At 43.1% G+C, this 72,089-nt stretch overlaps 1 protein-coding gene across 1 annotated transcript; it reads right to left on the bottom strand.

The window, feature by feature from the left end:
• Positions 1-48,685: 48,685 nt before the first annotated feature.
• LOC109735020 (uncharacterized) lies at positions 48,686-53,747 on the bottom strand. The gene is made up of 11 exons (XM_020294215.4): positions 53,475-53,747; positions 52,979-53,125; positions 52,769-52,900; positions 52,448-52,587; positions 52,185-52,271; positions 51,905-52,033; positions 50,984-51,136; positions 50,089-50,190; positions 49,487-49,657; positions 49,317-49,396; positions 48,686-49,209 (listed from the first exon to the last, which is right to left on the bottom strand). The coding sequence occupies exons 1-11, from the start codon at positions 53,539-53,541 to the stop codon at positions 49,182-49,184; spliced, it is 1,236 nt and encodes a 411-aa protein (XP_020149804.1). The 5' UTR covers positions 53,542-53,747; the 3' UTR covers positions 48,686-49,181.
• Between the last annotated feature and the right edge of the window lie 18,342 nt (positions 53,748-72,089).

Below are 72,089 nucleotides of genomic sequence, written 5' to 3'. Positions count from 1 at the left end.
CATGGAGGTGCCGTATGTTCGGTACTTGGATCGGTTGGATCGTGAAGACGTTGGACTACATCAACCGCGTTACTAAACGCTTCCGCTTTCGGTCTACGAGGGTACGTGGACACACTCTCCCGTATCGTTGCTATGCATCTCCTAGATAGATCTTGCGTGATCGTAGGTAAATTTTTTGATATACTGTGTTCCCCAACAGTGGCATCTGCTCCAGGTCTATGCGTAGATGTTATATGCACGAGTAGAACACAAAGAGTTGTGGGCGTTAATAGTCATACTGCTTACCACCAACGTCTTATTTTGATTCGGCGATATTGTTGGATGAAGAGGCCCGGACCGACATTACATGACCGCGTTCATGAGACTAGTTCTACCGACGTGCTTCGCACACAGGTGGCTGTCGGGTGTCTGTTTCTCCAACTTTAGTTGAATCGAGTTTGACTACGGCCGATCCTTGTTGAAGGTTAAAACAGCACACTTGACAAAAAATCGTTGTGGTTTTGATGCGTAGGTCAGAACGGTTCTTGCTAGAAGCCCGTAGCAGCCACGTAAAACTTGCAACAACAAAGTAGAGGACGTCTAACTTGTTTTTGCAGGGCATGTTGTGATGTGATATGGTCAAGACGTGATGAGATATAAATTGTTGTATGAGATGATCATGTTTTGTAAAAGTTATCGGCAACTGGCAGGAGCCTTATGGTTGTCGCTATTGTATGAAATGCAAACGCCATGTAATTGCTTTACTTTATCACTAAGCGGTACCGATAGTCGTAGAACCAATAGTTGGCGAGACGAGAACGATGCTATGATGGAGATCAAGGTGTCAAGCCGGTGACGATGGAAATCATGACGGTGCTTTGGAGATGGAGATCAAAGGCACACGATGATGATGGCCATATCATGTCACATATTTTGATTGCATGTGATGTTTATCCTTTATGCATCTTATTTTGCTTAGTGCGGCGGTAGCATTATAAGATGATCCCTCACTAAATTTGAAGGTATAAGTGTACTCCCTGAGTATGTGCTGTTGCTACAGTTCATCATGTCGAGACACCACGTGATGATCTGGTGTGATAAGCTCTACGTTCACATACAACGGGTGCAAGCCAGTTTTGCACGTGCAGAATACTCGGGTTAAACTTGACGAGCCTAGCATATGCAGATATGGCCTCGGAACACTGAGACTGAAAGGTCGAACGTGAATCATATAGTAGATATGATCAACATAGTGATGTTCACCATTGAAAACAACTCCATCTCACGTGATGATCGGACATGGTTTAGTTGATATGGATCACGTGATCATTTAGATGACTAGAGGGATGTCTATCTAAGTGGGAGTTCTTAAGTAATATGATTAATTGAACTTTAATTTATCATGAACTTAGTACCTGATAGTATTTGCATGTCTATGTTGTTGTAGATCAATGGCACGTGCTACCTGTTCCCTTGAATTTTAATGTGTTCCTAGAGAAAACTAAATTGAAAGATGATGATAGAAACTACACGGACTGAGTGCGTAACTTGAGGATTATCCTCATTGCTGCACAGAAGAATTACGTCCTGGAAGCACCGCTAGGTGCAAGACCCACTGCAGGAGCAACTCCGGACATTATGAATGTCTGGTAGAGCAAAGCTGATGACTACTCGATAGTTCAGTGTGCCATGCTTTACGGCTTAGAATTAGGACTTCAAAGACGTTTTGAACGTCATGGAGCATATGAGATGTTCCAGGAGTTGAAGTTAATATTTCAAGCAAATGCCCGAGTTGAGAGATATGAAGTCTCCAACAAGTGCTATAGCTGCAAAATGGAGGAGAATAGTTCTGTCAGTGAACACATACTCAGAACGTCTGGGTACCACAACCACTTGACTCAGCTGGAAGTTAATCTTCCTGATGATAGTGTCATTGAGAGAGTTCTTCAATCACTGCCACCAAGCTATAAAGGCTTCGTGATGAGCTATAATATGCAAGGGATGGAGAAGACTATTCCCGAGCTCTTTGCGATGCTAAAGGCTGCGGAGGTAGAAATCAAGAAGGAGCATCAAGTGTTGATGGTTAACAAAACCACTAGTTTCAAGAAAAAGGGCAAAGGGAAGAAGGGGAACTTCAAGAAGAACAGCAAGCCAGTTGCTGCTCAAGGGAAGAAGCCCAAGTGTGGACCTAAGCCTGAGACTGAGTGCTTCTACTGCAAAGGGATTGGTCACTGGAAGCGGAACTGCCCCAAGTATTTGGCGGATAAGAAGGATGGCAAAGTGAAAGGTATATTTGATATTCATGTTATTGATGTGTACCTTATTAATGCTTGTAGTAGCGTCTGGGTATTTGATACTGGTTCTGTTGCTCATATTTGCAACTCGAAACAGGGGCTACGGATTAAACGAAGATTGGCTAAGGACGAGGTGACGATGCGCGTGGGAAATGGTTCCAAAGTCGATGTGATCGCCGTCGGCACGCTACCTCTACATCTACTGTCGGGATTAGTTTTAGACCTAAATAATTGTTATTTGGTGCCAGAGTTGAGCATGAACATTATATCTGGATCTTGATTGATGCGAGACATTTATTCATTTAAATCAGAGAATAATGGTTGTTTTATTTATATGAGTAATATCTTTTATGGTCATGCACCCTTGGTGAGTGGTCTATTTTTGTTGAATCTCGATTTTAGTGATACACATGTTCATAATATTGAAGCCAAAAGATGCAAAGTTAATAATGATAGTGCAACTTATTTGTGGCACTGCCGTTCAGGTCATATTGGTGTAAAGTGCATGAAGAAACTCCATGCTGATGGGCTTTTGGAATCACTTGATGCTTGCTAACCATGCCTCATGGGCAAGATGACTAAGACTCCGTTCACCGGAACAATGGAGCGAGCAACTGACGTGTTGGAAATAATACATACTGATGTTTGCAGTCCGACGAGTGTTGAGGCTCGCGACAGGTATCGTTATTTTCTGACCTTCACAGATGATTTGAGCAGATATGGGTATATCTACTTGATGAAACATAAGTCTGAAACATTTGAAAAGTTCAAAGAATTTCAGAGTGAAGTAGAAAATCATCATAACAAGAAAATAAAGTTTCTACAATCTGATCGTGGAGGTGGACATTTGAGCTATGAGTTTGGTCTTCATTTGAAACAATGTGGAATAGTTTCGCAACTCACGCCACCCGAAACACCACAGCGTAATGGTGTGTCCGAACATCGTAATCGTACTTTATTAGATATGGTGCGGTCTATGATGTCTCTTACTGATTTACCGCTATCGTTTTGGGGTTATGCTTTAGAGACGGTTGGATTCATGTTAAATAGGGCACCATCTAAATCCGTTGAGATGACACCATATGAACTGTGGTTTGAAAAGAAACCTAAGCTGTCGTTTCTTAAAGTTTGGGGCTGCGATGCTTGTGTGAAAAAACTTCAACCTGATATGCTCGAACCCAAATCGGAGAAATGTATCTTCATAGGATACCCAAAAGAGACTATTGGGTACACCTTCTATCACAGATCTGAAGGCAAGATATTCATTGCTAAGAATGGATCCTTTCTAGAGAAGGAGTTTCTCTCGAAAGAAGTGAGTGGGAGGAAATAGAACTTGATGAGGTAATTGTACCTTCTCCGAATTGGAAAGTAGTTCATCACATAAATCAGTTCCAGTGATTCCTACACCAATTAGTGACGAAGCTAATGATGATGATCATGAAACTTCAGATCAAGTTACTACTGAACCTCGTAGGTCAACCAGAGTACGGTTCGCACCAGAGTGGTACAGTAATCCTGTTCTGGAGGTCATGTTACTTGACGATGACGAACCTACGAACTATGAGGAAGCGATGATGAGCCCAGATTCCGCGAAATGGTTTGAGGCCATGAAATCTGAGATGGGATCCATGTATGAGAACAAAGTGTGGACTTTGGTTTACTTGCCCGATGATCAGCAAGCCATAGAGAATAAATGGATCTTCAAGAAGAAGACTGACGCTGACGGTAATGTTATTGTCTACAAAGCACAACTTGTTGCGAAAGGTTTTCGACAAGTTCAATGAGTTGACTACGATGAGACCTTCTCACCCGTAGCGATGCTTAAGTCTGTCCGAATCATGTTAGCAATTGCCGCATTTTATGATTATGAAATTTGGCAAACGGATGTCAAAACTACATTCCTTAATGGATATCTTAAAGAAGAGTTGTATATGATGCAACCAGAAGGTTTTGTCGATCCAAAAGGTGTTAACAAAGTGTGCGAGCTCCAGCGATCTATTTATGGACTGGTGCAAGCCTCTCGGAATTAGAATATACGCTTTGATAGTGTGATCAAAGCATATGGTTTTATACAGACTTTTGGAGAAGCCTATATTTACATGAAAGTGAGTGGGAGCTCTATAGCATTTCTAATATTATATGTGGATGACATATTGTTGATTGGAAATAATATAGAATTTCTGGATAGCATAAAAGGATACTTGAATAAGAATTTTTCAATGAAAGACCTCGGTGAAGCTCCCTATATATTGGGCATCAAGATCTATAGAGATAGATCGAGACGCTTAATTGGACTTTCACAAAGCACATACCTTGATAAAGTTTTGAAGAAGTTCAAAATGGATGAGTCAAAGAAAGGGTTCTTGCCTGTGTTACAAGGTGTGAAGTTGAGTCAGACTCAATGCCCGACCACTGCAGAAGATAGAGAGAAAATGAAAGTCATTCCCTATGCCTCAGCCATAGGTTCTATCATGTATGCAATGCTGTGTACCAGACCTGATGTGTGCGTTGCTATAAGTTTAGCAAGGAGGTACCAAAGTAATCCAGGAGTGGATCACTGGACAGCGGTCAAGAACATCCTGAAATACCTGAAAAGGACTAAGGATATGTTTCTCGTATATGGAGGTGACAAAGAGCTTGTCGTAAATGATTACGTCGATGCAAGCTTTGACACTGATCCGGATGACTCTAAGTCGCAAACCTGATGCGTATTTATATTGAAAAATGGTGGAGCTGTCAGTTGGTGCAGTTCCAAGCAGAGCGTCGTGGCGGGATCTACGTGTGAAGCGGAATACATAGCTGCTTCGGAAGCAGCAAATGAAGGAGTCTGGATGAAGGAGTTCATATCCGATCTAGGTGTAATACCTAGTGCATCGGGTCCAATGAAAATCTTTTGTGACAATATGGAGCAATTGCCTTGGCGAAGGAATCCAGATTTCACAAGAGAACCAAACACATCAAAAGACGCTTCAATTCCATCCGCGGTCAAGTCAAGGAGGCACTACTGTAGGATGCTGCTAACGCGACACTACAATCAGAGACCCTTCGACGAAACTGTGTGCGATGCAATAATCGCAAACGGTGGTGTAAAAAACGTCAAAAAGGTGCAAAACGTTTGCGATGGAGGATGCATCAAACACGGTTCAGATTTTAGTTGCGTGTGCGATGCAGGGCATACGGTTCAGTTCAATTAACTGTTTGCGATGATGAGGAACAAAAGAAACGGGCAGCCAGATGAAGGTGTGTGCGATATACAGCATACGGTTCACTAGGATGAACTGTGTGTGATTAGGCAACACAATGGAAATGGTTCAACTGAACAAGATGTGTGTGATACGCGGCAAACAGGTCCGTAATCAGAAATGTGTGTGAAGACCAATAATAACATAGACGATTGCTGCTAATAAGCCGTATGATTTGCTCTGTCTACAGAAGAATAACATGTATAAGGACTTGATTCCATAAACAGATTGAACACTGAATTACATATGTGGCTAGTACACACATGACCTTTGCACACACGAAAGTATGTTCCAAAATGCCTATGAAACTCAAATAATGTATAAAAAGGCAAAACGAACCGTGATTAATTTCATATTTTTAGGACGACGCTACTATATATAGTTGCATGTTGCCTCTGTAAAATAAATCAAGGCGGGAAGAGACATCGTATGTCGTTTCGCACACATAGGTGACAAGGTCCCTCTCGGAACCATGAGCCTTTTTGAGAGAAGCTCCGGTTTGTAAGAAGATTGTACCAAAACTTGTCCCAAATTGGACTAATTTTTTACCATAACATGTTGGTGCTATGACATAACACCATGCCAAGTTTCATAATTTTGAGGCGAGTTTTGGATTTACAGTAATTTTAAAACCAGGTTTCTCAATGTTTACTGTCGAGTCGGCACCGCCCTGGATAGGCTTTTTCCTCGTGGGTCCCAAATGATAAATCCAAATCTGTTACTACCATGCAGCTTTTCTTATTAAGAATTACAGCCCTTGGTGTGCAAGCTGAAAATAAGTTTGTGGGTGCTAGTGGGCACTAAAAACTTGCAGTTCTGTAATGAACAAAGATCTCAAGGATCCCGCGAGAGTGATGTTCTTTGCCTATGTTGTGAATGCTTATAATATTTATGTCTTAATTAAAGAAATGGCAAGCCATTGGCCCAGTATGAAAGAAAATATGGGTCAAAGCCGAGTTGAAAAGGGCAACAATATCTAACTCCAGCTAACAAACAGTACAAAAGCACGAGGATTAATTGCTCATTAGGTTTAGACAAAATCCAGATTGAACAGGACAATGACATCTAACTCAACCAAAGTTTTCGGCAGTCACAATCAAATGGATCGGTCTGATCCACAAAATCAAGATCCCCATCAAGAAATTCTACTGGTCCATGATGAGAAGCTGTTGTAAATAGAAGCCGAGAATGATCAGAAGCCCTTAGGTCCACATGAAACTTCTTTTTATGTTGTTCAACACCTGCAGCCGTAAGAAATTTCTTGTTGAAAAACTTAATCCTCACGGACAATAGTTCCCTCGCATTCAACATGAAGAATGTGACAAAGCTAGTGTTTGCATTGTTGGATGCATATCCTTCCAGTGTTACTGTCTTCAAACGAATGTCGTGAGATCTGAAAAAATCCCGGTGCTTCTTGAACCATTGACTGGTTATACCTTTTTCTCCATGTGTTAGTGCCTAGATAGAGATGAAGATTGAAAACAGTTAATGTCTAAAAAATATTATGTTGAAAGAGTGATAGCTGAACGATTAATTATAGTACATTATATATGGGCTTTCAATGTGCATGAAATCATCATCTTCATATACAAATTCTACAGACATGGAAAGCATTGCAGCAAGGCAGTAATGATGTTGAGATCAAAACACCACATAGTGATATATAAGGTCTTGACAGAATCCACCACCACTGATAGGATGGACAAGCGCTTCATTGAGCATAGAACATAATATTAGCACTGAAAGTGTACTCCAAGATGATACTTAACTTCTGCGCAGAAATGAAAAATGCAAATTACAAAAGTGTACGTGAATAATATACAGTACCTCAATAGGCGTGGAGGCAAACACCATCTCGAACCATTCAAACGGATCACTAATTGCACCCAAGGTCTCCAGTTTAGGCGCAGAGACCACAGTTATTTGTGAAGATTTATAACAACAATTAAGGAGCGACCTTTGAAGTGAAGGGGCGTCTTCGATGATGAGCTCATGTCCTTCAAAATGAATTCCAATGCTTACAAGGTGAGACGACTTTATTTTGAGAAAAAGGATATGGATTCCTAGTCCAAAAACAAGCATCAAACGCTGCAGTGCAGGGCAGCTAGAGTGGATGATGTTGTGAAGTGAGGCCACCGACAGATCAACCAACACAAGCACAAGTTTTTTCAGCACTGGCAGTCGAAGCATTTGTACCAAATAGTCTGCTAGATGGCACCGGGTCAAGGTGGCAGTGTGGAGAGAGGAGGAAAACCATGAGATGGGCATCGGTGGTGAGGGCACAGATGCAGCTCTTGGTGGTAACCTATCGCTGTAGTAATGGTAGAACTCAAGCTCCTGGAGTTTATTAAATTGACGGGATGTCAGCCAGGCGGCCACCGTGCAGGGTATGTCCAGCAGGTAGCATGCCGGGATGCAGATGCGTTGAACGGAGCCCTCGTGGGAGGACATGATGGCTCCGGGGAGTTCAGAATCATCATCGACAGATAGCTGACGACAGTCGAGATTAAGAGGCGGGGTGCACCACAGAGTGCGCCACCGAGATGCGAGGACTTGTGTGCGGCAGCCGTCCTTGGTGGGGAGAAGGGAGATGATCTCCCCAAGGATTCCGTCCGGGAGATCGCTGATGCGGTCCGCCAGAGATTCTACTGGTTCCTCAGGTCCAGGGGGCGCTTCTGGCCGCACAGCCGGGTCCAAGATCTACATCCGGCGGTGGCGCTGGTCGGAGCCTCATCTGTGTACATACCAATCTGAAAGAAAAAATGGCATAACATGTAGGACATTCGAAATCAATTCTCAAGATCAGGAAGAAAAAAGGCACAACATATATGTAGGACATTCAAAATCAATTCTCAAGATCTGGCCACGAATTATTAGCACGCAAGCTAACCCTAGTCGGATTATTAGCAAAAATCATTTGTACAGAACAAACAATTAATCACTAACTCTATACGGATAACATTGAAACAATCAATACATGATACGTCCATTTTGCATCATGCTTTTATATCAATATTTATTGCATTATGGGTTGTTATTACACATTATGTCACAATACTTATGCCTATTCTCTCTTATTTCACAAGATTTACATAAGGAGGGAGAATGCCAGCAGCTGGAATTCTTGGCTGGAAAAGGAGCAAATATTAGAGACCTATTCTGCACAACTCCAAAAGTCCTGAAACTCCATGGAAGTTATTTTTGGAAATAATGAAAAATACTGAGCGGAAGAAATACCAGAGGGGGCCCACACCCTGGCCACGAGGGTGGGGGCGCGCCCCCTGCCTCGTGGGCCCCCTGTTGGCCCTCCAGTGCCCATCTTCTGCTATATGAAGTCTTTCGTTCGAAGAAAATCATAAGCAAGCTTTTGGGACGAGACTCCGCCGCCACGAGGCGGAACCTTGGCGGAACCAATCTAGGGCTCCGACGGAGCTGTTCTGCCGGGGACACTTCCCTCCGGGATGGGGAAATCATCGCCATCGTCATCACCAATGCTCCTCTCATCGGGAGGGGGCCAATCTCCATCAACATCTTTACCAGCACCATCTCCTCTCAAACCCTAGTTCATCTCTTGTATCCAATTCTTGTCTCTAAGTCTGGGATTGGTACCTGTAGGTTGCTAGTAGTGTTGATTACTCCTTGTAGTTGATGCTAGTTGGTTTATTTGGTGGAAGATCATATGTTCAGATCCTATATGCATATTAATACTCCTCTGATTATGAACATGAATATGCTTTGTGAGTTACGTTTGTTCCTGAGGACATGGGAGAAGCCTTGCTATTAGTAGTCATGTGAATTTGGTATTCGTTCGATATTTTGATGAGATGTATGTTGTCTCTCCTCTAGTGGTGTTGTGTGAACGTCGACTACATGACACTTCACCATTATTTGGGCCTAGAGGAAGGCACTGGGAAGTAATAAGTAGATGATGGGTTGCTAGAGTGACAGAAGCTTAAACCCTAGTTTATGTGTTGCTTCGTAAGGGGCTGATTTGGATCCATATGTTTCATGCTATGGTTAGGTTTACCTTAATACTTCTTTTGTAGTTGCGGAGGCTTGCAATAGGATTTAATCATAAGTGGGATGCTTGTCCAAGTAAGGACAACACCCAAGGACCGGTCCACCCACATATCAAATTATCAAAGTACTGGACGCGAATCATATGAACGTGATGAATACTAGCTTGAAGATAATTCCCATGTGTCCTCGGGATCGCTTTTCTCTATATAAGAGTTTGTCCAGGCTTGTCCTTTGCTACAAAAAGGATTGGGCCACCTTGCTGCACTTTATTTACTTTTGTTACTTGTTGCTCGTTATAAATTATCTTATCACAAAACTATCTGTTACCTATAATTTCAGTGCTTGCAGAGAATACCTTGCTGAAAACCGCTTATCATTTCCTTCTGCTCCTCGTTGGGTTCGACACTCTTACTTATCGAAAGGACTACGATAGATCCCCTATACTTGTGGGTCATCAAGACTCTTTTCTGGCGCCATTGCCGGGGAGTGAAGCGCCTTTGGTAGGTGGAATTTGGTAAGGAAAAATTTATATAGTGTGCTGAAATTTATTGTCACTTGTTACTATGGAAAGTAATCCTCTGAGGGGCTTGTTCGGAGTATCTTCACCCCGACTAGTAGAGCAAAGAGTTGCTCCTCAACCTATTGAACCTACTGAACCTACTGAAAATGAAAATGTCTACTTTGAAATTCCTTCGGGTATGATAGAAAAACTGCTAGCTAATCCTTTTGCAGGAGATGGAACATTACATCCTGATGAGCACCTAATATATGTGGATGAAGTTTGTGGATTATTTAAGCTTGCAGGTATGCATGATGATGTTATCAAGAAGAAGGCCTTCCCTTTATCTTTGAAGGGAGATGCAATGACATGGTATAGGCTATGTGATGATATGGGATCATGGAACTACAAACGATTGAAATTGGAATTTCATCAGAAGTTTTATCCTATGCATCTTGTTCATCGTGACCGCAATTATATATATAATTTTTGGCCTCGCGAAGGAGAAAGCATCGCTCAAGCTTGGGGAGGCTTAAGTCAATGTTATATTCATGCCCCAATCATGAGCTCTCAAGAGAAATGATTATTCAAAAATTTTATGCTCGGCTTTCTGATAACAATCGCACCATGCTCGATACTTCTTGTGTTGGCTCTTTTATGATGAAGACTATTGAATTCAAATGGGATTTATTGGAAAGAATTAAACGCAACTCTGAGATTGGGACCTCTACGAAGGTAAGGAGTCGGGTATGACACCTAATTTTGATTGTGTTAAATCTTTTATGGATACCGATGTTTTCCGTGAATTTAGCACTAAATATGGACTTGACTCTGAGATAGTAGCTTCTTTCTGTGAGTATTTTGCTACTCATGTTGATCTCCCTAAGGAGAAGTGGTTTAAATATCATCCTCCCATAGAAGTAAAAGTAGCTGCACCTACTAAAGTTCAATAAAAGACTATCACTTATAATGATCCTATTGTTCCTACTGCCTATGTTGAGAAACCACCTTTCCCTGTTAGAATAAAGGATAATGCTAAAGCTTCAACTGTGGTTCATAAAAGCAATATTAGAACTTATACACCTCCTGAGCAAGTTAAAGTTGAACCTAATATTGCTATTGTTAAAGATCTCTTGGCTGATAATATTGATGGGCATGTTATTTATTTCTGTGATGAGACTGCTAGAATTGCTAAACCTTGTGCTAAAGATAAACATAGACCTGTGGTAGGCATGCCTGTTATTTCTGTTAAAATAGGAGATCATTGTTATCATGGCTTGTGTGATATGGGTGCTAGTGCTAGTGCAATACCTATTGACTTATACAAAGAAATTATGCATGATATTGCACCTACTGAGTTAGAAGAAATTGATGTTACAATTAAGCTTGCCAATAGAGATACTATATCACCCATGGGAATTGTTAGAGATGTTGAAGTCTTATGTGGGAAAACTAAATATCCGGCTGATTTTCTCGTTCTTGGTTCCCCACAAGATAGCTTTTGTCCCATTATATTTGGTAGACCCTTCTTAAACACTATTAATGCTAGGATAGACTGCGAAAAGGATGTTGTTACTATTGGTTTAGGTGATATGTCTCATGAGTTCAACTTCTCTAAATTTCGTAGACAACACCGTGAAGAGGAATTGCCTAGTAAAGATGAAATTATTGGTCTTGCTTCTATTGCCGTACCTCCTAGTGATCCTTTAGAACAATATTTGCTAGACCATGAAAATGATATGTTTATGAATGAAAGAAGGGAAATAGATGAAGTGTTCTTTAAACAGGGACCTATTTTGAAACACAACTTGCCTGTTGAAATCCTAGGGGATCCTCCTCCACCCAAGGGTGATCCCGTGTTTGAGCTTAAACCATTGCCTGATACTCTTAAATATGCTTATCTTGATGAAAAGAAGATATACCATGTTATTATTAGTGCTAACCTTTCAGAGAAGGAGGAAGAAAAATTATTGAAAACTCTGAAGAAGCACCGTGCTGCTATTGGATATACTCTTGATGATCTTAAGGGCATTAGTCCCACTCTATGCCAACACAAAATAAATTTGGAGAAAGATGCCAAACCAGTTATTAATCATCAACGACGGCTGAATCCTAAAATGAAAGAAGTGCTAAGAAAGGAAATACTAAAGCTCCTTGAGGCAGGTATAATCTATCCCGTTGCTGATAGTCAGTGGGTAAGTCTTGTCCATTGTGTCCCTAAGAAGGGAGGTATTACTGTCGTTCCTAATGATAAAGATGAATTGATTCCGTAAAGAATTATTACATGTTATAGGATGGTAATTGATTTCCGCGAATTAAATAAAGCTACTAAAAAAGATCATTACCCCTTACCTTTTATTTATCAAATGCTAGAAAGATTATCCAAACATACACATTTTTGCTTTCTAGATGGTTATTCTGGTTTCTCTCAAATATCTGTGTCAGCTGATGATCAAGCTAAGACCACTTTTACTTGCCCTTTCGGTACTTTTGCTTATAGACGTATGCCTTTTGGTTTATGTAATGCACCTGCTACCTTTCAGAGATGCATGATGGCTATATTCTCTGATTTTTGTGAAAAGATTTGCGAGGTTTTCATGGACGACTTCTCCGTCTATGGATCCTCTTTTGATGATTGCTTGAGCAACCTTGATCGAGTTTTGCAGAGATGTGAAGAAACTAATCTTGTCTTGAACTGGGAAAAGTTCCACTTTATGGTTAACGAAGGCATTGTCTTGGGGCATAAAATTTCTGAAAGAGGTATTGAAGTTGATAAAGCTAAAGTTGATGCTGTTGAAAAGATGCCATGTCCCAAGGACATCAAAGGTATAAGAAGTTTCCTTGGTCACGCTGGATTTTATAGGAGGTTCATTAAGGACTTCTCGAAAATTTCTCGGCCTCTGACGAATCTATTACAAAAAGATATACCATTTGTCTTTGATGATGATTGTGTAGAAGCATTTGAAATACTTAAGAAAGCATTGATTTCTGCACCTATTGTTCAGCCACCTGATTGGAATTTACCCTTTGAAATCATGTGTGATGCTAGTGATTATGCTGTAGGTGCTGTTCTAGGGCAAAGAGTTGATAAGAAATTAAATGTTATTCAATATGCTAGTAAAACTCTAGACAATGCCCAGAGAAATTATGCTACTACTGAAAAAGAATTCTTAGCAGTTGTATTTGCTTGTGATAAGTTCAGACCTTATATTGTTGATTCTAAAGTAACTATTCACACCGATCATGCTGCTATTAAATATCTTATGGAAAAGAAAGATGCTAAACCTAGACTTATTAGATGGGTTCTCTTGCTACAAGAATTTGATTTGCATATTATCGATAGGAAGGGAGCTAAGAACCCCGTTGCAGACAACTTGTCTAGGTTAGAAAATGTTCTTGATGACCCACTACCTATTGATGATAGCTTTCCTGATGAACAATTAAATGTCATAAATGCTTCTCGTACTGCTCCATGGTATGCTGATTATGCTAATTACATTGTTGCTAAATTCATACCACCTAGTTTCACATACCAGCAAAAGAAAAAGTTTTTCTATGATTTGAGACATTACTTCTGGGCTGACCCGCATCTTTATAAAGAAGGAGTAGATGGTGTTATTAGACGTTGTGTGCCTGAGCATGAACAGGAACAGATCCTACGCAAGTGCCACTCCAAGGCTTATGGAGGACATCACACTGGGGATAGAACTGCACATAAGGTATTGCAATCCGGTTTTTATTGGCCTACTCTCTTCAAGGATGCCCATAAGTTTGTCTTATCTTGTGATGAATGTCAAAGAATTGGTAATATTAGTAGACGTCGAGAAATGCCTATGAATTATTCACTTGTTATTGAACCATTCGATGTTTGGGGCTTTGATTATATGGGACCGTTTCCTGCCTCTAATGGGTATACACATATTTTAGTTGCTGTTGATTACGTTACTAAGTGGGTAGAAGCTATTCCAACTAGTAGTGCTGATCATAACACTTCTGTTAAGAGGCTTAAAGAAGTTATTTTTCCGAGGTTTGGAGTCCCTAGATATTTAATGACTGATGGTGGTTCACATTTTATTCATGGTGCCTTTCGTAAAATGCTTGCTAAGTATGATGTTAATCATAGAATTGCATCTCCTTATCACCCACAGTCTAGTGGTCAAGTAGAATTGAGCAATAGAGAGCTTAAATTAATTTTGCAAAAGACTGTTAATAGATAAAGAAAGAATTGGTCCAAGAAACTTGATGATGCATTATGGGCCTATAGAACTGCATATAAAAATCCTATGGGTATGTCTCCGTATAAAATGGTTTATGGAAAAGCATGTCACTTACCTCTCGAACTAGAACATAAGGCATATTGGGCTATTAAAGAGCACAATTATGATTTCAAACTTGCCGGTGAGAAGAGGTTATTTGACATTAGCTCACTTGATGAATGGAGAACCCAAGCCTATGAGAATGCCAAGTTGTTTAAAGAAAAAGTTAAAAGATGGCATGACAGAAGGATACAAAAGCGTGAGTTTAATGTAGGCGATTATGTATTGCTATACAACTCTCATTTAAGATTTTTTGCAGGAAAACTTCTCTCCAAATGGGAAGGTCCTTACGTTATCGAGGAGGTCTATCGTTCCTGTGCCATAAAAATCAACAACTTTGAAGGCACAAATCCGAAGGTGGTGAACGGTCAAAGAATCAAACATTATATCTCAAGTAATCCCATAAATGTTGAAACCAATGTTATTGAAACCGTAACCCCGGAGGAATACATAAGGGACACTTTCCAGAACGTTTCAGACTCCAAAAAGGAATAGGTATGTGGTACGGTAAGTAAACCGACTCCAAAACAGTTCTAATGGCAATTTTTCTCCGTTTTGGAATATTTAGAAAAATAGAAAAATAAGAAGCAGTCCGGGAAGGACACGAGGGTGGAGGGCGCGCCCCCTGCCTCGTGGGCACCTCGTGCGCTCTCCGGACTCCGTTTTCTTGCACGTTACGTATTTTGGTCGGTAAAAATTCATTATATAATCTCCCGAAGGTTTTGACTCCGGCATCACGCAATTGTCCTCTGTTCTTGTTTCGAGCTGTTTTCTGCCGCAGATTAGAGCAAGATGTCTTCTCAAGAGTCAGTCGGGGAGAGTCGGGTGTCTCATCCGACACCAGGTGCAGGGGCAAACAGCGATGCCTATCACTTTGGGCCCTCAACGGAGGAAGAGATGGAAGCTGACTTGAAAAGGATAGATGCCATGGAGGAGGACCAAGAAGTTACTTCTTGTTTCCAGGCAGGCTTCACAATGGGGGAACTACAGAGCTCAGCTATCCCAAACTCGGTCATCCTCTCCAATGTTAAATTTCTCTCTTATGAAAATATGAAAAAGAGTGTTACTTGTTCTCCCGCAGCTATGCAGCATCAATGGGTGCAAGGAGCTTTAACCGTCACGGGTAAGCTCCATAAGGAAATAATGGATCTTAAGCGGCAGGTTAACAAGCTCAAGGAGGAGAATCGTATCCTGAGGGGTATCATAGCCAAGAATATCACATCACCACCCCCGAAAAAGGAGATATAATCACATGGGTATGGGCACTCCCCTTGGCAACTGCCAAGCTTGGGGGAGGTGCCCCGGTATCGTATCACCATCACATCTCTATCTTTACTGCTTTTCTTAGTTTGATCCTTTTAGTAATATCTTGATCTAGTAGAATAAAGTTTTAGTATGATCTAGTTTTGAGTTTTTCTTTATGATCCCTCTATGTAATTGAGTCCGTGAGCTATATAATAAAGATTAGTGTTGAAAAGAGGGCTTGATTATTTTTCTATGATCTTGAGGGAATAAAAGAAAAAGAAAGAATAAAAAGAAATAAAAAGAGATCATATTGATCTTATGGATAGTAATGACTTCACATAGAAAGAGTATGATGATTGAAAGTTGTTGAGAGTTGACAAACATGGTTTTGGTCATCGTTGCAATTAATAGGAAGTAATAAAGAAAGAGGGGTTTCACATATAAATATACTATCTTGGACATCTTTTATGATTGTGAGCACTCATTAAAATATGACATGCTAAAGAGTTGATGTTGGACAAGGAAGACAACGTAATGGGTTATGTTTTCTTATATCTGAAATAAAGTATATTGTTATGGATCATCCAACATGTTGAGCTTGCCTTTCCCCCTCATGCTAGCCAAATTCTTTGCAACAAGTAGAGATACTACTTGTGCTTCCAAATACCCTTAAACCCAGTTTTGCCATGAGAGTCCACCATATCTACCTATGGATTGAGTAAGATCCTTCAAGTAAGTTGTCATCGGTGAAAGCAATAAAAATTGCTCTCTAAATATGTATGATTGATTAGTGTGGAGGAAATAAGCTTTATACGATCTTGTGATGTGGAAGAAATAAAAGCGACGGACTGCATAATAAAGGTCCATATCACAAGTGGCAATATAAAGTGACATTCTTTTGCATTAAGATTTTGTGCATCCAACCCTGAAAGCGCATGGCAACCTCTGCTTCCCTCTGCGAAGGGCCTATCTTTTACTTTTATCTCTTACCCTTATGCAAGAGTCATGGTGATCTTCACCTTTCCCTTTTACATTCTATCCTTTGGCAAGCACAGTGTGTTGGAAAGATCCAGACATATATATCTAATTGGATGTAAGTTAGCATGAACTATTATTGTTGACATTCTCCTTGAGGTAAAAGGTTGGGAGGCAAAACTATAAGCCCCTATCTTTCTCTGTGTCCGATTAAAATTCCGTAACCACAAGTATTGCGTGAGCGTTAGCAATTGTGAAAGACTAAATGATAGTTGAGTATGTGGACTTGCTGAAAAGCTCTGACATGGACTCTTTATGATGTTATGATAAATTGCAATTGCTTCAATGACTGAGATTATAGTTTGTTAGTTCTCAATAAAGTTTCTGATTCATACTTTGCATTGTGAATAGATTATTACTTGAGCATAAGAAATCATATGACATTATCCATATATGTTGCTGTTATGAGAATAATCATGATGCCCTCATGTCCGTATTTTATTTTATAGACACCGCTACCTCTAAACATGTGGACATATTTATCGTTATCGGCTTCCGCTTGAGGACAAGCGAGGTCTAAGCTTGGGGGAGTTGATACGTCCATTTTGCATCATGCTTTTATATCGATATTTATTGCATTATGGGCTGTTATTACACATTATGTCACAATACTTATGCCTATTCTCTCTTATTTTACAAGGTTTACATAAGGAGGGAGAATGCCGGCAGCTGGAATTCTGGGCTGGAAAAGGAGCAAATATTAGAGACCTATTCTGCACAACTCCAAAAGTCCTGAAACTCCACGGAAGTTATTTTTGGAAATAATGAAAAATATTGAGCGGAAGAAATACCAAAGGGGGCCCACACCCTGGCCACGAGGGTGGGGGCGCGCCCTACCCCCTGGGCGCGCCCCCTGCCTCATGGGCCCCCTGTTGGCCCTCCGGTGCCCATCTTCTGCTATATGAAGTCTTTCGTCCGAACAAAAATCATAAGCAAGCTTTCGGGACGAGACTCCGCCGCCACGAGGCGGAACCTTGGCGGAACCAATCTAGGGCTCCGGCGGAGCTGTTCTGCCGGGGACACTTCCCTTCGGGAGGGGGAAATCATCGCCATCGTCATCACCAACGCTCCTCTCATCGGGAGGGGGCCAATCTCCATCAACATCTTCACCAGCACCATCTCCTCTCAAACCCTAGTTCATCTCTTGTATCCAATTCTTGTCTCTAAGTCTGGGATTGGTACTTGTAGGTTGCTAGTAGTGTTGATTACTCCTTGTAGTTGATGCTAGTTGGTTTACTTGGTGGAACATCATATGTTCAGATCCTATATGCATATTAATACTCCTCTGATTATGAACATGAATATGCTTTGTGAGTAGTTACGTTTGTTCCTGAGGACATGGGAGAAGTCTTGCTATTAGTAGTCATGTGAATTTGGTATTCGTTCGATATTTTGATGAGATGTATGTTGTCTCTCCTCTAGTGGTGTTATGTGAACGTCGACTACATGACACTTCACCATTATTTGGGCCTAGAGGAAGGCATTGGGAAGTAATAAGTAGATGATGGGTTGCTAGAGTGACAGAAGCTTAAACCCTAGTTTATGCGTTGCTTCGTAAGGGGCTGATTTGGATCCATATGTTTCATACTATGGTTAGGTTTACCTTAATACTTCTTTTGTAGTTGCGGATGCTTGCAATAGGAGTTAATCATAAGTGGGATTCTTGTCCAAGTAAGGACAGCACCCAAGCACCGGTCCACCCACATATCAAATTATCAAAGTACTGAACGCGAATCATATGAACGTGATGAAAACTAGCTTGACGATAATTCCCATGTGTCCTCGGGAGCGCTTTTCTCTATATAAGAGTTTGTCCAGGCTTGTCCTTTGCTACAAAAAGGATTGGGCTACCTTGCTGCACTTTATTTACTTTTGTTACTTGTTGCTCGTTATAAATTATCTTATCACAAAACTATCTGTTACCTATAATTTCAGTGCTTGCAGAGAATACCTTGCTGAAAACCGCTTATCATTTCCTTCTGCTCCTCGTTGGGTTCGACACTCTTACTTATCGAAAGGACTACGATAGATCCCCTATACTTGTGGGTCATCAATACACTACGTGTATCTAACGAATCTTAATTACTCTGATTTCATGGACCGTGAGAACATAACCATAGGATTTGTATTCTAGAAAAATTATAGAGGGGCGGGGTGGGGAGGGGGGATTAACCAGAGAAAACACTTGATATGTTTGCCGCACAAATGGGTATATAGATGACTAACTGGTTTTCCGTCGGAGTCGCGGTTGTTGCCGGAGTTGCCGTTGCCCTCCGGCTTTGGCTGGGGGGCACGACAGCGCCGACAAAGTCAGGGTCGTGCTACTGCCCGCGCAAGACCTTGTCGGCGTCGACGGAAACCTCTGTGGCCAGCTTCACGCGTTGTGCGGGTGCTTCACCAGCCCCGGCGTCGCCATTCCCTCCGATGGTGCGCTTCGGCGGCATCGTCATACACTCCGGAGTCCATACGTCAGTGACCACTGTGGACCAGGGCCTGCGGCCGCCTATTATGGCCGGCGGCTCGGGCGCACAATTAATATGGACTAGTTGGAGCATGGCAGGCTGCGGTCAAAAGTTGTCTCGCCTCCCAGTGAACCTGCACGGCGGACTTCTGCCATTCCTACCATCATTTCACACAACTACTCGCACGCCTCCCGTCAATACACACACCTGCAGGCATGCCTCCCGGTATGCCTGCGCGGCGGACTGCTCGCATGTGTCCCGTCAACTCACGCCTGCTCGCACGGCACACGGGGCGTGTGGCAGCACGTATATTTTTTGGTTTATTTTCTGCCGCTTTACTACTTCACTGAACCGTTTGCGTTGAAGAGATGCACAAATCCTGCGTTGAACATCTTGCACGCTTCCCGATGAGCCTGCGCACCGGGCGAGTTTTGGATATACTAGAATTTAAAAACCAGGCATCTCAATGTTTCGCCGGCAATCAACGGTGTCCTGGTGTTTGAAATTCATTCCCATTTCTTGCATGGGACCTAAGCATGCACCCAAGGACACAGATTTGATTTTTCAACCAATTTATATGCACTGGAGCATGTGCATGTAGTTCAAATTTGAATTATGCACATAAATGCATTGAAAACTCAGTTAATGCATAAAATGTCCAAACGAACCCCGAAAAATCACAAAAATTGACACAACACTCCTGTTGTTCTATGTTGACACGAGAAAAAATTTGAAAGCAATAAGAGGCAATGGATATCGTTTCGTCCCCAAAGGTGAGACGTTCCTTACCGAAACTATCATGCTTGTTGTGAGAAGCTCTGGTTTGTGAGAAGCATATACCCAAACCTGCCCCAAAAGGTACAAAAAATTTGCCACGACATGTTGATGCCGCTCCATGATAGCATGCGAAGTTTCATGAATTTCAGACGAGTTTTGGATTTACTAGAATTTAGAAACCAGGCATCTCAATGTTTTGCCGGCAATCAACGGTGCCCTGGTGTTTGAAAGTGGCCGTGAAGGGATTGACAATCTTTACTTTGCAATCTTTACTTTCAATCTATATCATAAAAATACCAAAAATATTTATCTTATTATCTCTATCAGATCTCACTTTTGCAAGTGGCCGTGAAGGGATTGACAACCCCTTTATCCCGTTGGTTGCAAGGTTCTTATTTGTTTGTGTAGGTACGAGGCGACTTGCGTGTAGTCTCCTACTGGATTGATACCTTGGTTCTCAAAAACTGAGGGAAATACTTATGCTACTTTGCTGCATCACCCTTTCCTCTTCAAGGGAAAACCAACGCAGTGCTCAAGAGGTAGCAAGAAGGATTTCTGGCGCCGTTGCCGGGGAGATCTACGCCAAGTCAAGTCAAGACATACCAAGTACCCATCACAAATTCTTATCCCTCGCATTACATTATTTGCCATTTGCCTCTCGTTTTCCTCTCCCCCACTTCACCCTTGCCATTTTATTTGCCCCCTTTTTCCGTTTGTCTCTTTTTGCTTGCTTCTTGTGTGCTTGTGTGTTGGATTGTTTGTCACGATGGCTCAAGACAATACTAAATTGTGTGACTTTTCCAATACCAACAACAATGATTTTCTTAGCACTCCGATTGCTCCTATTACTGATAACCCACAAGTATAGGGGATCGCAACAGTTTTTGAGGGTAGAGTATTCAACCCAAATTTATTGATTCGACACAAGGGGAGCCAAAGAATATTCTCAAGTATTAGCAGCTGAGTTGTCAATTCAACCACACCTGGATAACTTAATATCTGCAGCAAAGTATTTAGTAGCAAAGTAATATGATAGTAGCGGTAATGGTGGCAAAAGTAATAGTAGTAGTTTTGTAGCAAGCGTAATAGTGGCAACGGAAAAGTAACTAAGCGAAGAACAATATGTGAAAAGCTCGTAGGCATTGGATCGGTGATGGAGAATTATGCCGGGTGCGATTCCTCATGCAATAGTTATAACATAGGGTGACACAGAACTAGCTCCAGTTCATCAATGTAATGTAGGCATGTATTCCGAATATAGTCATACGTGCTTATGGAAAAGAACTTGCATGACATCTTTTGTCCTACCCTCCTGTGGTAGCGGGGTCCTATTGGAAACTAAGGGATATTAAGGCCTCCTTTTGATAGAGTACCGGACCAAAGCATTAACACTTAGTGATTACATGAACTCCTCAAACTACGGTCATCACCGGTAAGTATCCCGATTATTGTCACTTCGGGGTTAACGGATCATAACATATAATAGGTGACTATAGACTTGCAAGATAGGATCAAGAACTCACATATATTCATGAAAACATAATAGGTTCAGATCTGAAATCATGGCACTCGGGCCCTAGTGACAAGCATTAAGCATAGCAAAGTCATAGCAACATAAATCTCAGAACATAGTGGATACTAGGGATCAAACCCTAACAAAACTAACTCGATTACATGGTAAATCTCATCCAACCCATCACCGTCCAGCAAGCCTACGATGGAATTACTCATGCACGGCGGTGAGCATCATGAAACTGGTGATCGAGGAAGGTTGATGATGATGATGGCGGCGGATTCCCCTCTCCGGAACCCTGAACGGACTCCAGATCAGACCTCCCGAGAGAGATTAGGGCTTGGCGGCGGCTCCGTATCGTAAAACGCGATGAATCCTTCTGTCTGATTTTTTTCTCCCTGAACGTGAATATATAGAGTTGGAGTTGAGGTCGGTGGAGCACCAGGGGGCCCACGAGGCAGGGGGCGCGCCCAGGGGGTAGGCGTGCCCCCACCCTCGTGGACAGGGTGTGGGTCCCCTGGCCTTGATTCTTTCACCAGTATTTTTTATTAATTCCAAAAATATTCTCCATGAAGTTTCAGGTCATTCCGAGAACTTTTATTTCTGCACAAAAATAACACCATGGCAATTCTGCTGAAAACAACGTCAGTCCGGGTTAGTTCCATTCAAATCATGCAAGTTAGAGTCCAAAACAAGGGCAAAAGTGTTTGGAAAAGTAGATACGACGGAGACGTATCAACTCCCCCAAGCTTAAACCTTTGCTTATCCTCAACCAATTCAGTTGACAAACTGAAAGTGATAAAGAAAAACTTTTACAAACTCTGTTTGCTCTTGTTGTTGTAAATATGTAAAGCCAGCATTCAAGTTTTCAGCAAAGATTATGAACTAACCATAGTCACAATAACATTTAGGTCTCATGTTTACTCATATCAATAGCACAATCAACTAGCGAGTAATAATAATAAATCTCGGATGACAACACTTTCTCAAAACAATCATAATATGATATAACAAGATGGTATCTCGCTAGCACTTTCTGAGACCGCAAAACATAAATGCAGAGCACCTCTGAATATCAAGGATTGACTAAACATTGTAATTCATCGTAAAAGATATCCAGTCATACCTAATATAAATTAATATTAATGGGTGCAAATGACAGCGGTGCTCTCCAACTAGTGCTTTTTAATAAGAGGCTGATGACTCAACATAAAAGTAAATAGATAGGCCCTTCGCAGAGGGAAGCAGGGATATGTAGAGGTGCCAGAGCTCGGTTTTGAAATAGAGATAAATAATATTTTAAGCGGCATACTTTCATTGTCAACATAACAACCAAGAGATCTCGATATCTTCCATGCTACACACATTATAGGCGGTTCCCAAGCAGAATGGTAAAGTTTATACTCTCCCACCACCAACAAGCATCAATCCATGGCTTGCTCGAAACAACGAGTGCCTCCAACTAGCAACAGCCCTGGGGGAGTTTTGTTTGCAATTATTTCGATTTGAGTTGCTTGGAGCATGGCACTGGGCATCCCGGTGACCAGCCATTTTCTCGTGAGTGAGGAGCGGAGTCCACTCCTCTTGAGAATAACCCGCCTAGCATGGAAGATACAGACAACCCTAGTTGATACATGAGCTATTTGAGCATGCAAAACAGAATTTCATTTGAAGGTTTAGAGTTTGGCACATACAAATTTACTTGGAACGACAGGTAGATACCGCATATAGGAAGGTATAGTGGACTCATATGGAATAACTTTGGGGTTTATGGAAGTAGATGCACAAGCAGTATTCCCGCTAAGTACAAGTGAAGGCTAGAAAAAGACTGGGAAGCGTCCAACTAGAGAGCGACAACAGCCATGAACATGCATTAAAATTAATATACATTGAGTGCAAGCATGAGTAGGATATAATCCACCATGAACATAAATATCGTGAAGGCTATGTTGATTTTGTTTCAACTACATGTGTGAACATGTGCCAAGTCAAGTCACTCGAATCGTTCAAAGGAGAATACCACCCTATCATACCACATCACAACCATTTTAATAGCAAGTTGGCACGCAAGGTAAACCATTACAAACTCCTAGCTAATTAAGCATGGCATAAGCAACTATAATCTCTAATTGTCATTCAAACATGTTTCATTCATAATAGGCTGAATCGGGAATGATGAACTAATCATATTTACAAAAACAAGAGAGGTTGAGTTCATACCAGCTTCTCTCATCTCAATCAGTCCATCATATATCGTCATTATTGCCTTTCACTTTCATGACCGAACAATGTGTATAATAATAGTAGTGCACGTGCATTGGACTAAGCTGGAATCTGGAGGCATTCAATACAAAGGAGAAGACAAGGTAATATGGCTCTTGGTTAAATCAGCAATAATGCATATAAGAGCCACTTCAACATTTTCATCAAGGTCTTCTCCTCTCAACCCCCAAAGAAAATAAAAGAAATAAAACTATTTACACGGGAAAGCTCCCAACAAGCAAAAGAAGAACAGGAAATCTTTTTGGGTTTTCTTTTAGTTACTACTACTACAGGCATGAAAAGTAAACTAGCTAAAAGCTACAACAAATTTTTTTTGTTTTTCCTAAGGTTTATCAAACACACAAGAAGAAGGCGAGAAAATAAAATAAACTAGCATGGATAGTACAATGAAAAAGTATGAGCACCAACAACTAGAATGAGTGTGTGAACATGAATGTAATGTCGGTGAGAAATACGTACTCCCCCAAGCTTAGGCTTTTGGCCTAAGTTGGTTTATGCCCACGGATCATAGTTGTAGTTGGGGTCGTACTGAGATGCAGCAACTATTGCCTCATGAGCTTCCGCTTGGAGGCGAGCTGTCTCCGTCCTCCTCTTATATTCGTTCGCCTCCTCCCTGGTTATAAAATATCTCCCTTTTGCCTGAAAGTCAAAGAAAGTAGGAGCAGGGAGAGCAACATGGAATGTGCGGCGCCTGTCAAACATTAGTCGGTACTGGAGAGATTGTTCATTCCTCTCAATAAACTGACGGCGAACCATAGCATTGTAATCTAGATAAGTGGGAGGCAATTCTATATCATTTTCATGTATGGGTATCTCAAGAAAATTAGCCACACGGGTTGCATAAATCCCACCAAACACGTCTCCACTTAAACCATTATTATGCAACCTTCGTGCAACAATGGCCCCCAAGTTGTATTGTTTATCTCCTAAAACAGTACTCTTGAGAACACTAAGGTCTGGAACACACATGTGGCATGCCTCATCCTTACCATTTATGCATCTACCTATAAAGAGAGCAAAATAATGTATAGTAGGAAAATGAATGCTCCCTATGGTAGCTTGTGTTATCTCTCTAGATTCCCCCACAATGATACTAGCAAGAAAATCCTTAAACTCATATTTGCGAGGTTCACTCGCACTACCCCACTGCGGAAGTTTACAAGCAGTATTAAAATCCTCTAAGTCCATAGTGTAAGATTTACCATAGATATCAAATAGGACAGTGTGAGAATTACGCGAAGGTGAAAATTTGAACCTTCTCACAAAGGAATCAGTTGGGTAGTAATACTGACGGCACTTATCTAGCATGAAGCCCTCGAGTTCAGCATTACACACATATGCGTCAAATTTCTCCTTAATTCCTGCTTGGACCATGAAATCTTCTGACGGCCATTCACAAGGCCGCACTTGAGCTTCTCTTGGTGATTCATGGTCCGGCTCACGCATTGCGGGCCTGGGTCCTTGCTTCCTTGAAGAACCACCTTGGTACAATTTCCTAGACATATTTCTTCCTCTGAAAAATTTCTGAAAATTTTAGTAACTCAAGATAAAAGTGAACCAAACTCAACAAAATTGATAGCAACTACTCCCACAAGTGCCTAGAGACTATATCATGCATTAGAACTACTTGAGACCATATAAATTTGACATGCAAGCTCAAGAACAGGGTCACCTAGGCAGCAAAAATTTGCAATGAATAAAGCACTAGAACAAAAACTAATTGGACCATTGGAGGAGTCACATACCGAAGAACAATCCCCCAAAGCAGTTTTGTGAGTGGAGCTTTGAGCAAGGAGATTGAAAATCGCAGCAAGATGAGCAAGAACTCGTGCTTGAGCTGGTTGGTGATTTTTTTGGGAGGAACAAGGAGTGTGTGGTGGCTGGAATAAGTGGAGGGGGGCCACCAGGGCCCCACGAGGCAGGGGGTGCGCCCTGGACCCTCGTGGCCAGGTGCTTGCTCCCCCTGATGTGTTCTGAGTGCCAAATATTCTCAAATATTCTAGAAAAAAACATATTTCATTTTCGGGGCATTTAGAGAACTTTTATTTTCAGGGTATTTTTTATTGCAAGGATAATTCAGAAAACTGACAGAAATATACTATTTTTGCTTTATTTAATCTAAAAACAGAAAGTACAAGGAGGGTACAGAAGGTTGTGCTTTCTAACTTCATCCATCTCATGCTCATCAAAAGGAATCCACTAACAAGGTTGATCAAGTCTTGTTAACAAACTCATTCCGAATAACATGGAACCGGAGAAATTTCGAATAACACTATGTTACCTCAACCGGGTATGCACATCCCCAACAATAAGAATATCATATTTCTTCTTGACAGTAGGAAGAGAAAATTCAAAACCTCCAATAATAATCGATGGAATTTTTCCAATAGAATTGATACTGTGGACTTGAGGTTGTTTCCTCGGAAAGTGTACCGTATGCTCATTTCCATTAACATGAAAAGTGACACTGCCTTTGTTGCAATCAATAACAGCCCCTGCAGTATTCAAAAAGGGTCTACCAAGGATAATCGACATACTATCGTCCTCGGGAATATCAAGAATAACAAAGTCCGTTAAAATAGTAACGTTTGCAACCACAACAGGCACATCCTCACAAATACCGACAGGTATGGCGGTTGATTATCAGCCATTTGCAAAGATATTTCAGTAGGTGTCAACTTATTCAAATCAAGTCTACGATATAAAGAGAGAGGCATAACACTAACACTGGCTCCAAGATCACATAAAGCAGTTCTAACATAGTTTCTTTTAATGGAGCATGGTATAGTTGGTACTCCTGGATCTCCTAGTTTCTTAGGTATTCCACCCTTAAAAGTATAATTAGCAAGCATGGTGGAGATTTCAGCTTCCGGTATCTTTCTCTTATTTGTGACAATATCTTTCATGTACTTAGCATAAGGATTCATTTTAAGCATATCAGTAAAACACATACGCAAGAAGATAGGTCTAATCATTTCAGCAAAGCGCTCAAAGTCCTCATCATCCTTTTTCTTGGATGGTTTGGGAGGAAAAGGCATGGGTTTCTGAACCCATGGTTCCCTTTCTTTACCGTGCTTCCTAGCAACAAAGTCTCTCTTATCATAACGTTGATTCTTTGATTGTGGGTTATCAAGATCAACAACAGGTTCAATCTCTACATCATTGTCATTACTAGGTTGAGCATCAACATTAACATTATCACTAGGTTCATGTTCATCACCGGATTGTGTCTCAGCATCAGAAATAGAAATATCATTGGGATTCTCAGGTGTGTCAACAACAGGTTCACTAGAAGCATGCAAAGTCCTATCATTTTTCTTTTTCTTCTTTTTAGAAGGACTAGGTGCATCAGCATTAGTTCTCTGAGAATCCTGCTCAATTCCCTTAGGGTGGCCCTCAGGATACAAAGGTTCCTGAGTCATTTTACCCCCTCTAGTCATAACTCTAACAGCATTATCATTGTTCTTATTATTTAATTCATTGAGCAAATCATTTTGAGCTTTAAGCACTTGTTCTACTTGAGTGGTAACCATAGAAGCATGTTTACTAATGAGTTTAAGTTCACCTTTAACACTAGACATACAATCACTCAAGTGTTCAATCATATAAGCATTACGTTTCAATTGTCTACCAACATAAGCATTGAAGGTTTCTTGTTTAACAATAAAATTATCAAACTCATCTAAGCATTGGCTAGCAGACTAATAACGAGGAATATCACCTTCATCAAATCTATAGAGAGAATTTACCTTTACTACCTGTGTCGGGTTATCAAGACCAAGTATTTCTTCAACAGGCGGCAAATTAAGACCATGTATTTCTTCAATAGGAGGTAAATTCTTAACATCTTCAGCTTTAATACCCTTTTCTTTCATAGATTTCTTTGCCTCTTGCATATCTTCAGGACTGAGAAATAGAATACCCCTTTTCTTCGGAGTTGGCTTAGTAGTTGGTTCAGGAATTGTCCAATTATTTTCATTAGTCAACATATTATTCAATAGCAATTCAGCTTGATCAAATGTTCTTTCCCTGAAAACACAGCCAGCACAACTATCTAGGTGGTCACTGGAAGCATCGGTTAGTCCATTATAAAAGGTATCAAGTATTTCATTTTTCTTGGGAGGATGATCAGGCAAAGCATTAAGTAATTGGAGAAGCCTCCCCCAAGCTTGTGGGAGACTCTCTTCTTCAATTTGCACAAAACTATATATTTCCCTTAAAGCAGCTTGTTTCTTATGAGCGGGGAACTATTTAGCAGAGAAGTAATAAATCATATCCTGGGGACTACGCACACAACCAGGATCAAGAGAATTAAACCATATTTTAGCATCACCCTTTAATGAGAATGGAAATAATTTAAGGATATAGTAATAGCGAGTTTTCTCATCATTAGTGAACAGGGTGGCTATATCATTTAATTTAGTAAGATGTGCCACAACAGTTTCAGATTCATAGCCATAGAAGGGATTAGATTCAACCAAAGTAATTATCTCAGTATCAACAGAGAAATCATAATCCTTATCAGTAACATAGATAGGTGAAGTAGCAAAAGCAGGGTCATATTTCATTCTAGCATTCATGATTTTTCTTTCAGCTTAGCTAATAATTTCTTAAGATCATTCCTATCATTGCAAACAAGAAAGTCTCTAGCAGTTTCTTCATCCATAACATAACCCTCAGGCACAACAGGCAATTCATATCTAGGGGGAGAATCTTCATCATTACTTTCACCAATATTATCAGTTTCAATAATTTCATTCTCTCTAGCCCTAGCAAGTTGTTCATCAAGAAATTCACCAAGTGGCACAGTAGTATCAAGCATAGAAGTAGTTTCATCATAAGTATCATGCATAGCAGAAGTGGCATCATCAGTAACAAGCGACTTATCAGAATTAATAGCAGAAGCGGGTTTAGGTGTCGCAAGCTTACTTAAAACAGAAGGTGAATCAAGTGTAGAGCTAGATGGCAGTTCCTTACATCCCCTCGTAGTTGAGGGATAAATTTTGGTTTTCTCATCTTTCAAGTTCCTCATAGTGATCAGCAGATATAAATCCCAAGTGACTCAAAGAATAGAGCTATGCTCCCCGGCAACGGCGCCAGAAAATAGTCTTGATAACCCACAAGTATAGGGGATCGCAACAGTTTTCGAGGGTAGAGTATTCAACCCAAATTTATTGATTCGACACAAGGGAAGCCAAAGAATATTCTCAAGTATTAGCATCTGAGTTGTCAATTCAACCACACCTGGATAACTTAATATCTCAAGCGAAGTATTTAGTAGCAAAGTAATATGATAGTAGCGGTAACGGTGGCAAAAGTAATAGTAGCAGTTTTGTAGCAAGCGTAACCGTGGCAACGGAAAAGTAACTAAGCGAAGAACAATATGTGAAAAGCTCGTAGGCATTGGATCGGTGATGGAGAATTATGCCGGATGCGATTCCTCATGCAATAGTTATAACATAGGGTGACACGGAACTAGCCCCAGTTCATCAATGTAATGTAGGCATGTATTCCTAATATAGTGGATACTAGGGATCAAACCCTAACAAAACTAACTCGATTACATGGTAAATCTCATCCAACCCATCACCGTCGAACAAGCCTATGATGGAATTACTCACGCACGGCGGTGAGCATCATGAAATTGGTGATGGAGGAAGGTTGATGATGACGGTGGCGACGGATTCCCCCTCTCCGGAGCCCCGAACGGACTCCAGATCAGCCCTACCGAGAGAGATTAAGGCTTGGCGGCGGATCTGTATCGTAAAACACGATGAATCCTTCTCTCTGATCTTTTTCTCCCCGAACGTGAATATATAGAGTTGGAGTTGAGGTCAGTGGAGCATCAGGGGGCCCACGAGGCAGGGGGGCACGCCCAGGGGGGTAGGCGCGCCCCCCACCCTCGTGGACAGGGTGTGGGCCCCCTGGCCTTGATTCTTTCGCTAGTATTTTTTATTAATTCCAAAAATATTCCATGAAGTTTCAGGTCATTCCGAGAACTTTTCTGCTGAAAACAGCGTCAGTCCGGGTTAGTTCCATTCAAATCATGCAAGTTAGAGTCCAAAACAAGGGCAAAAGTGTTTGGAAAAGTAGATACGACGGAGACATATCAATTACCGATGCTGAATCTTGTGAAATTAATGCTGCCTTGCTGAATCTTGTCATGAAAGATCAATTTTCCGGCCTTCCTAGTGAAGATGCCGCTACACATCTAAACAACTATTGCATGGAGACATATGCAGAAGAAGAAAGATGTGGATAATGATATTGTTAAATTGAAGCTATTTCCTTTTTCGCTTAGAGATCGTGCTAAAACTTGGTTTTCGTTTTTGCCTAAAAATAGTATTGATTCTTGGAATAAGTGCAAAGATGCTTTTATCTCTAAGTATTTTCCCTCCGCTAAGATCATCTCCTTAGAAACGACATTATGAATTTTAAGCAACTTGATCAAGAACATGTTACGCAAGCTTGGGAGAGGATGAAATTAATGATACGTAATTGCTCTACACATGGTTTGAACTTATGGATGATTATACAAAAAAATTAAGCCGGATTGAATTTTGCTTCTAGAAATCTTTTATATTCGGCCGCGAGAGGCACTTTTATGGAAATCACTTTAGGAGAAGCTACTAAACTCCTAGATAATATTATGGTTAATTATTCTCAATGGCACACCAAAAGATCTACTAGTAAAAAGGTTCATGCGATAGAAGAGATTAATGTTTTGAGTGGAAAGATGGATGAACTTATGAAGTTGTTTGCTTATAAGAGTGTTTCTTCTGATCCTAATGACATGCCTTTGTCTACTTTGATTGAGAATAATAATGAATCTATGGATGCGAATTTTGTTGGTAGGAACAATTTTGGTAACAACGCTTATAGAGGAAACTTTAATCCTAGGCCCTTTCCTAGTAATTCCTATAATAATTATGGTAATTCCTACAACAACTCTTATGGAAACTTCAATAAGATGCCCTCTGATTTTGAGACTAGTGTTAAAGAATTTATGATTTCTCAAAAGAATTTTAATGCTTTGCTTGAAGAAAAATTGTCTAAGATTGATGAGTTGGCTAGGAACGTGGATAGAATTTCTCTTGATGTTGATTCTTTGAAACTTAGATCTATTCCACCTAAACATGATATAATGAGTCTCCCAAAGCTATGAGAATTTCCATTGATGAGTGCAAAGAAAGAACCGCTAGGATGCGTGCTAAAAAAGATTGCTTTATGAAAGCGTGTTCTTCTAGTTTTCATGATAATAAGGATGAAGATCTAAAAGTGATTGATGTGTCTCCTATTAAATCTTTGTTTTGCAATATGAATCTTGATAATGATGGGACTGGAGATGAGTCAACTTTAGTTAAAAGGCGTCCCAATGATTCTGAGTTTTTAGATCTTGATGCAAAAATTGGTAAAAGTGGGATTGAAGAAGTCAAAACTTTACATAGCAATGAACCCACTATTTTGGATTTCAAGGAATTTAATTATGATAATTGTTCTTTAATAGATTGTATTTCCTTGTTGCAATCCGTGTTAAATTCTCCTCGTGCTTGTAGTCAAAATAAAGCTTTTACCAAACATATCGTTGATGCTTTAATGCAATCTTATGAAGAAAAGCTTGAATTAGAAGTTTCTATCCCTAGAAAAATTTATGATGAGTGGGAACCTACTATTAAAATTAAGATTAAAGATCATGAATGCTATGCTTTATGTGATTTGGGTGCTAGTGTTTCCACGATTCCAAAAACTTTGTGTGATGTGTTAGGTTTCCGTGAATTTGATGATTGTTCCTTAAACTTGCATCTTGCGGATTCCACCCTTAAGAAACCTATGGGAAGGATTAATGATGTTATTATTGTTTCAAATAGTAATTATGTGCCCGTAGATTTCATTGTTCTTGATATAGATTGCAATCCTACATGTCCTATTATTCTTGGTAGACCTTTCCTTAGAACGATTGGTGCAATTATTGATATGAAAGAAGGAAATATTATATTCCAATTTCCGTTAAGGAAAGGCATGAAACACTTTCCTAGAAAGAAAATTAAATTACCTTATGAATCTATTATGAGAGCCACTAACGGATTGCATACCAAAGATGATAATACCTAGATATATTCTTGCCTCTATGCCTAGCTAGGGGCGTTAAACGATAGCGCTTGTTGGGAGGCAACCCAATTTTATTTTTGTTTCTTGATTTTTGGTTCTATTTAGTAATAAATAATTCATCTCGCCTATGTTTAGATGTGATTTTATGTTTTAAATTAGTGTTTGTAACAAGTAGAGCCTTTGGGAAGACTTGGGTGAAGTCTTTATGATCTTGCCGTAAAAAACAGAAACTTTAGCGCTCACGAGATTAGCTGCCATTTTTTTATTGGAGAGTGATTTTAGGTTGGTTCTTTTTGCAGATGATTAATAGATAAATTCCTCACGTCCACCAATTTATTTCAGAATTTTTGGAGTTACAGAAGTATACTTTTGTTCCAGATTACTACAGACTGTTCTGTTTTTTACAGATTCTGTTTTTCGTGTGTTGTTTGCTTATTTTGATGAATTTATGGCTAGTATTGGAGGGTATGAACCATAGAGAAGTCGGAATACAGTAGGTTTAACACCAATATAAATAAAGAATGAGTTAATTACAGTATCTTATGGTGGTGATTTGTTTTCTTATACTAACGGAGCTCATAAGATTTTCTGTTGAGTTTTGTGTTGTGAAGTTTTCAAGTTTTGGGTAAAGATTTGATGGATTATGGAATAAGGAGTGGCAAGAGCCTAAGCTTGGGGATGACCAAGGCACCCCAAGGTAATTTTCAAGGACAACCAGAAGCCTAAGCTTGGGGATGCCCCGGAAGGCATCCCCTCTTTCGTCTTCGTATATCGGTAACTTTACTTGAGGCTATATTTTTATTCACCACATGATATGTGTTTTGCTTGGAGCCTCTTGTATGATTTGAGTCTTTGCTTTTTAGTTTACAACAATCATCCTTGCTATACACACCTTTTGGGAGAGACACACATGAATCCGAATTTATTAGAATACTATATGTGCTTCACTTATATCTTTTGAGCTAGATAATTTTGCTCTAGTGCTTCACTTATATCTTTTAGAGCACGGTGGTGGTTTTATTTTATAGAAATTATTGATCTCTCATGCTTCACTTATATTATTTTGAGAGTCTTTTAGAACAGCATGGTAGTTTTCTTTGGCTATAAAATTAGTCCTAATATGATGAACATCCAAGATGGGTATAATAAAAACTATCATATAAAGTGCATTGAATACTATGAGAAGTTTGATACTTGATGATTGTTTTGAGATATGAAGATGGTGATATTAGAGTCATGCTAGTTGAGTAGTTGTGAATTTGAGAAATACTTGTTCTAAAGTTTATGATTCCCGTAGCATGCACGTATGGTGAACCGTTATGTGATGAAGTCAGAGCATGATTTATTTATTGATTGTCTTCCTTATAAGTGACGGTCGGGGACGAGCGATGGTCTCTTCCTACCAATCTATCCCCCTAGGAGCATGCGCGTAGTACTTCGTTTCAATAACTAATAGATTTTTGCAATAAGTATGTGAGTTCTTTATGACTAATGTTGAGTCCATGGATTATATGCACTCTCACCCTTCCACCATTGCTAGCCTCTCTAATACCGCCCACCTTTCGTTGGTATCATACACCCACCATATACCTTCCTCAAAACAGCCACCATACCTACCTATTATGGCATTTCCATAGCCATTCCGAGATATATTGCCATGCAACTTACCACCGTTCCATTTATTATGACACGCTCCATCATTGTCATATTTCTTTGCATGATCATGTACTTGACATCGTATTTGTGGCAAAACCACCTTTATAATTCTTTCATACATGTTGTCGGTGTCAAAACTGGCATATCTCGGGTAGGGGGTCCCGAACTGTGCGTCTAGGATCGATGGTAACAGGAGACGGGGACACAATGTTTACCCAGGTTCGGGCCCTCTCTATGGAGGTAATACCCTACTTCTTGCTTGATTGATCTTGATGATATGAGTATTACAAGAGTTGATCTACCACGAGATCGTAGAGGCTAGACCCTAGAAGCTAGCCTATGATTATGATTGTTGTTATCTATCGACTAGCCTGGCCTCGGTTTATATAATGCACCAGAGGCCTAGGATAACAAGAGTCCTAGCCGAATACGCCGGTGGGGAGGAGTCCTTGTCTTGATCACCAAGTCTTGTGGAATCTTCCTTGTATGCGGCAGCTGTCCGAACTGGCCCGTGAGTATACGGCCATGGGGGTCCTCGGCCCAATCTAACAGATCGGGAGATGACGTGGTGAGTACCCCCCCTAGTCCAGGACACCGTCAGTAGCCCCCTGAACCGGTCTTCAAGTTAGGGACGCTCCTCGATTCTTCCGAATTGTTCTTCATCTTTGGTCATCGGTCTTGAAAACTGGTTCAACAAATTTTCCCATCATCTGTCTTGAGGATTGCCGAGCTAAATCTGACGAGTTTATACGTCGGGTATCTGAGGAGCCCTTTAAGTCTTCGGCCTTTATCAATGCCTTGTTATTTTTATGCCACACCTCGGGTTTGAAGTTGTTCCCGTGCGGCGGTGTCTTCTTGCACCTGAGCCCCAACGCCGGACTGCAATCGAGGTATCCTTTGCATCCAAGCACCAACGCCGGACTGTGTCCAAGCTCCAACGCCGGACTGTATCCGAGCTCCAACGCCGTACTATATCCGAGGTGTCATAGATCACCTTGGTTCAAAAAAGTTGAAGGAGTTTAGCTGAGCTTAATGCCGGAAATGCCCTCTATGGAGCCAGCCACTGGCGCCCGAGCTTTATGCCGGACTACTTCCGAGGTGGTGCACCACCCGACAGCGGGCTGATTTTTTGTGAATATTTTTGATTGGTGCAATTTATTCTCTGCCGAGATATATAGCCGGTATATGTATATCCAGTAGCCCTCAAGGTGTGTGTCGGTCTAAAACCCGAGATGCACCTGAAGGAAAACATAAAACTGTTGATCCTAGTAGCCCCTGAGACTCAGGTCGATTTGCGAAATCGGCCTGAGGATCAACTCCTAGCTCGGCAGCATACATAGGAATAGAAACGCAGTCTAATATATTAGAAATAATAATGATCAGCGGACGGGCCCCTGAGAGAGGGTCGTGAGAAGTCGCCGTGATATATTAGCTTGATGCCAGATAGGTCCAGATGGTACTTATTGTTATCCGAAGACGCGCTTTCCCATAGTTTGATCAAGCCAAACACTGAGCCCTTTGAATTTTCTACATTGATAGGCAATGCAGTAGCCCTCGAGACACTGGTCGGGTGGCAACACCAGATCAGGGGATCGATGTGCCCCTTTAATATTTTTAAATAATGAGCGCAAAGCCCAGTAGCCCCCGAGCCTTAATGTGGGCACGGGTGGCCGAATTAAGGATCGATATGCAGAGTAAAATCACAGATTATGTGTAATGATTTTATGTATCCAAGTACTTTACATCATTATTTTGACTCCATTGCGACCGTTTATCAGTTGAAAAGTGGCCCATCGTCGGCTTCTACCCCTTTGTAGATACTACGCAGGGTGTTTCCGCAATAACAAGAGAACCCTTAGCCGACGTCTCGGTGCCCGAAGGCGGTTGTGTTAGCGGAAACGAGGCAATCAGATATGCGGGCTTTATAACTTTCGCTTAGTCATAGGAGCTTTAAACTAGGGAAGCTAGCTATGAGCCCTCGGTTAGTGTTCGGCGACATCCGAGGTCAAGCTGTAAACACTTCGGCCATTGTTATGAACGGCCCGTCATTTAACATAGTCATCGGATCGCTAACCAGTTTACACTTATTGTGACAGTCAGTTTTTGGCTTTCTCCACTGAGGTGCTTAACCATGCGAGCTGGAGGCACAATCGCAGTGGTTCTCCCTTTGCACACCTAGCCGAACAAAGCGAAACGTAGGAGGCAAGCACAGGAGCCGGGCAACCCAACTATTGACCAAAGACACAATTCGAAACCAATGCATATATAGTAGTGTCCGAGAATTTTTTTGCCGAATCTCTAAAGGTGTCCGGCGTTGCACTGCGAGACTTATGCTGGAAACACACAAATAGTTTAAAAGTGCCATAGGCTTGGAAAACCAAAAAAACTTCAGTAAAAACTGGACATCCGAACTACAACAAGTGTTCGGTGCCAAATCGAAAATTGGTCTTAGAAAAAAAAGGTGCTTCTGTCGTGCTTTAACATGACACATCCTATCTCAAGACTTCAAGCAGGTCAGCCTATGGCTTCAACCTCCTATCCCGAAGGCGGAGTACTTCTCATTAGGCCAGTTTAGTAAACTGATCTCTAGCGGTTTTGTGAGAGAAATTAGGCTCCCCGGCTAGTGACCACACACTCGTGTCGAAAAAGGGACTGGTAAATAATAATAAAAACTTTGCAACGACTAAGAAGAAGAACACTTATTATAAAACGGCTCATATAAATTTAAGAGCCCCCAAGTGACTTGGGTAAAAGAATTTTATGTTTAATGATTGTATGTACCGAAGTACTAATATCATATCTTTGTTCACCCGAACTTTAAACGCGTCTTAACCGACCGTCGGCTTCTCCCTCTTCGGTCAAGGACCGAAAAGTGTTATGTACTCCACCTGTCGAAAATATCGACGGTGTTTCCGATAACCAGGCAATCAGGCCATAAGGCTGTAACAGACAAAGCGCGTTCAGGGAACTTATGCTATATTACTGACGAAGTGTAAGAAGCATCTTCGAAGAAAATAGTACCCCCACCGATACCTTTCTTCGGTTGCTCATTGTTACTATGAGACTTGTGCAATAGATTTTTTGTACTCATGAGTTCCGTTGTGTGCCGACCATAATTGAAAACAATAAGAGCGCTAGCTTTCGGCTTCACCCAGTCTGAGGTCCGAGCTCGGATGACCCGATCGTGACAATCGCAGAGGTGCTCCCTTTACTCCCTAGCCAAACAATCGGGAACGTAGGGGTAAACACAGGAGCGAGGCAACCCAGCTTGCAAATCGCTTAAGTCAATATGGTGCATATTGTGGCATAATACACGAACAAGGAACGAAGCCGTACAAGTATAATCATATGCAAGAGGAAAGGCTTCATGAAGGAAGCCCCCAAGTGAACTGGGTATTTGAATTTGTGTGTCACAAACAAGGTTATGACAAGGAATTTTTTCACAAAAAATTATTTGCCAAAAAATTATAATGCTTGGTCGAACCGAACACAAGTTAAAAATTTAAAACTTTGAGCATAAAAGCGACTTAGCTGGTTAATGTGTTCGGCATTGATGACGCGGTCCGAGCTTGATGCGGGACAAGGTTCCATCCCCCAAGCCGGTCCCGAGGTGGCGGAGCGAAGAGCTCGGCACTCCGAAGTGGTGTCATAGCACGACCGATGCAGGCCTACAGAGTGACGCCGAAGTCCCCGGCGTGGGTTAATGAGGTGTTGACGAAGCCCCCCGTCCAGCCGAGGTGACGTGGTATGTCAGTACGCCGATTTGACGATACTGCCCGACCCGGATCATTTTCCTGTGCACAAAAAATAGTGCAAACCGGAGATAATAGTAATAATAATAATTAAAAAAATCGTTGCATAATATATAATTTATGCAAAGTGAGTAATAAAAGAAAATATGGCCTGCGCGTCGAACACTCGATGAGGTAGAGCTTTCTCGGCGATGCCGAAGTCCCCGAGGCAACCGAACACGTCGGTATGGCAACACGACCAACAAGGAGATCACGCGAGCCGATTTACGCCGATTGGGACGACGGCGTCGGCTTGCCGAAGAGACCACGTGACGCAGTCAAAGTCCATTACTTCACAGGTCGGTCCGAGTTTCGGATGCGGCATTCGCCGGACTATGTACGGAAACTGACGGAACCACCATGCGACCGTCGTTAGTGCGGCCACCATTCGATAGACCTGTGTACAGATGATGAAACAAACCAGAGTAATAATTTCTTGGGAAAAATAAACCCAAGCAAGCAAAAATTACTATGATTAATAGCACCTGGTTTATTTGTTGTAGCAATCCGAAGAAAGGTGACTCCCAAAATTGGGACTCGATCCGCACACCCATTGCCTGACGGGCGATAAAGCGACGGCATGGCGACGCTGGCAAAAGTCGGCTTGCTGAGGCAAAGCCCTCGGTCCAGCCAACGTGACGAGGCGGGTCGGCTAGTGACGTCGAAGTCTCCGGAGTAGGTTGATGAAGAGGTGGCGGAGCCCCCGGTCCAGCCGAGATGTCGAAGCCTCGATGTCACTAGATGAGTCGAAGTAGGTCGGCGTGATGGACATCGGCTTGAAAAAGCAACAGTGTGGCCCTGCCAATGCCGGTTGTGACGTGGTCAATGCCGGCTTGATGAAGTGACCGTGCGGCGATGCCGGTGTGCCCGCTCCGTGTAATCCGTGGGGCAGCGATGTTGGTGATGATTTATCCTTCGCGATGCCAAACTCTTGTTCGGCTTGCCGAGATGATGATCCGAAGAAGTTGAGCTCGGCTCAATAAAGTGACAACGTGTCTAGCGCAGGTCGGCAGCCGTAGAGCAACGTTGTCGGGCTGGTTTGACACCAGCACGATGGTGAAGATCATATTGGAAAAGACTTCAAAATTAGCAGGATGTGTTTGGGAACAAAACACAATACCCTATACAAAACTTCCTTCAAAAAGGATGTTCGAAATCCCGTTCATAAAAAAGATGAATTCGGGTCGGATTCGTCCTCGCGCAGAAAACAGATCCGAAAAGTGATGCACTAATCGGAAGGTTCCCGGAGTTTGGACGGTCGGATCGAGATGAAATTTTGAGGGGTGGTAGATATAGGAATTCCGCAGCCGATCAATGGTTGGATCTTCCAAAGAACGTCCGAGCTAGAAGCTGGACACCACGCCCTAAACTCGTCCAGATTCCCGTCCAGTTTTGACAGGGCTCCGGTATATCGCGGATTGCCAGAGATTCCTCCATCAGAACTCGACGAAATTTTCCAGGGTTGTTGTAGACTCAATTTCACACAATTCCACCGAAGCAACCGTTAAAACGACACTTGAGGAGGCGGTGGCGGCGGATACAAGTTCGTTGTCCAGAAAAACAGCACGGTCGCCTGAGCGCAATGTTGACGTTGAGCCCCCGGGCTCCCTGGATGATTCCTCCATGATCTTGATAGAGATCGGAGTTTATGTTGATGAAGGCCCTCATCCGAACATGACGATCGGAGGTAGAGCGCAGTCCTCGGTCTAGCCAAGGTGACCAGCCGAGCCGGTGACGAAGAAGCCGACGTCGCAGTTGATCTGCAGTCGAGCCATTGATCCTTTTGCCGATCACACAGCGGAACTCTCAATGAAAGCACCAATGTCGGTCTCAAAACCGGTGGATCTCGGGTAGGGGGTCCCGAACTGTGCGTCTAGGATCGATGGTAACAGGAGACGGGGGACACAATGTTTACCCAGGTTCGGGCCCTCTCTATGGAGGTAATACCCTACTTCCTGCTTGATTGATCTTGATGATATGAGTATTACAAGAGTTGATCTACCACGAGATCGTAGAGGCTAGACCCTAGAAGCTAGCCTATGATTATGATTGTTGTTATCTATCGACTAGCCTGGCCTCGGTTTATATAATGCACCAGAGGCCTAGGATAACAAGAGTCCTAGCCGAATACGCCGGTGGGGAGGAGTCCTTGTGTTGATCACCAAGTCTTGTGGAATCTTCCTTGTATGCGGCAGCTGTCCGAACTGGCCCATGAGTATACGGCCATGGGGGTCCTCGGCCCAATCTAACAGATCGGGAGATGACATGGTGAGTACCCCCTAGTCCAGGACACCGTCACATGTCACTCTTGATTCATTGCATATCCCGGTACACCGCCGGAGGCATTCACATAGAGTCATATTTTGTTCTAAGTATTGAGTTGTAATTTTTGAGTTGTAAGTAAATAAAAGTGTGATGATCATCATTATTAGAGCATTGTCCCAAGTGAGGAAAGGATGATGGAGACTATGATTACCCCACAAGTCGGGATGAGACTCCGGACGAAAAAAATAGGCCATAAAAAAGAGAAAAAGGCCCAAATAAAAAAATATGAGAGAAAAAGAGAGAAGGGACAATGTTATTATCCTTTTACCACACTTGTGCTTCAAAGTAGCACCGATAGAGAGTCTCATATGTTGTCACTTTCATATACTAGTGGGAATTTTACATTATAGAACTTGGCTTGTATATTCCAATGATGGGCTTCCTCAAAATGCCCTAGGTCTTCGTGAGCAAGCGAGTTGGATGCACACCCACCATACACTTATAGCTCTAGTGCATCCGTTGCATGGCAATCCCTACTCACTCACATTGATATCTATTGATGGGCATCTCCATAGCCCGTTGATACGCCTAGTTGATGTGAGACTATCTTCACCTTTTTGTCTTCTCCACAACCACCATTCTATTCCACATATAGTGTTATGTCCATGGCTCACGCTCATGTATTGCGTGAAGATTGAAAAAAGTTTGAGAACATCAAAAGTATGAAACAATTGCTTGGCTTGTCATCGGGGTTGTGCATGATTAAATACTTTGTGTGATGAAGATAGAGCATAGCCAGACTATATGATTTTGTAGGGATGACTTTCTTTGGCCATGTTATTTTGAGAAGACATGATTGCTTTGTTAGTATGCTTGAAGTATTATTATTTTCATGTCAATATTAAACTTTTATCTTCAATCTTTTGGATCTGAACATTCATGCCACAACAAAGAAAAATACATTGAGAATTATGCTAGGTAGCATTCCACATCAAAAATTCGGTTTTTATCATTTACCTACTCGAGGACGAGCAGGAATTAAGCTTGGGGATGCTTGATACGTCTCCAACGTATCTATAATTTTTTATTGTTCCATGCTATTATATTATCTGTTTTGGATGTTTAATGGGCTTTACTAAGCACTTTTATATTATTTTTGAGACTAACCTATTAACCGAAGGCCCAGTGCAAATTGTTGTTTTTTTGCCTATTTCAGTGTTTCGTAGAAAAGGAATATCAAACGGAATCCAAACGGAATGAAACCTTTGGGAGAGTTATTTTTGGAACAAACGTGATCCAGGGGACTTGGAGTGGACGTCAAGAAAGAAGCGAGGAGGCCACGAGGCAGGGAGGCGCGCCTGCCCCCCTGGGCGCGCCCCCCACCCTCGTGGGCCCCTCGCAGCTCCACTGACCTACTTCTTCCTCCTATATATACTCATATACCCCGAAAACATCCAGGAGCCACACAAAACCCTATTTCCACCGCCGCAACCTTCTGTACCCGTGAGATCCCATCTTGGGGCCTTTTCCAGCGCTCCGCCGGAGGGGGAATCGATCATGGAGGGCTTCTACATCAACACCATAGCCTCTCTGATGATGTGTGAGTAGTTTACCTCAGACCTTCGGGTCCATAGTTATTAGCTAGATGGCTTCTTCTCTCACTTTGGATCTCAATACAAAGTTCTCCTCGATTCTCTTGGAGATCTATTCAATGTAATTCTTTTTGCGGTGTGTTTGTCGAGATCCGATGAATTGTGGGTTTATGATCAAGATTATCTATGAACTATATTTGAATATTCTCTGAATTCTTTTATGTATGATTTGTTATCTTTGCAAGTCTCTTCGAATTATCAGTTTGGTTTGGCCTACTAGATTGATCTTTCTTGCAATGGGAGAAGTGCTTAGCTTTGGGTTCAATCTTGCGGTGTCCTTTCCCAGTGACAGCAGGGGCAGCAAGGCACGCATTGTATTGTTGCCATCGAGGATAAAAAGATGGGGTTTATATCATATTGCTTGAGTTTATCCCTCTACGTCATGTCATCTTGCCTAATGCGTTACTCTGTTCTTATGAACTTAATACTCTAGATGCATGCTGGATAGCGGTCGATGTGTGGAGTAATAGTGTAGATGCAGAATCGTTTCAGTCTACTTGTCGCGGACGTGATGCCTATATACATGATCATGCCTAGATATTCTCATAACTATGCACTTTTCTATCAATTGCTCGACAATAATTTGTTCACCCACCGTAATACTTATGCTATCTTGAGAGAAGCCACTAGTGAAACCTGTGGCCCCCGGGTCTATTTTCCATCATATAAGTTTCCAATCTATTTTACTTTGCAATCTTTACTTTCAATCTATATCATACAAATACCAAAAATATTTATCTTATTATCTCTATCAGATCTCACTTTTGCAAGTGGCCGTGAAGGGATTGACAACCCCTTTATCGCGTTGGTTGCAAGGTTCTTATTTGTTTGTGTAGGTACGAGGTGACTTGCGTGTAGTCTCCTACTAGATTGATACCTTGGTTCTCAAAAGCTAAGGGAAATACTTACTCTACTTTGCTGCATCACCCTTTCCTCTTCAAGGGAAAACCAACACAGTGCTCAAGAGGTAGCAGTCGTGCAATGTGGTGTTCAGTTAACTGCTTGTTCAATTCTGCAAATGTGATGTTCAATTCTTCAGGGTGCAATATTTCCAAGTTGTTAAGCATGCTTGGTTTGGTTAACTGTCTGGTCTTCTATTACGAGTATGTTATATTATGCAATGTGGTGCTCAGTTAATGTTTGGTTCGTTTGTTGTGGTGTTTAGTTAACTGCTTGGTTCAATTCTGCAATGCGATTTTCAATTGTTGCGGCTGCATTCTGTTATTGTATACCATGTGAGGAATAAATGGAATTTGGCTGTGTGGTGCTCAATTAACGTTTGGTTCATTTGTTGTGGTGTTTAGTTAACTGCTTGGTTCAATTCTGCAATGCGATGTTCTATTGTTGTGGCTGCATTCTATTATTGTACACCATGTGAGGAATAAATCGAATTTGGCTGTACTAAATACATGAGAAACAAATACAATTGCTATATTTCCAAGTTGTTAAGCATGCTTGGTTTGGTTAACTGTCTGATCTTCTATTAGGAGTATGTTATATTGTGCAATGTGGTGCTCAGTTAACGTTTGGTTCATTTGTTTGGTGTTTAGTTAACTGCTTGGTTCAATTCTGCAATGCGATGTTCAATTGTTGTGGCTGCATTCTGTTAGTGTATACCATGTGAGGAATAAATCGAATTCGGATGCACTTAATAGATGAGAAACATATACAAGTGCTATATTTCCTAGTTCTTAATCATGCTTGGTTTGGATAAATGGATTTTCCATGTGGCTTGAATTAATATGATGAATCTACAATGTGCTTATTTTTCATCAACATATTTTACTGATAGCATGCGAACCCTTACTAAGCCTGATGACTAACTACCTTATATGTGTTGCACGGAAACAATGGGAAGCACTGAGGTTTACAATCGAGGTTAGCACGTGCATGGTCCGTTGTCTAATAGGACATTATTGTGCAATTGCAGGAATCATTCTAATATTGTGGTTTTTAACAATTTGGTCTTGCACATGTAGGTCCTGCTGTCAGAGGTTTTGACCCACTGTTTGACCCTTTTTGCATATGGGAAAATGAGTTGTCCATGAATATCAATCAAACCAAGAAACTCAGAAAGATTGTTAGGGTAAAGAAATTATCGACAAAAAACAACAAGATCTTTGTCTGCACAATGAAGAAGACATCAGTTCACTACAAGATGGTACTAACTATTATACCTTGCCTTTTTTTATTCCTTTGCCCCATTTCCAATATAGAGAAGATATTTATGCACATCCTTATTTTCAAGCCTTTCCAAAGCAGTTCACTGATGATTACCTCTCAACCCACCTCTATGGTCAGGAGGCGAGGAAGGTTTTCATACAACACCCACGGTTCAATATTAAAGTGTTCCTGAAGAGGACGAAGGACGGACGGTCAATCATCCACAGGCACAGGCCTAAAGTTGCAAAGACCTTCAACATGAATGAAAGCTCAATATTCGCCTTCCGCTTCAGCAGTTTTCCAGATGAGATGGATCTGTCTATATACCATCTATGATGCTAATTTCGAAAGGTTCTACATGTTGCATGTGAAACTTGGTGCTGGTGCAATTGTGTAATCGGGTAGCTGAGTGCTGAAACTATATCATGTTGTACTCTGATGTATTTCAATTATGAAATTCTGCTTCCTTAATATGGAAATGAAATATATTATGTGCTTGATATGAATGCCAATTAGATTAATAAATATATTATTAATAATAGGGCAATTAGCGTGCTAATGGCGAATTAGCCTGCTAATTGGGTTTGCTATTGCAAACGGTTGTTGAAAAAATATTGTGGGCGATGACCTCAGGCAACGCACACAGTTTCTAGGAATAAACCGTGTTGGATCAATGAACAATCACACACGACTTTCTCTTGAAAACTGTTTGCGTTAGGCCACCTTGCGCAAACGTTTACCACATAAAAACTGTGTGTGATGGACAGCCTTTGCCACACAGTTTCTTCTACAGACCGTGTGTGATACATTCAATAACGCAAACGATTTAACGGGAAAAATTATATGTGATGTACCTGTGAATGGAAATGTTTTCCTTGGAGCGACTGTGTGGGATGTACATACGAACGGAAACGTTTAGCGGGGACTGACTGTGTGGGATGTACTTGCGACCGGAAACAATTTCGTCGTATAATTGTACTTTTTTAGCTCTACTGTATGTATTTCCGTATTTGAGCGCTCGCCGGTCGCACACGACCTCATTTTGCCGAGCGTGTGTGCTAGGAGGGCATATCCCCGATTATTTCTGGGTCGTGTGGGAAGGACCCCCCTATCGCCCACACTCACTTGGCGACACTTCCAAATGCCGTCGCGGAAAGGGGTTAAAAACCGTTTGTATACCACCGACGCGCATCAGTGAGGGAGACATAGAAATTTGCAAAATACATACGGATCTGAATGTTGCAGACCCATTGACTAAGCCTCTTCCACGAGCAAAACATGATCAGCACCAAGACTCCATGGGTGTTAGAATCATTACTATGTAATCTAGATTATTGACTCTAGTGCAAGTGGGAGACTGAAGAAAATATGCCCTAGAGGCAATAATAAAGTTGTTATTTATATTTCCTTATATCATGATAAATGTTTATTATTCATGCTAGAATGATATTAACCGAAAACTTAGTACATGTGTGAATACATAGACAAACAGAGTGTCCCTAGTATGCCTCTACTTGACTAGCTCGTTAATCAAAGATGGTTAAGTTTCCTAACCATAGACATGTGTTGTCATTTGATGAACGGGATCCTATCATTAGAGAATGATGTGATGGACAAGACTCATCCGTTAGCTTAGCATTATGATCGTTTAGTTTTATTGCTATTGCTTTCTTCATGACTTATACATATTCCTCTGACTATGAGATTATGCAACTCCCGAATACCGGAGGAACACTTTGTGTGTTATCAAACGTCACAACGTAACTGGGTGATTATAAAGATGCTCTACAGGTGTCTCCGGTGGTGTTTGTTGAGTTGGCATAGATCGAGATTAGGATTTGTCACTCCGAGTATCGGAGAGGTATCTTTGGGCCCTCTCGATAATGCACATCACTATAAGCCTTGCAAGCAATGTGACTAATGAGTTAGTTACGGGATGATGCATTACGGAACGAGTAAAGAGACTTGCTGATAACAAGATTGAACTAGGTATGATGATACGGACGATCGAATCTCAGGCAAGTAGCATATCAATGACAAAGGGAATGAAGTATGTTGTTATGTGGTTTGACCGATAAAGATCTTCGTAGAATATGTAGGAGCCAATATGAGCATCCAGGTTCCGCTATTGGTTATTGACCGGAGATGTGTCTCGGTCATGTCTACATAGTTCTCGAACCCGAAGGGTCCGCACGCTTAACGTTCGATGACGATTTGTATTATGAGTTATATGATTTGATGACCGAAGTTTGTTCGGAGTCCCGGATGAGATCAAGGACATGACCAGGAGTCTCGAAATGGTTGAGAGGTATAGATTGATATATTGGACAAAGGTATTCGGACACCGGTGTGGTTTCGGGATATTTTGGATATTTATCGGGGAACCGAGGGGTCACCGAAACCCCCCGGGGAAGTTATGGGCCCTAGTGAGCCATAAGGGAGTAGGAGAGGGAAGGCCACAAGGTGGCGCCCCCCCCCCCCCAAGATTAGTCCGAATTGGACTAGGGGGAGGGGGTGCCCCCCCTTCCTTTCCCTCTCCCTCTCCTTCCCTCCTTCCCCTTCTTGGAATAGGAAAGGGGGGGCCGAATCCTACTAGGAACGGAGTCCTAGTAGGACTCCACCCCATGGCGCGCCTCCTCCCTAGTCCCCGGCCTCCCCCTCCCCTCCTTTATATACGGGGGCAGGGGGCACCCCAAAGCACAACAAACAATCTCTTAGCCGTGTGCGGTGTCCCCTTCCACAGTTCAACACCACGGTCATATCGTCGTAGTGCTTAGGCAAAGCCCTGCGCCGGTAACTTCATCATCACCGTCGCCGCGCCGTCGTGCTGAGGGAACTCTCCCTCATCCTCAACTGGATCAAGAGCTCAAGGGACGTCATCGTGCTGAACGTGTGCTGAACACGGAGGTGTCGCGCGTTCGGTACTTGGATCGGTTGGATCGTGAAGACATTCGACTACATCAACCGCGTTACTAAACGCTTCCGCTTTCGGTCTACGAGGGTACGTGGACACACTCTCCCGTCTCGTTGCTATGCATCTTCTAGGTAGATATTGCGTGATCGTAGGAAAAAAATTTGAAATACTGTGTTCCCCATCATGTACTTCTCGAGTTAGGGTCCTTCTTGCATATTTGGGGGGAGGGGGGCTGATTTGTAAAACAAAAATTCTTGAGTCATGTCCTGGGTTGTATTGTCGCCGTTGAATATTTTGTGAAGCCTTCGGGTCCTTGAGGGCCATGTTTTTGTTCAAAATGAAATCACGAGAGAGATCATCGGGGCTATATCTCGCCTACTGTGAATGCTATGACCACCTAGCATCAGCGAGTGGGCTGGTCCATTAACGAGGAAGGTTGCAGCGGTTTTCTCTTTTTTTGAATGGTTTTCCACTTCCTTTGTCAGTTTTATTGTTTTTGGTTTTCTGAACTGCTTTTTTGTTTTCATTTTTTCTTTTATGTTTTCTTTTTTACCTACCTTTTCATTTTTTGTTTTTCTTTACCGTTTATATTTTCGTCTTCTGTTTGTTTTCTTTTTTTCTTTCCTTTAAATTCATGTTTTTTTCTTTTTCTGTTTTTTCTTTCTTCTTGCTTTCACCGTCTATTAAAACATGTTCATCGGGTTATAAAAAATGTGTATTGTATATAATAAATATTTATCATGTATTTTAAGAAATGTTCGTTGTGTATTAACAAATTTTCATCGTGTATTAAAAAAATTGTTGTGTATCAAAAAGTGTATTGTTTATGAAAACAATTCTTCATGATTTTAGAAAAACGTTCATCGTGTATTAAAAATTACATCTTTTATTTAAACAATGTTTACCGGTTGTCCATCGGGGTACTAAAAAACGGTTACCATGTATTAGAAGTTTTTATGGTGTATTAGAAATACTCTTTCAGTATTTAACAGAAGTGCATTGTGCATGTAACAAAAGTTCATTATGTATTAAAAAACGTCAATCATGTATTACAATGTTTTCTCATATTCATCGTGTATTAAAAAAAGGTTTATCATGTATTGCAATTTTTTGCCATATACTTGAAAAAATACCATGTTTTTGAAAAATGTTCATCATGATATTTAATAAATATGAGTGTGTAGTCATAAAAAACATATCACATATTGTTTTAAGCTTCATTGTATGTGAAAAAATGTTGTAAGCGTATTGAGAGAATGTTCATGGTGTATTTTCATAATGTTAATCTTATCTTTCAAAATGTTCATCGTATGTTTATAAAAAAATCATCATAGAATTCCAAAAGTTTGTCTTGTATTTCAAATCTGTTGAGAAGAACAAAAGGTGAAAAGGTGGGAATCAAAAATTATTAAATATAGAAATAAATGTGTGAATAAGAAAGGAAAAAAACAAAAGGAAAAAAGGCATGAAATCTTACACGAAATAAGTCGGAAGCTAGTGACCAACCTCGACGCTAACTAGTTTCTTTGCGAATCAACTCTACGCCATGGGCGAGGCGCTCTTGTCGCTCATGGCACACAATATATGGATTCGCCCGAGAGAGATAAGTCGGACTGAAAGAGATTGATTTGTGTGACAATAATTCGACGAATTGGGACTGAATTGAACTGTGGTTTTGGATGGGATGAGCCGAGGAAGAACATCGATGATCGGGCATAAATGAAAGTCAATTTATCTCTGGCATGAGAAATAAATCGTGTCGAGTTGGTGCACACGGTTGAGCCCCGACCCCGGGTGACCCCGGCCCAGGCAAACGAGGCCTGCCGGGATTGGGGTGAAGAGCCTAATTGAATTGGTGCCAATTATTGGCACGTATAAAACTTTGGCCATCAATTGGTTTTGGCCGTCTTTATAAAGATGATGGAAGTGCAGCTTAGGGTAATGCATATATACGATGCAACCAATCTTAGGCTATGTTTGGTCGCACGGGCAGCAAACCCGGGGGGGGGGGGAACCATCTTAAGCTATGTTTGGTCGCACGGGCAGCAAACCCAGGGGAGCAAGCCCCCGTCGGGGGAATTTACGTGTCAGAGGAAAATTTCACCACGGATCTGCTGTAGTCAGCACGATAGTGCATGGGAAGGCATCACCATGCGGAAGCAAAACGCTGAGGAAGGGCTTGGGCTTTGGTTCAAGGAAGAGGGTGACGGCCTAGCGTCACCCCTGGCATCGTCGCCGGAGGTGGGAGCAGCTTCTTGCCGTCACTGGAGGGGCGACCTGGCGGCGCGTGGAGGCGGATCGCTTGGTAGAGAACTCTCGCTTGGTACATGGGGGGGTAGGGCGTCGGTCCCGGCGACCAGACTGAGAGAATTCAGAGTCTTGCACGGTAGGCTCCCCTTGGTTGATTCAGCACGTGAAATTCCTATCCCGGGAAAGTAGGTGGATCCCGGGAGGATCCCTGGCAACCAAATTAGCGCTTAGGATATGTTGATGTCAAAAAAAAAGGCCCTTAGGCTATGTTTGGTTAATCCCCTGCCCAACGTGGCTGGAGGGGATTTTGACTTGCAAGGGATTTCCATGCTGGCCTCGTCTATCTCAGGTGAAAGATCTTCATGAACTATATATTTGTTGGTGCATCTAACAACTCATTCTTCTTCACGGCTAATACATACTCCCTCCGTTCCAAAATAGATGACTCAATTATACTAGCTTTAGTACAAAATTAATACAAAGTTGGGTCATCTATTTTAGAACGGAGGGAGTAGTACAATATGTTTGATTCCTCTTATTCCTGATGAAGCTCCGCAGCTGCCCTCGAGCACAGTTCAAAAGTAGCTAGCTTGTCAACGGCTGCAATACGAGCAGGCCTGGTAGTGGATTAGTAGCCCGTGAAAAGACAGGATGATCACAGGTATGTAGGACATAGGCACTTGCTTATATGTCAGCTCCATCACGGGTTCTACTCTTTAGCGAGTAGCCTTGCTTTTGGCCTCACTGCAGGTTGCAAGAGTGGAAGGCGTCAAAACAACATCGGAAAATCTCAGAACTGGAGTAAGATTCAAACGGGGGCAAAATGATACAAGATTCAAGCGCATCATTACCTTAACATCTTCTTGATCTCACTGCTCTCAGGGTCAAGTCTCAGCGCCTCCTGGAACGCATCAACTGCCCCTTGGTAATCCTGTAAATGGAGGATGCCATGAGAGGAAGTGAGACACAGGTCGAGAGACTGAATCAGATTGAAAGGTTTGATTTGATACACCAACTATACCTCCATGAAACTGAGAGCTGAGCCCTCTCGGTACCATGCCTTGGACCAACCAGGACGCAACATTTTGCACCGTTGAGCGTCTGCCAGTGCTCTGTCCCCTTCTCGCATGCGCAGCCAGCAGAGGCTCCGGTTAGCAAACAGGGTCGCATCAAGTGGGTCTATCTCCATCACCTACATTTGCATGTGGTTAGCATCGCATGATTTTTCCATGCAATGATAACTGGATCTAACAGGCTCTCTGAAGCACACTGTTGCATTTTCATTAGTTTAAATGTAAGAAAAGCACAAATAAGCACACGCCAGACTTGAGCAAAAAAAGTTGTCGCAGATGAAGTGTCAACCCTAAATGAAATGTAGTTACTCTATTGTATGATCCTGATGTAAGACACCCATGCCTTCACAAACATTTCAACATAAACCATGATGAATCATCAGTCAATCTTGCGAACCCTCATTAAGCAAACAAATTGTACTGCTACAAGGATATCGGAAGTCACTGCAGTTTCAATCCTTAACCTGGTGTTCTAGAACTACTGTTTCTTTTGAACTTCTTTTGTATTGTTCCAAACAAGTTATTTTAGTTCATGCACTTAGTCACTTACCAGTCCATAGTAGTACATTGCTGTAAAGTAGTCCTCCTTTGCAAATGCTTCCTTCCCTTGTGACTTCAAATCAGCTTTCCGTTCTTCCGCAGAAGCTCTATCCTGAACAGAGAGGCATTTTGGTTAAACTTTAAAGGCATAGGGAATGTGACTGATTCAGGCAGCATGGTGAGTGCTACAGTTGAAAATGAGCTCCTTGGTCAAAATTCCTAAAATAATAATCTTGATATATTGGTCAAAATTCCTAAAATAATAATCATGATATATGTTTCCTATGTTAACACTGCAGACTTGGCTGGAGGAAGTGCCGGATGACCAGAACCACTGAAGTTTGTGAGCAATTTGCTAATAAAAAAATGCTGACACAAACTTCAACAGGAAATTCAGTTAATGTGTAACATCCTCCAATCAAATACCTGCAGAGTAACCTATAACTGTGGGTTCAATGGCTTCCCAATGCCGGTACAGATGTAGTGACTTCAATCTTTCTACCATTATTATTCATTTATCAAAAACATACAGGCTTGGAGAGAGAACATGGCAGCTACTCCCTCTGTCCCAGAATATAAGAACGTTTTTGACACTATGCTAGTGTTACAAACGTTCTTATATTTTGGGACGGAGGGAGTACAATATAATCAATATTACCATGTGTCAATTACCATATTTTCTAGGATCTGTTCTCAAAGCGGAAATAAATCAAGAACAAAGAACACGTAGATAAGTGAGTCACAGGAATAAACCATGGATGCAATCATGTATATACAGGTCATGAGAATTTGCACTGTGGAAATCTTTTCAAGGAGAATGCATCCATAGGAGCATCATGACTTACTCCAATCTAAATAGGAAACTACAATTCATCCTACAATCAAGTAACAAATCGCACACATACCTGAACCCTGGTCTGTGGAGATTTCATAGTTGTAATTATCCCATCAACACTCCAATCTGGCACAGATGGAATTGGGTTTGTCTTAGGAAACAGAAGCTCAACAAGTTCACGCTGACCACGGACTGCTGCTCTCTTGATTGGAATATCCCCGTGCTATGTCGCAAAAAAAAAAGGAAGATGTAATATAATACCGCATGGAAAATGGAAGATATAACAGTATGAAAAAGGAATTTGGTGGATGATCAAAGTCATGAATTGGAAGGCAGGCACAATTCACCCTAGTTCTCTGCACTATACCTTCAAAAGAAAATCATAAAAACTAGTTATTCATCAATTCATCCTGATGGCAGTATTAGAATTTTGAACCTAACAAAATGTGGAGGACATGTAGCAACGTGACTTAAGTTTTTAGTGAGTGTCGTGATTCTGTTAGGTTCAGAGTAATCGTGGCACTCGCTAAAATCTTCAGACCAGTAGGTTCAGATCATACCATTGGAATTCCATTGTTGAATCATCTCAATAATGGAATTCCAATGGTATGATCTGAAACTTACTGGTTAACAATTTTTAAAGGAACTGGCACAATGGCATCACGATCCTATGATATTCCAAACCTGTTGTATGTGTTGTGAAAAAAAATCAAAACCATGGCACAAAAATCTATCGCTACAGCTTCAAATCATGAAATGTCTGACCAGGTGACTGCAAAGTCCAGCAGATGTATTCAGATACACATTGGTTGAACAATACTTGACACATGGTCGGTCTATAGTAAGTATACAACACACTTCACTTGGGATACCTTAGTAGTAGCATAATAGATTACCATGCAGCCAAAGGTCTGCAAGGGAGGTGATACTGCGAGCATGAAAGCATTAAAATAGCTAAACAGAAGCATCATGAAAGCCGGAGCTATGTTACCTGGTTAGGAATGTTAGGGTCAGCTCCAGCCTCCAGCAAGAACTTGACGAATTCAGTTGAGCCATCATCAACTGCCCCCGTTAAAGGAGTTGGTCCAGAGCTACTATTACCATTCACATCAGCACCAGCCTATTGAATTGAAAATACAAAATGCAAAGGTAGCTTTAGAGACAGGATCTGCACATTTAACTTGCATTCTGCTCCAAACAATTGTTTAGAGGTCCATATAATTGACTAGTCAAACATAAAAATGTTAAATTGGGCAGACAAGTTACTGGACCTCAATCAGTAGCTTCATGCATTCCAAGGAGTTCCCACAGCATGCCATCATTAGTGGTGAGAAGATATGATTGACTACTCTGTTGGGCTGTAAAGGCAAATGAATGGCCAATTAATAATTAAAATTATGTCCACCAAGTATTCTGATGCATCTCGAGAACGAACCATTTCATCCTCAAGCTACAGGTGACTAATTTTTCATATTTTATTTTTCATTTTATAACTGTGCATGCAATACAATTAGGTGTGAAATCAACAGCTTACATCAGCACCATGCTCCAGCAGAATTTTCATGGCCTGATGCTGACCCTTTGCAGCAGTCATGTGCAATGGTGTCCCTCGGTAATTGATAACATCCACGTCAACTCCTTTGGACAGCAACAGCTTTACAATCTCACAATGCCCTAGAGGCACAACAAATATATAAGTTAAGCAGAGAAGGAGCTTCTACATAGTATAAAAAACACGTGTAAGCTAGTACTCCCTCTGTAAAGAAATATAAGAGCATTTAGATCACTAAACTACTATCCTGTAAGCCTTCCATCTATTTCAGAGACTAAGTGAACTGAAGAATGAGGAACGCACCATGCTCTGCTGCATTGTGCAGCGGCGTTAAGCCCCTCTCACTGGGTTTCGCCGGATCGCTGCCATGATCGAGAAGATACCTGGCAACCTGAAGATTTCCCTTGAGTGCAGCGTAAAACATCGGTGTCGCACCTACAAGGAGAATACGGCATTTCAGTACTTGAGTACTAATATAGGCAACGCCTCCTGTTATTGGTGCAGAGATTTTACCTACGCTTGATACCGAGTTGACATCGACCCCCACGTCCTCCACCAGGAACTTGCAAATCTCCAGGGACCCCTTATTTGCAGCGAAATGGAGTGCGTTCAGCCCTTTGGGGTCCTTTGTTACCCGCAAATCCATCTTTTTGGACATTTCTAGCATGGAGAAATTGCAGATGCAACAAAAATCAAATAATACAATCATGAAAATTCGAGGAGCGTGGTGCACTAAGGAGATGTTTGCACCGTCTGAGGCTCCAGATCGATCTAAATACAGAAGTTATCTGTCCATGCAGTCACAAATTTGGCGGTTTCTGCCTAACTTGCAGAACAAAGCCGAAGGAATTAACGCCCAGAAAGTAACCCGAGAGAACATCAGATTCGACCATGCTAAATAGGCATTGCTACACGAGAGCGTCCGGGACAATGGAGACGCCGGTATCACACATCATTTCATTCGACATTGGATAGAACATGGGACGGCGGCAGAGCCGACGGCGCTTACTCTTGAGGAGACGGAGGTTGCCGTCGAGGGCGGCCAGGAGGGCGATTGCGGCGGGGTTGGGGGCCATGGCGGCGGCAGAGGCCTCTCGCTGGGGCCCTAGGGTTGCTGAAGGTTCTAGAAAGATCTGGCTGGGCGGGGCGAGTGGAGTGAGGATTTGATAGGGGAGGGGAAAGCGGGCAGGCGATGGTACTGGTATGTGGCGCCAGACGGGGCTCGTGGAGTGCACGGGAAACGGGTGGGCATCACGTGGCCATGCTAGTAATGGTAACGCGTGTCATGTTGGCTTTGCTTCCGTGTCACGTGAGGTTGCTCTAATTTCTTTATCTTCCCGGTGCGTACCTGCTGGTGGAGACTCGAATGTGATTCCTCGTGGATACGCTGCCAGGACGACGGTACGTGCAAATAACTAATTGTGTTTTTTTTTACTAAAATGTATTCGACATTTCATTATGGTGAACAAGGGTTTAGGCGCGTCTCCTAAGAGCTAGAGCCAATTGCAAACATATTGGATGGATACTGAAGGCATCTCCAGATGATCCATAAAAAACTAAGAAACGCGTCTAGTGAGCAGCCGTTGGCTCGCTAGCGCTTCCCAGCAGCCGTCTTTTTGGAAAGTATTTGTCTCCCTCATCTGATTAGGAAATATTTTTATGATTCCAATTGGCTAAACGAAAACAACTCATCAATAGTGCATTAAATGATCCGCATGCATTCGGTTGTGACTTTTTTCCTGCATGGCGTGGATGACTATCTAGCATTTAATTCACGATTTATGAATTTTGAAAAGTCATAACTTTTAAACCACGAATCCGAATTAAGACCGTTTTCACCGTTGAAATCCTTGCGACGTGCTCTTCGAAACTAGATCCCACATGGGTATGTTTGATAAAAAAATGTGCAATTTTAGTACATGTTTTGTGCAACCATCTAACAGTCAATGTGCAACTAACTGCAGTGGATGTGCAACTTCGCACCTATCCCGTGGACGTGCAATTTTTACTGATGGCACGTCCACCTCCAAACTACCCCTTGGAGTGAGATGTGCAACTTCGTCTCTTGCCGAGGCCAACTGTCTAGTAGTTGACGTGCAACTTTCCTCCTACCCATGGATGTGCTTTCACTATTTACTGCATCGGCCAACTGCCTAGCAGTAGATGTGCAACTTCATATGCTGCGATGGTCAACTATCTAACAGTGATGTGCAACTTTCTCTTGTATCCCTCGTGGATGTGTAGTTTCCCTGCTAGCACCCGATCCACACCACCCCCTACTAGTGGGATGTGCAACTTTAGCACACTGTCTATATGCAGTTTTTCACTACCCTCATGAATGTGGAGTTTTCACCATCCATCTATCCTGGCATGTGAGATGTGCAACTTCGTATGTTGCCCCGGCCAACTGCCTAGCAGACTATGTGCAATTCCGTCTGTTGCCCCCGCCAACTAAAACTAATACGTATCCACAAGTAGGGAGGGGAAGGAGTTGCACATCGACTAATAGGCAGTTGGCGTGAACAACAAACTAAGTTTCACATACCACTGGTAAGGGGAGTGCGGAAGGGTGTGCCAAGATTGAAAAACTACATATCCACTGGTAGGGAGGAGGGTTTGCACATCGACTACTAGGTAGTTGTCCCGGGCAGTAGACTAATTGCACAATAGGTTTCCATGATTGTTAGGTTGCAACCTCATAGAAAGTTGGATCATGCAGCTCTAAAAATTAGTTTTGAAAAAAGTTGCATCATTCAATATTAAAATTGCACAATGCAGTATTAAAGTTGCACCATATAGCACCAAAGTTGGCATCAATTTTTTTGTCGAAACATACTCATGTGGGATCTAGTTTCAAAGATCTCGTCGCGAAGAATCCAACAGTGAAGACGGATCTGAATTTCAACACGCGGTTTGAAAGATATGACTTTTTAAAAATTTGAAAACCCAAAATAAACGAACATAGATCTGTTTTCCCTTCCGATATGACCAGTCTGATTCACATTTAATGCGGATGACCACATGCACTAGCAGACAAGAAAAAGGTACATACGCATGTGGCAGAGCGGCCTCTTGTTCTCTCCAACGAGCGCACGCGCACTTTTAAGATTTCAGGAAAAACTATAGAGAAGTAAAATTTCGATTTCACTCTTTTAAACTGTACCTAGCCGAAGTACTAAATCAGTTAGAGGAGTAGTTACCCCTGTGCCGAAAAATTGGCTCACGACGCTTAAAAATACTAACCCTTGGCCGGATAAACTTCCCCTCACCTCTTTCTCCTGCACGAGCAAGTCATCCTTCCCGTCGTCCCCTTCCCACGTGCCACCATTGCCACCAATGACCGCAGCTCCGGCCGGAATGGGTAGCCAAAACCCTTCCGCCACTCCACCGGCGTGTCGCCACCGGAAACCACCCCGCGCCACCGCCCGCACCAAAGAAATGGTTGGGGTAAAAAAATCCCATCTGGTTCACCACACCGGTTGTCACCGCCGATAGCAAGGTCGGCGGGTTGGCCACTGTCTCTCCAGCGACGATCGGCCCCCCTCCCGCTGCTCCCGTCGATGCCAAGCTTGCTAGGAAGTCGACGACGGCCGTGTCGGCCCTCGCCAAAGCGGTGGCGATGAAGAAGAAGAAGAAGAAGAAGAAGAAGAAGAAGAAGAAGAAGAAGAAGAAGAAGAAGAAGCCACTCCGACCCCTCGCCCTCGTCTGGCAGCTCGTGCTTCGTCTTCGGCCACCCCTACAGCCACTGCTCCGGCTCGTCCGGTTGCCACGGCCAACCACAAGGGTCACGGCCGCCAAGTGCTTGATGAAATGCTTACTAGGTAAAAAAGTATTTTTCATTTTTGTTGGATTTCGGGTTCCGGCAAAACCCTTAAGGTTCGAACACCGGGGTGCGCACGAAGATCTCTCCCTCCCCTAGCTCACACACTCACCACGATCTCAAAGCTCTGCACGTCGAACCCGAATAACAAGGGACACAAGGTTTATACTGGTTCGGGCCACCGATGTGGTGTAATACCCTATTCCAGTGTGGTCTGGTGGATTGCCTTGTAGGCTGAGGATGAACAGGTACAAGGGAAGAACAACCTCCTGAGGAGAGGTGTTCTTGGGCTCGATGAGCTTGTGTGTGCGAGGATGGAATGGATCCGATCCAAGATGAGTTGCCCCTACTATGGTGCCTAGTCCTATTTATAGAGGCCCGGGTCCTCTCCCCAAAATATTAGGCGGGAAGGGATCCCACAACGACCAATTTGAAGGGGGACAGCTAGTACAAGCTATCCTGACAAAAGGTGGTCTTCGCCTGCTAAAGGCTCTGGTGGTGACGCCGTCATGGGCTCCGCGATGACCTCCGTCCTGCCGTCCTGCTGGTCTTGGTCTCGTTGCACCGATATGGAAACCTTTGCCTGATGCCTCGGGACTCCTCGGATCTGCGCTTGCCCCCTTTAGCACCAAAGAGGCAACGGGTACTCTGCGCCCGCTGGTGCCCGCCTGGCCTTGGTCGTCACGGCTCACGTCATGGGAACCTCACGAGGCGCCCCTTGCCTTGATTTCTCTGCCCCTCACGAGCCAGCCTAGTGAGGCCGCCCCTGAGGAGGTTTTGTGTCGTCCGCCTCGCGAGGCTTGGCCCCTGGAGAGGGTCTTGAGTGTTTGCTGGCGAAGATGGCCCGTACCAGGCCGCTGGTGGAGCCACGTCATGGGCCGCGGGCAGGCAAGTCTGGGGACCCCCGTTCCCAGAACGCCGACAGTAGCCCCCGGGCCCAAGGCGCGCTCGAACTTGGCTTCAGGCGAAGCCAAAGGGCAAGTGCGGAGCGCCGTGGGGCCCAACCGCCTGTGGCCTTGATTGACGCGTGGCGACTGATGGGACGTGGGCGTCTCCGCTTCCCCACGCTGCCTCGGCAACTTCCCGATTTGACGAGTCCCTGATGCATGCAGAAAAAACCATCATTACCTGTGATCGCGGGGGTCGCCGGTTGGCCTTCTCCTGCTATAAATGAGAAGGGGGCGAAGCCCCCGTCGCCCATCTCTTCCTGTTCCGCTCGCTTCTTCTTCCTTGCTTCATTACTGGCAGCGACACCCATGGCGCCGGTGAAGAGGTTCTCGGCCGCAGAGAAGGGGAAGGCCCGCCAGGAGGGGCCCGGCTCGCCGCCGCCCAAGAGGGGGCGCGGTCTCCCTCGTAAGCACGTCGTGACCCTCGTCGTGGCCCCTTGCGGCCGCGGCGACGCCTCTTCGTGCGGTGGGAGCCGCCCAGGTCGTGGTAGCCTCATCAATGAAGTGAGGCGCGCCATGGTTGCGCGGTCTCCCCGGCCGCGCTTCCACTCGGCAGAAGTGCTGCTGGAGTTTGTCGTGTGGTCGGAGAACCCGGCCGACACCTGGCTTCAGCTCCCGCGCTTCTTCGCCGGCAAACTGCCGGCCACGGGTCCAGGCGGTCTCTGGCTGTAGGCGGACGGCTGCTGCAGCAAGGCTTCGTGGGTCGCGGTGAGGTCTCCGTCGCGGGCAACGCAGCCCTGGCTCGTGGCTGGCAGACGTTTGCCCGCGCGCGTGGCCTGGGCAGGCGGTGCACCCTCCACTTCAAGTACGACGACAACGCGACCCTCTACGTGCGGGTATTCGGGGAAGATGGTCGCCGCGTCGGATGCTGCCCTGAGGACAACGACGGCGGCGAGGTGCTCAGCCTTGGCGACGGTCGTGACGAGGGTGAAGGTGGACTTGCCCTCGGCGCCGGCCGCGGCTCATCTAGCTACGGCGGCTATGACCAGCCGCCACACCGTCGTGCCCGTTTCAAGGGCAGTAGCAGGTCGTCTCGTCGTCGCGCCCTAGTGAAGCGCGAGAAGGGGTCAGGCTGAGTCCAGGAGGGCGCCAAGGGCCTACCCTCACGAACCGCTGTGGGGGCTCGCGCCGCTTTTGTTTTGTTCTTTCCTTTCTTCCTGCATTTGAAAAACAAACAAGTATGGGGCCCTGCACGAGCGTGCAACGAACCGTGATTTCCAAGTCGCTGTGTTATATTTATTGTTCCCGTGTCGTGTTGCAGCATCCGTGTTTTATGTAGGCGTGTAGAGATAACTTAGCTCGACGTGTCTGAAGTAGTCTCCGCCTCGTGAGGCGCGCATCTCCCAGCACCTGGTGAGACCTCCTTGCCGTAGGCTTGGGAGGCGTCGAGGAACTGCAAAAATTTGTTAAGAAACTCTTATTCTTCCAGGCCTAGAGCCCTAGGCGTGGCCGGTCATGACCCAGCGCTCCGCATCGCGGTACCCAAGGGGCACAGACTTAAGAGAGGGAGGTGCGCCATCTTGCGAGCTCGAGCGAGGGTGCCTCGCGAAGACCAGGGAAAACACTCACGAGTGCACCTGTCCAGCCCCCTCGCGAGGCATGCGAGGGAGAGTACGGGTCAAACAAAGAACCGAGGGAAGAAACAGAGGAAAAAGGCGATCGAACCAAGCCGACAAGAAACACCAGAATGCGAATTTCCATTAAAGAGGGGCAAGCCAACTACGGAAAGCAAATAAAAAGACGCATCCGGCACCTAGTCTAGTCTTCTCACCAGCGCGGAGCTAAGTGCTGCCACTAGGACGTGGGAGGGAGCCCCCGAGGCCCGAGGGCGGCACTCCTGAGACTCCGGGGCGTGTACAGCCCCACTCATTATTATGTGAGAGTGTCACGAGCGGAGACCTTCACAGGCGCCGGGCCTTGCTTCATGGGTAGAACTTCCGGAGGTGCTAGATGTTCCAGGCATTCTGGATGGGGACCCCGTCCTGCGTCTCCAGGCACACGGCTCCAGGCCTGGAGACGTGGGCTACCCTAAACGCGCCCTCCCACATGGGCGAGAGCTTATGCAGCCCTCCCTGGAGAGCACCCGCCTTAGGACGAGGTCGCCCACCTCGAGCGTCCTAGAGCGGACGCTGCGGCAGTGATACCATCGCAGTGCTTGCTAGTATCTTGCCACTCGGAGCGTGGCTTCACGGCGGCGTTCCTCCCCTAGCACGAGGTCCATCCCCCGCATGGCGTCCTGCTGCGTCTCATCAAGCGCCAGGACTCGCGCGGAGCGATGCTTGACCTCGTCAGGGAGAACCGCTTCTGCTCCATAGACGAGGAAGAACGGGGTCTCGCCTGTTGGCTTGGTGGCGGTGGTGCAGATGGACCACAGCACAGACTGGAGCTCATCGTGCCAGCCCCTGTCGCAGGCCTCGAGCTTCTTCTTGAAGTCCTGGTCTTGAGGCCTCTCAAGACTTCCGCGTTGGCGCTTTCGGCCTGGCCATTGCTCCTGGGGTGCGCCACCGAAGCGTAGCGGATCTGCGTTCCAAGGTTAGCACAATATGTCTTGAAGAGATTACTAGTGAACTGCGAGCCGTTGTCGGTGATGATGCAGTTGGGGACCCTAAACCGGCTCACGAGACCCTTGATGAACTTGACTGCTGATCCGGCCGGGATGGTACGGACAGCTTCTACCTTCGCCCATTTGGTGAACTTGTCGATGGCGACGTAGAGGTAGCGGTAGCCCCCAGGCGCTCGAGGAAACGGGCCTAGGATATTCAGCCCCCAGACCGTGAATGGCCATGAGAGCGGGACGGTCTGGAGGCCCTGAGCTGGCTGATGGATCTACTTGGCGTGGAATTGGCAAGCCTCGCAGGACTTCACCAGCTCGGTCGCGTCGTTGAGTGCCGTAGGCCAGTAGAACCCGCTGCGGAACGCCTTGCCGACGAGGGTTCGTGACGATGAGTGGTGCCCGCAGTCTCTGCCGTGTATGTCAGCTAGCAACTCGTTCCCCTGTTCCCTGGAGATACATCGCAAGGAAACATCATTTGGCCGCTTCCTATATAGCTCATCGTCCTGGATGCAGTACGTCGTAGCCTGTCGGGCCACGCGCTCCGCGTCCTCCTCTTTCTCCGGCAGCGTCCCTTGCGTCAGGTATTCCTTGAACTCCTTGGTCTAGCACCCCTCCTAAGGCTCGAGCGCTAGGAGTAGGCGCGCTCCCGGGGTCGGGCCGCATGCCGGGGCTCCCGAGGTAGGTGGTTGGGGGAGTTCCTCCCGAGGCGGCGCCGGCCCTGAAAGCGGAGGTGTTGCCGAAGGCTTGAAGAGCCGCTCCTCGAAGACGCCGGGCTCTTGGGGTTGGCGCTTGGATGCCCTTTTGGCGATGTCGTCGGCCTCCTTGTTGGTGCCACGGGGCACGTGCTGCAACTCTAGGCCCAAGAACTGCTTTTCCATTTTGCGTACCTCCATGAGGTATGCCACCATGTGCTCGTCCCTCGGCTCGTATACCTTGTTGGAGAAGTTGACGAGGAGCTGCGAGTCGCCCCTGATGGTGAGGCGCTTCACCCCCAGGGCCACCGCAGCCTTAAGGCCAGCGATGAGGCCTTCGTACTCCACGATGTTGTTGGAGACCTTCTCGCCCTGCTGGAAGCAGAGCTGCACGACGTAGCAGAGCTTGTCCTGAGTGGGTGAGATGAGCACTGCTCCAGCCCCCGCGCCCTGTCATGCGAACGCGCCATCAAAATACATAACCCAGCCATCTGACGCTTCACTTCCTGGCGAGAGGGATCGGTCCTCACCTGCTTCAAGCCCCGGGGTGTCAGTCCATTCTGCCACGAAGTCGGCGAACGCGGCTCCCTTGATGACCCAGGTTGTGCTGAACTCCAACTAGAATGCTTGCAGCTCGATGTTCCATTCGGCGACTCTTCCAGCAGCGTTGGGGCTCCTGAGTACCCTCTCCAGCGGGTAGGCCGAGACGACCTTGATTGGGTGACCTTGGAAGTAGTGACGTAGTTTGCGCGAGGCCACCAAGAGCGCGAGCAAGAGCTTCTGAAGCATGGGGTACCGTGCCCTTGCATCCCTTAGCACTGTGCTGACGAAGTACACTAGGTGCTCGACAAGGGCGGGAGCGTCGAGGGAGCCTGCGTCTGCCGAAGGTTGGGGCGCCTCCTGAGGTGATGGGACGCCAAGAGCCTGGTCGCTCATTGGGGCCAGGCCCGAGAACGCCGTCTGGCTGGGCCTGATCATTCGTTGGAGCTATCACAGCCCTTGCGGTATCCTCTAGGTGCCGCATCGCCCCAGCCAAAGGTGCGGCACGGCGCGGCGGACCCTTGGCCTGGCGCTCTTCCCGAACCGCCACTAGAGCTGCGCTAACGGAGTAGGGAGTGGCGGCAAGGTAAAGCACTAGGGGCTCGAGAGGGCAAGGCGCCACCATCACCGGAGGGTTGGTCAGGTATCTCTTGAGGTCTTGAAACGCTTGGTCAACCTCCGGGGTCCATGTAACGCCCATGATGCGGCTATATCTCCCACGTGTCGAGGCACGACTTAGAGGCATAACCGCATTGTGGTTTTGTCGCAAGAAGGGTCATCTTCACACAATCCCATGTAATGAACAAGAATGGGATAAAGAGTTGGCTTACAATCGCCACTTCACACAATACATAAATAAATTCATACATCATTCAAGATACACACATAGACTGACTACGGTCAAAACCAAATACAAAGAAGACAACCCCAAATGCTAGATCCCCAATCGTCCCAACTGGGCTCCACTACTGATCATCAGGAAACGAAACATAGTAACAACCAAGTTCCTCGACACGTGGGAGATATAGCCGCATCGTGGGCGTTACAGTCCACTCGAACGGGCCCTTCTTCTTCATCAGCTTGGAGATGAAGCGCCCCAGCGAGGTCACGTAGCCCACAAGCTTCTGCATCTCCTTGAGAGTTTGTGGTGGGCTCATGTCTTCTATCGCCTTGACCTTCTCTGGGTTAGCCTCGATCCCCTTGTGGGACACGAGGAAGCCCAGCAGCTTGCCGGAGGGGACACCGAACACGCACTTCTCTGGGTTGAGCCGCAGGTCCACCTGGCGCAGGCTCGCGAAGGTCTCCTCCAGGTCCTGAATCAAAGTTCTCGCCTCCCGAGATTTTACCACGATGTCGTCGATGTAGGCTTCAGCGTTTCTCCCGAGCTGCTGACCCAGGGCGATGTGCATCAGCCGTTGGAAGGTTGCACCTGCGTTGCGCAACCCGAACGGCATGCAAGTGCAGCAGTACACCCCACACGGGGTCGGGAAGGCCGTCTTCTCCACATCCTCCACTGCCATCTTGATCTGGTGATATCCTGAGAATGCGTCCATGAAGCACAGTAGGTCGCACTCGGTGGTGGAGTCGACAATCTGTTCGATGCGCGGAAGCGGGAACGGGTCTTGGGGACAGGCCTTGTTGAGGTTGGTGAAGTCGACACACATGCGCTCCTTTCCGCCTTTCTTCGGTACGACGACGGGGTTCGCCAGCCACTCAGGGTACCGAACCTCGCGAATGACACCTGCTGCCTCCAGCTTGCGGGTTTCCTGGACGATGAAGGACTGTTTCTCCATGGACTGTTGCCGCGCCTTCTGCTTCACGGGGCGCACATTGGAGCACACCCTCAAATGATGCTCGATCACCCCCCTCGGGACCCCTACTAGCTGCTTGGGTTCCCAGGCGAATACATCCTTGTTTGCGTGTAGGAACCTCACCAATGCCTCCTCTTGATCCGGGTCGAGGTTGGCACCTATGGTGAAGGTGGCTCTGCTACCTCTTGAGCACTGCGTTGGTTTTCCCTTGAAGAGGAAAGGGTGATGCAGCAAAGTAGCGTAAGTATTTCCCTCAGTTTTTGAGGACCAAGATATCAATCCAGTAGGAGGCTAAACGAGTCCCTCGCACCTGCACAATACAAATAAATCCTCGCAACCAACGCGATAAGGGGTTGTCAATCCCTTCACGGTCACTTACGAGAGTGAGATCTGATAGATATGATAGGATAATATTTTTGGTATTTTTATGATAAAGATGCAAAGTAAAATAAAAGAAAAGTAAAAAAGCAAAGGCAATAACAAAGTGTTGGAAGATTAATATGATGAAGATAGACCCGGGGACCATAGGTTTCACTAGTGGCTTCTCTCAAGAGCATAAGTATTCTACGGTGGGTGAACAAATTACTGTTGAGCAATTGACAGAATTGAGCATAGTTATGAGAATATCTAGGTATGATCATGTATATAGGCATCACGTCCGAGACAAGTAGACCGACTCCTGCCTGCATCTACTACTATTACTCCACTCATCGACCGCTATCCAGCATGCATCTAGAGTATTAAGTTCATGAAAACAGAGTAACGCCTTAAGCAAGATGACATGATGTAGAGGGATAAATTCATGCAATATGATAAAAACCCCATCTTGTTACCCTCGATGGCCACAATGCGCCTTGCTGCCCCTACTGTCACTGGGAAAGGACACCGCAAGATTGAACCCAAAGCTAAGCACTTCTCCCATTGCAAGAAAGATCAATCTAGTAGGCAAAACCAAACTGATAATTCGAAGAGACTTGCAAAGATAACCAATCATACATAAAAGAATTCAGAGAAGATTCAAATATTTTCATAGATAATCTTGATCATAAACCCACAATTCATCGGTCTCAACAAACACACCGCAAAAAGAAGATTACATTGAATAGATCTCCACGAGAGAGGGGGAGAACATTGTATTGAGATCCAAAAAGAGAGAAGAAGCCATCTAGCTACTAACTATGGACCCGAAGGTCTGAAGTAAACTACTCACACTTCATCGGAGAGGCTATGGTGTTGATGTAGAAGCCCTCCGTGATGGATGCCCCCTCCGGTGGAGCTCCGGAACAGGCCCCAAGATGGGATCTCGTGGGTACAGAAGGTTGCGACGGTGGAATTAGGTTTTTGGCTCCGTATCTGATCGTTTGGGTGTACGTAGGTATACATAGGAGGAAGGAGTACGTCGGTGGAGCAACAGGGGGGCCACGAGGGTGGAGAGCGCACCCTGGGGGGGGGGGTGGGCGCGCCCCCCTACCTCGTGGCCTCCTCTTTTGTTTCTTGACGTAGGGTCCAAGTCTCTTGGATTATATTCTTCCTAAAAATCACGTTCCCGAAGGTTTCATTCCGTTTGGACTCCGTTTGATATTCCTTTTCTGCGAAACTCTGAAATAGGCAAAAAAGGCAATTCTGGGTTGGGCCTCCGGTTAATAGGTTAGTCCCAAAATAATATAAAAGTGAATAATAAAGCCCAATAATGTCCAAAACAGTAGATAATATAGCATGGAGCAATCAAAAATTATAGATACGTTGGAGACGTATCAAGCATCCCCAAGCTTAATTCCTGCTCGTCCTCGAGTAGGTAAATGATAAAAACAGAATTTTTGATGCGGAGTGCTACTTGGCATAATTTCAATGTAATTCTTCTTAGTTGTGGTATGAATATTCAGATCCGAAAGATTCAAGACAAAAGTTTAATATTGACATAAAAATAATAATACTTCAAGCATACTAACAAAGCAATCATGTCTTCTCAAAATAACATGGCCAAAGAAAGTTATCACTACAAAATCATATAGTCTGGCTCTGCTCTATCTTCACCACACAAAGTATTTAAATCATGCACAACCCCGATGACAAGCCAAGCAATTGTTTCATACTTTTGACGTTCTCAAACTTTTTCAATCTTCACGCAATACATGAGCGTGAGCCATGGATATAGCACTATATGTGGAATAGAATGGTGGTTTTGGAGAAGATAAAAAGGGAGAAGATAGTCTCACATCAACTAGGCGTATCAACGGCTATGGAGATGCCCGTCAATAGATATCAATGTGAGTGAGTAGGGATTGCCATGCAACAGATGCACTAGAGCTATAAGTATATGAAAGCTCAACAAAGGAAACTAAGTGGGTGTGCATCCAACTCGCTTACTCACGAAGACCTAGGGCATTTTGAGGAAGCCCATCATTGGAATATACAAGACAAGTTCTATAATGAAAAATTCCCACTAGTATATGAAAGTGACAAAATGAGAGACTCTCTATCATGAAGATCACGGTGCTACTTTGAAGCACAAGTGTGGTAAAAGGATAGTAACATTGTCCCTTCTCTCTTTTTCTCTTTTTTTTATTTGGGCCTTTTCTTTTTTTTACCGCCTCTTTTTTTGGGACAATTACATTTTTACCCCTAGTTGGTTCCTACCCACGGGTTTTGCCCCTAGTTTTTGAGCTTGCTCAGTTTTGCCCTTACTTTTTCCGTCGAGGTCCCTCGAATGCCCTTTGACCGTTTGACCAAAACTTTTAAAATTCATAACTAATTCATATGAACTGAGAAAAATGCAAACAAGATATCAAAATGTTGAGATAAACATTACCTTTATGTGCATATCATTTGCATTCAGGACAAAAGCACCCTTTAAACTACCTGAAGTAATTAATGTTATTAACATTATTGAAAATAAAAAGGTATAAACAATATTTTTTCATGAATAAAAATTACATGCAAATGTAGGTGATGTTTTCTGAACATCTTGATATCTTATTTGCATTTTTCTGAGTTTGTATCAACTTGTTATGAAGTTTCCAAATAATGGTCAAAGTCGTTAGAACATTCTTAACAAGATGATATGAACTCAGAAAAATGCAAATAAGATATCTGGATGTTTAGAAAACATCACCTACATTTGCATATAATTTTTATTCATGAAAAAATATATTGTTTATACCTTTTTATTTTTAATAATGTTAATAAAATTAATTACCTCAGGTACTTTAAAGGGTGCTTTTGTCCTGAGTGCAAATGATATGCACATAAAGGTAATGTTTACCTGAACATTTTGATATATTATTTTCATTTTTCTGAGTTCATATGAATTAGTTACGAATTTTCAAAGTTTTGGTCAAACGGTCAAAGGGCATTTGAGGGACCACGACGGAAAAAGTAAGGGCAAAACTGAGCAAGCTCGAAAAGTAATGGCAAAACCCGTGGGTAGGAACCAACTAGGGGTAAAAATGCAATTGTCCCTTTTTACGTCCGAAGTCTCATCCCGACTTGTGGGGGAATCATAGTCTCCATCATCCTTTTCCTCACTTGGGACAATGCTCTAAAAATGAAGATCATCACACTTTTTATTTTCTTATAACCCAACAATTACAACTCGATACTTAGAACAAAACATGACTCTATATGAATGCCTCCGGCGGTGTACCGGGATATGCAATGAATCAAGAGTGACATGTATGAAAGAATTATGAACGGTGGCTTTGCCACAAATACGATGTCAACTACATGATCATGCAAAGCAATATGACAATGATGGAGCGTGTCATAATAAACGGAACGGTGGTAAGTTGCATGACAATATATCTCGGAATGGCTATGGAAATGCCATGATAGGTAGGTATGGTGGCTGTTTTGAGGAAGGTTTATGGTGGGTGTATGATACCGGCGAAAAGTGCGCGGTATTAGAGAGGCTAGCAATGGTGGAAGGAAGAAGGGTGCGTATAATCCATGGACTCAACATTAGTCATAAAGAACTCATATACTTATTGCAAAAATCTACAAGTTATCAAAGCAAAGTATTACGCGCATGCTCCTAGGGGGATAGATTGGTAGGAAAAGACCATCGCTCGTCCCCGACCGCCACTCATAAGGAAGACAATCAATAAATAAATCATGCTCCGACTTCATCACATAACGGTTCACCATATGTGCATGCTACGGGAATCACAAACTTTAACACAAGTATTTCTTAAATTCACAACTACTCAACTAGCATGACTCTAATATCACCATCTTCATATCTTAAAACAATTATCAAGCATCAAACTTTTCTTAGTATTCAACACACTCATAAGAATTTTTACTATTCTTGAATACCTAGCATATTAGGATTATTTAAACAAATTACCATGCTATTTAAGACTCTCAAAATAATCTAAGTGAAGCATGAGAGATCAATAGTTTCTATAAAACAAATCCACCACCATGCTCTAAAAGATATAAGTGAAGCACTAGAGCAAAACTATATAACTCAAAAGATATAAGCGAAGCACATAGAGTATTCTAATAATTTCCAAATCATGTATGGCTCTCTCAAAAGGTGTGTACAGCAAGGATGGTTGTGGTAAACTAAAAAGCAAAGACTCAAATCATACAAGACGCTCCAAGCAAAACACATATCATGTGGTGAATAAAAATATAGCTCCAAGTAAAGTTACCGATGGAAGTAGACGAAAGAGGGGATGCCTTCCGGGGCATCCCCAAGCTTTGGCTTTATGGTGTCCTTAGATTATCTTGGGGGTGCCATGGGCATCCCCAAGCTTAGGCTCTTGCCACTCCTTGTTCCATAATCCATCTAATCTTTCACCCAAAACTTGAAAACTTCACAACACAAAACTCAAGAGAAAATCTCGTGAGTTCCGTTAGCGGAAGAAAACAAAAGACCACTTCAAGGTACTGTAATGAACTCATTATTTATTTATATTGGTGTTAAACCTACTGTATTCCAACTTCTCTATGGTTTATAAACTATTTTACTAGCCATAGATTCATCAAAATAAGCAAACAACACACGAAAAACAGAATCTGTCAAAAACAGAACAGTGTGTAGTAATCTGTAACTAACTCAAACTTCTGGAACTGCAAAAAATCAGCCAAAATAGGATGACCTAGGAAATTTGTTTATTGATCAGAAGCAATTGGAATCAGTATTTTATCACATTCTGGTGATTTTTAACAATTGTTTTCGTGAACAGAAAGTTTCTGGAAATTTCTGCAAGATCAAATAACTATCATCCAAGAAAATCCTATAGGTTTAACTTGGCACAAACACTAATTAAAACATAAAAACACATCTAACCAGAGTCTAGATCAAAGATTTATTCCTAAACAGAAGTAAAAATCAAAAAACTAAAAATAAAATTGGGTTGCCTCCCAACAAGCGCTATCGTTTAACGCCCCTAGCTAGGCATAAAAGCAAGGATAGATCTAGGTATTGCCATCTTTGGTAGGCAATCCATAAGTGGCTCTCATGATAGATGCATATGGTAATTTTATTTTCTTCCTAGGGAAGTGTCCATGCCTTTCTTTAATGGAAATTGGAATCTAATATTCCCTTCCTTCATATCAATAATTGCACCAATCGTTGTAAGGAAAGGTCTACCAAGAATAATAGGACATGAAGGATTGCAATCTATATCAAGTACAATAAAATCTACGGCCACATAGTTCCTATTTGCAACAATAAGAACATCATTAATTCTTCCCATAGGTTTCTTAATAGTGGAATCCGCAAGGTGCAAGTTTAGAGAGCAATCATCAAAATCACGAAAATCTAGCAAATCGCACAAAGTTTTGGGAATAGTGGAAACACTAGCACCCAAATCACATAAAGCATAGAACTCATGATCCTTAATCTTAATTTTAATAGTAGGTTCCCACTCATCATAAAGTTTTCTAGGGATAGAAACTTCCAACTCAAGTTTTTCTTCATAAGATTGCATCAAGGCATCAACGATATGTTTAGTAAACGCTTTATTTTGACTATATGCATAAGGAGAATTTAGCACGGATTGCAACAAGGAAATACAATCAATCAAAGAGCAATTTTCATAATTAAATTCCTTGAAATCCAAAATAGTGGGTTTAGCAACATCTAGGGTTTTGATTTCTTCAATCCCACTTTTATCAATTTTAGCATCAAGATCTAAAAACTCCGAATTTTTGGAACGCCTTCTAGGTAAAGGTGGATCATATTCAGTCCCATAATTATCAAGATTCATATTGAAAAACAAAGATTTAATAGGGGACACATCAATAACTTTTAGATCTTCATCTTTATTTTCATAGAAATTTGAAGAACACGCTTTTATAAAGTAATCTTTCTTAGCACGCATTCTAGCGGTTCTTTCTTTGCACTCATCAATGGAAATTCTCATGGCTTTGAGAGACTCATTGATATCATGCTTAGGAGGAATAGATCTAAGCATTAAAGAATCAACATCAAGAGAAATTCTGTCAACGTTCCTAGCCAATTCATCAACTTTAAGCAATTTTTCTTCAAGCAAAGCATTGAAATTCTTTTGTGAATACATAAACTCTTTAACACTAGTCTCAAATTCAGAGGGCATCTTATTAAAATTTTCATATGAGTTATTGTAGGAATTACCATAATTATTAGAGGAATTACTAGGATAAGGCCTAGGAATAAAGTTTCCTCTATACGCGTTGTTACCAAAATTATTCTTACCAACAAAATTCACATCCATAGATTCATTATTATTCTCAATCAAAGTAGATAAAGGCATATCATTAGGATCATAAGAAACACTCTTACTAGCAAATAATTTCATAAGTTCATCCATCTTTCCACTCAAAACATTAATTTCTTCTATCGCATGCACTTTTTATTAGTAGATCTTTCAGTGTGCCATTGAGAATAATTAACCATAATATTATCTAGGAGTTTAGTAGCTTCTCCTAAAGTGATTTCCATAAAAGTGCCTCCCGCGGCCGAATCTAAAAGATTTCTAGAAGCAAAATTCAATCCGGCATAATTTTTTTGTATAATCATCCACAAATTCAAACCATGAATAGGGCAATTATGTATCATTAATTTCATCGTCTCCCAAGCTTGTGCAACATGTTCATGATCAAGTTGCTTAAAATTCATAATATCGTTCCTAAGAGAGATGATCTTAGCGGGAGGAAAATACTTAGAGATAAAGGCATCTTTGCACTTGTTCCAAGAATCAATACTATTTTTAGGCAAAGACGAAAACCAAGCTTTAGCACGATCTCTAAGCGAAAAAGGAAATAGCTTCAATTTAACAATATCATTACCACCATCTTTCTTCTTTTGCATATCAGGCAAATCAACGAAGCTATTTAGATGAGTAGCGGCATCTTCACTAGGAAGGCCGGCGAATTGATCTTTCATGACAAGATTCAACAAAGCAGCATTGATTTCACAAGATTCAGTATTGGTAAGAGGACCAATCAGAGTGCTAAGGAAATCATTATTGTTGGTATTGGTAAAGTCACACAATTTGGTATTATCTTGAGCCATCGTGACAAGCAAGCAATCCAACACACGAGCAAACAAAAAGCAAGCGAAAAAGAGGCGAACGAAAAAGAAAGGGCGAATAAAACGGCAAGGGTGAAGTGGGGGAGAGGAAAGCGAGAGGCAAATGGCAAATAATGTAATGCGGGAGATAAGGGATTGTGATGGGTACTTGGTATGTTGACTTTTGCGTAGACCTCCCCGACAACGGCGCCAGAAATCCTTCTTGCTACCTCTTGAGCACTGCGTTGGTTTTCCCTTGAAGAGGAAAGGGTGATGCAACAAAGTAGCGTAAGTATTTCCCTCAGTTTTTGAGAACCAAGGTATCAATCCAGTAGGAGGCTACACACGAGTCCCTCGCACCTGCACAATACAAATAAATCCTCGCAACCAACGCGATAAGGGGTTGTCAATCCCTTCACGGTCACTTACGAGAGTGAGATCTGATAGATATGATAGGATAATATTTTTGGTATTTTTATGATAAAGATGCAAAGTAAAATAAAAGAAAAGTAAAAAAGCAAAGGCAATAACAAAGTGTTGGAAGATTAATATGATGAAGATAGACCCGGGGACCATAGGTTTCACTAGTGTTTTCTCTCAAGAGCATAAGTATTCTACGGTGGGTGAACAAATTACTGTTGAGCAATTGACAGAATTGAGCATAGTTATGAGAATATCTAGGTATGATCATGTATATAGGCATCACGTCTGAGACAAGTAGACCGACTCCTGCCTGCATCTACTACTATTACTCCACTCATCGACCGCTATCCAGCATGCATCTAGAGTATTAAGTTCATGAAAACAGAGTAACGCCTTAAGCAAGATGACATGATGTAGAGGGATAAATTCATGCAATATGATAAAAAAAACCCATCTTGTTACCCTCGATGGCAACAATGTGCCTTGCTGCCCCTACTGTCACTGGGAAAGGACACCGCAAGATTGAACCCAAAGCTAAGCACTTCTCCCGTTGCAAGAAAGATCAATCTAGTAGGCCAAACCAAACTGATAATTCGAAGAGACTTGCAAAGATAACCAATCATACATAAAAGAATTCAGAGAAGATTCAAATATTGTTCATAGATAATCTTGATCATAAACCCACAATTCATCGGTCTCAACAAACACACCGCAAAAAGAAGATTACATCGAATAGATCTCCACGAGAGAGGGGGAGAACATTGTATTGAGATCCAAAAAGAGAGAAGAAGCCATCTAGCTACTAACTATGGACCCGGAGGTCTGAAGTAAACTACTCACACTTCATCGGAGAGGCTATGGTGTTGATGTAGAAGCCCTCCGTGATGGATGCCCCCTCCGGCGGAGCTCCGGAATAGGCCCCAAGATGGGATCTCGTGGGTACAGAGGGTTGCGGCGGTGGAATTATGTTTTTGGCTCCGTATCTGATCGTTTGGGGGTACGTAGGTATATATAGGAGGAAGGAGTACGTCGGTGGAGCAACAGGGGCCCACGAGGGTGGAGGGCGCGCCCCTACCTCATGGCCTCCTCTTTTGTTTCTTGACGTAGGGTCCAAGTCTCTTGGATTATATTCTTCCTAAAAATCACGTTCCCGAAGGTTTCATTCCGTTTGGACTCCGTTTGATATTCCTTTTCTGCGAAACTCTGAAATAGGCAAAAAACAACAATTCTGGGTTGGGCCTCCGGTTAATAGGTTAGTCCCAAAAATAATATAAAAGTGAATAATAAAGCCCAATAATGTCCAAAACAGTAGATAATATAGCATGGAGCAATCAAA

This window comes from Aegilops tauschii, chromosome 5, assembly GCF_002575655.3.
Source record: "Aegilops tauschii subsp. strangulata cultivar AL8/78 chromosome 5, Aet v6.0, whole genome shotgun sequence".
Taxonomy (NCBI): Eukaryota; Viridiplantae; Streptophyta; class Magnoliopsida; order Poales; family Poaceae; genus Aegilops; species Aegilops tauschii.
This window is presented reverse-complemented; position numbering and strand designations above follow the sequence as displayed.

What these genes read in the sequence shown, in the direction of transcription:
- LOC109735020 (XM_020294215.4), bottom strand. Translation starts at nt 53,541, where the DNA reads ATGGCCCCCAACCCCGCCGCAATCGCCCTCCTGGCCGCCCTCGACGGC. An exon ending in CAATGTACTACTATGGACTG is followed by an intron (nt 49,658 to 50,088) that starts GTAAGTGACTAA and finishes ATGCAAATGTAG; the next exon opens with GTGATGGAGATAGACCCACT. An exon ending in CAGCTCTCAGTTTCATGGAG is followed by an intron (nt 49,397 to 49,486) that starts GTATAGTTGGTG and finishes CTCCATTTACAG; the next exon opens with GATTACCAAGGGGCAGTTGA.